Genomic DNA, 72,089 nt, shown 5'->3' with positions numbered 1-72,089 from the left:
AAATTTACATAAAACTGATTTAAAAACTTTAAAAACTTAACCCATGACATTAAAACATCATATTATTAATAATTACGTATTTTTTTTCGGCTTGATTGATCGTCTCTTGCTTGGTTTGGTGTTAAAGGTTTCGTTTAGCGTACCGACGTACCATTAAATCGAAATCCTTTTTCTGTGCTATAATTCACCTATCCCGAAGCATTAATACTTCGTAAATATCACTAAACATTATATACATCGTCTATAATGTAATTCCCGATTCATTCGGGTTTCAATAATCGTTCATTGGTTAATTGTAATTCCAATACGATTCACTATATAATCGAGTATGATTCGTACTATGAATCATATGTACTCGTATATACGTACTATAACTCATATAATCATTATTTAAATGACACGTAAATAGTATATACCGGCTAGGGTATACCTGGATTTGCCGGAATCGTTACATTCTCCCCCCGTTATAAAAATTTCGTCCTCGAAATTTGACGCGTCAACTACTTCCTTTTGAGGAAATAGGTGGGGGTATTTCTTCCGAAATTCATCCTTTCGTTCCCAAGTAAATTCTGGGCCTCGTTGCGAATTCCATCTAACCTTGACCAACGAGATCTTATTGTGTCTAAGTTGCTTGATCTTACCGTCCACTATTTCAATGGGATCCTCTACGAAGTTAAGCTTATCATTTATTTGAACACCCTCTAAGGGTAACACCGATGTCTCATCCGCCAGACATCTTTTCAAATTTGACACATGAAACACGTTATGAACTGCACTTAGTTCCTCAGGCAGTTCTAATCGGTAAGCTACCGGACCGATCTTTGCAGTAATAATGAATGGTCCAATATATCTAGGGGCCAACTTCCCCGCCTTTCCAAATCTGACCACTCCTTTCCAGGGTGATACTTTCAAATATACTTTTTCACCCTTCTCAAATGACAACGGTTTTCGACGGGTATCGGCATAACTCTTCTGCCGGTCCCGCGCGGCTTTTAGGTTGTTCTTGATTTCAAGAATCTTGCTGGTCGTCTCCTGGACCAGATCCGATCTAATGACCTGCGAGTCTCCCACTTCAGACCAGCAAAGTGGTGATCGGCACTTCCGCCCATACAATGCTTCATAAGGTGCTGCCTTTATACTGCTATGGTAACTGTTATTATAGGAAAATTCAACGAGTGGGAGATGTTGATCCCAATTTCCCTTAAGGTCCAGTACGCAGGCACGAAGCAAATCCTCCAAAGTTTGAATGGTCCTCTCAGACTGTCCATCGGTCTGAGGGTGGTAAGCTGTGCTTAGGTCAATACGTGTTCCCAACGCTTCTTGGACAGCTTGCCAAAGTTTGGAGGTGAAATGGCTATCCCTATCGGAGATGATCGAGATGGGGATGCCATGACGAGACACTATTTCGTTTATATAAATTTGCGCAAGTCTCTCAGTGTTAAAATTATTCCTAATTGGAATGAAATGTGCTGATTTGGTTAATCGATCCACGATTACCCAAATTGCATCATGACCTCGGGGTGTCTTGGGGAGATGCGTCACAAAATCCATTGTGATCTGTTCCCACTTCCACTCCGGAATTTCCGGTTGTTGCAACATTCCCGAAGGTTTCTGGTGCTCCGCCTTAACCCTCGCATACGTCGTACACTTACCGACGTATGTGGCTATATCCTTTTTCATACCTGGCCACCAGTAAAATTCTTTCACATCCTGGTACATTTTATCAGATCCCGGATGTATGGAATATTTCGACTTATGCGCTTCGTCCATGATTAATTCACGAAGGTCATGGAGGGTCGGGATCCAAGTCCGATTTTTGAAATAGAGAATTTCGTCCACACGCTGTTCGAATTTCTTCTCATTCCCGTAAAGTCCTTCTTTATCCAATTGGTCCTCTTTCAACGCCTCGCGTTGAGCGACTCGAATCAAATCCGAAAGGTTTGACTGGACTATCATTCCCAACGCCCGCACTCGCAATGGTTTAACCCGATCCTTCCTACTCAAGGCATCGGCTACGACGTTAGCCTTGCCGGGGTGATATCGAATGTCACAGTCATAGTCACTCAGCAACTCGACCCATCTTCGTTGTCTCATATTCAGTTCTTTCTGATCGAATATGTGCTGCAAACTTTTATGATCAGTGAAGATGGTGCACTTTGTACCGTAGAGATAGTGTCTCCAGATTTTAAGTGCAAAGATGACTGCTCCCAGTTCCAAGTCATGAGTAGTGTAGTTTTTCTCATGAACTTTTAACGGTCGAGACGCATAGGCTATGACCTTTTTATTTTGCATTAACACGCATCCTAACCCTTTACGGGATGCGTCACAATATACAACAAATCCATCGTCTCCGTCGGGGAGACTTAAGATTGGCGCTTGACACAACCTTTGCTTTAGCGTTTGAAACGCCGTTTCCTGCTCTTCACCCCATTCATATTTCCGATCCTTTTGAGTCAGGAGGGTTAAAGGTTGGGCGATGCTGGAAAAGTTCTCTATAAATCGACGATAGTATCCAGCTAAGCCTAAGAATTGGCGGATTTCCTTCGGAGATTTAGGTGCTTGCCAATCCTTAATTGCTTCAACTTTACTCGGATCAACGTGTATTCCTTGGTGGTTTATAACGTGACCGAGGAATTGCACCTCTTGTAACCAGAAGTTACACTTGGAGAATTTTGCATACAACTTCTCCTGATCCAAAAGCTCCAAAATTAACCTCAAATGTCGCTCATGTTCTTCTTTACTTTTTGAATATATCAAAATATCGTCAATAAATACAATGACGAATTTGTCGAGGTAGGGTTTACAGACTCGGTTCATGAGATCCATGAACACCGCTGGCGCATTTGTTAGCCCAAAAGGCATAACTAAAAATTCGTAGTGGCCGTAGCGAGTCCGAAACGCGGTTTTTGGGATATCCTCCTCTTGAATTCTAACTTGGTGGTATCCCGATCTAAGATCAATTTTTGAGAAATAGCTCGCACCTTGTAGTTGGTCGAACAAATCATCGATTCGGGGAAGAGGATACCTATTTTTGATGGTTAATTTGTTCAATTCCCTGTAGTCAATGCACATTCGAAGGCTCCCGTCCTTCTTTTTCACAAATAGTACAGGTGCACCCCACGGGGAATAACTGGGACGTATAAACCCCTTATCCAACAATTCCTGCAACTGGTTGGATAGTTCTTGCATCTCGGACGGTGCAAGTCTGTAAGGGGCCTTAGCAACAGGGCCGGCTTGAGGTAATAAGTCGATCCTGAATTCGACTTATCGGGTTGGCGGTAATCCAGGAAGTTCTTCTGGGAAAACTTGTGGGAATTCGCGTACCACGGGAATATTGTCCACTCGTTTTTCCTCATAATCAGTGGCCGTCAGGCTCGCTAGATACGCCACACATCCCTGACGCATGTATTTTAGCGCCTTGAGGTGAGATATAAATGGCATCATATTGCCCGATTTATCACCCTGCACTAACACTTCTTCGTCATCCGACACCCGGATTTTGACGAGTTTCTTTTCACAATTTATCTCTACCTTGTTGCGTGCTAACCAATCCATTCCCACTATCACATCAAAACTACCCAGTTCTACAGGTAACAAGTCAATCAGGAAGGATTGTTCGTTTAGAATAAAAGGACAATTCCGAACAATTTGATTGACTATCATGGTCTTACCGTTAGCAACTTCTACGGTATAGGGTTCTATGGATTCACTAACCGGCATGTTTGCTAATGACAGGAATTTAACGGAGACGAAACTTCTATCAGCACCCGTATCAAATAATACAGAAGCGTAATGGTCAGAAACAAGGAATGTACCTGTCACTACGCTGGGGTCCTGACGTGCTTCGCTCGCCCCTATCACGAAAGCTCGGCTTCTCGCCGGGTTGGACGACGATGCCTGACCCGCGGGTTGCCGCCCATTTCTTCCTTGATTCAGCTTCGGACAGTTTTTCTTGAAGTGATCTGTGCTACCGCATTCGTAGCAAGCACGGCTGGTGGTCACCAATTGGTTTCCTTGTGGGTTTTGCTGTTGGGTTGGTTGGTTCCTAAATGATTGCGCACGGATAGGTTGCGGTTGACGGTTCAGGTTGTTCAAGTTTTTCCTACAACTGGGTGCGTAGTGCCCAATCCTGCCACACCGGTGGCACACCACCTCTTTGCACGCGCCACCATGGTGGTAACCACATTTCCCACATTTAGGAAACGTTCCCCTCTGCGGTTCTTGCCTTCCGCCCGAACTAGTCATGGCGTAGTTCTGGGCAGTGGGTCTAGCACGTTTACCTTGCTGTTTCTCCCGGATCCTATTGTCATACGTACCTCGCTTTCCTCCAGCCGACTCTCCTGTCGTCTTTAGCGATCCACTCCTTAAGAAATCATACGTGACAATACCAGCCTGTGTCACTGCACCCTCATATGTCTGGTGTCCTCCCGCGTTAACTATACTCCTCACTACTGGAGTAAGTCCCCAAATATAACGTTCCACCCTCTTTGACTCTGGGGTGACCAACCACGGCACTAATCGTGACAGTTCATTAAACCGGTTGGTATATCCCAAGTGGTCCGCCCCCTGCATCTCTAGGTTCCACAACTCATGTTCCAGTTTCTGCAATTCATTCTTTGGGCAGAAATGTTTCAAAACAAGATCCTTAAGCTCTGCCCAGGTCATGCGGTTTGTCGCCGCCTGACCTCGAGTCTGTACTATGGTGTTCCACCATGTCAAAGCATGGTCTGTGAACGTACAGGTGGCATACTTAACGACACAATCCTCGGGACAGTTGCTGATATTCACCACTGATTCTATTTTCTCTATCCATTTCACTAACCCATTCGGTCCTTCCGACCCGTTAAACTCTAAAGGTTTGCATAACATAAAGTCCTTGATTGAACAACCCCTGGATGGTCCAGTGCGGTTGGTCTCTACGGTAGGTATAGGGCCATTACTGTCGGTAGCGACCACCGCAGGCGGTGTGTCATTACTCGGAATCGTGTTATCGGTAGGTGGAGGATTAGCATTATGTTCCCCGCCATTATTTATGGGCGTTTGATTGCTCGGAGGGGTTGGATTGGTTGAGGTATTAATACTGGCGGCGATGCGCGATACTATATCCGGTATCGCCGCCTCCAACTGTTGAGCAATCAAACGGCTCACATCTACTTCCGATATTTTCGTTGATCGTTTCGGTGCCATTCTACACAATCATCAAAGAAATATATATAATCAATACCATCTCAAAACATAAAACACAATACATATTTCATTCATTAGTAAACATTGATTCATATTACACAAACATCAGTTTACATACTTTCAGTCAACATTACATAACTAGTTTTATTACAAGGGCCCTATGTCGGTATCATCTCGACATAACCCGCGAAGGGGTCAGTGCTTGAATGATACCCAAAAGTATCTATAGTGATATGCCCTACAAGAGACCCACCCTAGGGGCCAGTGGTTGTACTATAACTAAACAAGATTCACTCCGTGTTAGTATCACCACTAACTACTTACACGGAGTATCAAAAAGCGGTTCAAGATTCTACCATCTAACACATCTACACATGGTGGTAAACCAACCCCACCAACACCGCCACCAGCACCACCAACACCGCCACCATAACCCGCATTCGGGTTTCCATCTGGCCGATCAACCAGTGGGAGTATGAGCACTCCCTCTTTAACTGGTTAATAGCATACTGGTGGTCCAGTATGCTGTCCCCGAGGTACGCTCGCCTCTGTACCCCCACGACCAGGGCGGCAGAGTGCTCGTTCACCTGTTCGGTGAGAACACGTAGCCAAGCCGCCAAGTCCCGTTCCTGCCTCGGAAGACCCCACACAGGTAGGGTCGCAGGCTCGGGCTGGGGGCGGGAAGACTCGCCCCGGTGGTATGTGGATCTGGGTGGGGTAACGGTGGGCGGGACATACGGGGCACTGATCCGCGCCGTGAGGCGGGGACCGTGTCTGGGGGGAATCGGGGCGGTCTGTGGTGCGGCTGGTGTAGGAGATCTGGTAACCCTAGCAGGGGAGGGTAAACTAGCACTCCTAGCTGGGGTGGTCTGTCTAGAGGCACTATGACTAGCCTCTGAAGGCTCGGAGCTGGGTGCTAAACTTGGGCTTCCAGAGGCCCCGGAACTGACCTCTTCCGGGTCCTCTTCCGTCGACACACTAGGTGTTCTTGCCATTTTTACCTGCACACAAGTTAACAAACATATAGTCCCTTTTCATAGTGTAATTCATAATTAAATTAATCATGCACTTACTTATACAATTTTACCACATAATAATATTATCATATATTTACACATATGTTGCCAATTTTACCTATTTAAATTCCCCGTGACTTCCCCTGAATTCCCTCGTGCAGACAAGTCTGTTATTATGTTCCGGACCATAATAATCCACTTGTCCATCCAAGTTCATCCCGATCTCGTCACAATATATTATTAGTTGATATTCAGATCCTATAATACTTGAGCTACTGGTTATATTTTAGGTATCTTTTAAGACATCCTAAATCTTTATAACCAATGGCTCTGATACCAAGTTCTGTAACACCCCGTAACCGCAGCGGAAACGTACACGGGATGCAACAGACACATCTGATATCAACAGCATTGCTTATAAAGAAAATACCACTACATTAATTTATAACATATTACATTGTTGCGAGTTGCGTTACTGTCTAGGTGTTACACACATATATTACCAATAAGACATTAATATATATTCATTACAAAATACAGAGCAGCAAGCTTCCAACAGGTAGCACAGATAGTTAAGCACATATCAATCATTCCAACCTGGGCATACCTAGAAAGCATGTAAAGAAAACGGGTCAACTACGAATAGTTGGTGAGTTTCACTAATTTAAATAAACCATAGATCAGTATAAAAATCATATGTTAATGATGAAATTATGCTAAGCCCGTTAATGAAAACTCTATTAACCCAAAAACACATTAAATGACCCCTGGGGACACTGTTAACCCAGAACATATCCAGTAACCCCTGGGGACACTGTTAACCCAGTACATATCAAATAACCCCTGGGGACACTGTTAACCCAGTTCATATCAATAACCCCTGGGGACACTGTTAACCCAGCGCATATCAAATACCCTCTGGGGACACTGTTAACCCAGAACCATATCCAATAACCTCTGGGGACACTGTTAACCCAGAAACATATCCAATACCCTCTGGGAACACTGTTAACCCAGAAATATATCCAATAACCCTCTGGGAACTAAGTTGCCCCAGAACAATTCCACCCGATAAACAAATTATCTATTCTATGCATCATACCAGATATATATATAAAAATATACAAGTGTTTCCATACGATCGGTATGTACTTAGATAATTTAACACAATCATGCTTTCCGCCCCGGGAAAATATTTAAAACAGTTCATTAAAAGGGGCTCGTGAAAACTCACCTTTTTGTGAGTCGGTGGGTAATATAATGAACAGCTACGTGCCTGGATCTGTAATATAATATCTAGTCGTTACTATATAATTCCCATAACTAAAATACGTACCAATCGGTACATCTGGGAACATTGTTAACCCAGTACTGTACTCGATTCAGGGACAATGTTAACCCCGTGACACTTCTAAGGACTCAGATTGTGACATTGCTTAGAGTCTGACAGTCAAAATTATCATTTTTATGATTTCCTTGATTTGCGTGCCTAGCACGGTTATCCGTTTTTAGTTTCAAAAATGAGTTTATTCACACTTAACCCAAAAATGGTGTTTGACTGTTATTTTAGTTAAAGTGATGAAATTAGAGCTCGGTTTGACACCCCGTTTGGCCGCGGGGCCCGTTTCCGTCATTTAGGTGCCGGAAACAGTAAAATCGGTAAAATTACCCAAATCATCCGAATTATTTTCGGATGATTTATTTTACTTATTTTACTTAGTTTTATGAAAATGGTCCATTTTTAGGTTTTTATATACCAGTCAGCTCGCTTATGCGAGATTTGCCGGTTTACACGTTTTAAGCTTTAAATATTTGTTTTTATGTTCATTTTAGCACAAATAATTACCCGTTTAGTCTCGGGTCTTGAAATTTTGCACAAAACTTATTTTGACAGAAAGAAAATTTTACAAAATTTTCCAGATTTATTTTCCTATATTTACATTTATTTATCTATTTTTAAACCTTTTTAATACACTAAATATGTCAAAAATACCAAAACACTTTAGAAAAATACCAAATTTTTCTGGGATGATCCTTGCCATCCTCATAACTCCCTGGAATTTTTCCAGAATTTAAAACTCATTTTTCAAGCCACTTTCACCCAAAACCGAGCTAGAAAGCCTTAGAACTCGTTTCACTGAAAAGCCTACTTAGACTTTTCCAACTGAGCTCAAATTTTGTGGGTGACTTTTATATGTTATAGAAAGCTTATATTAAATTTTCCAGAATTTTTCATCATGTTTAGCTATTTTTCACTATTTTTGGCCAAAACCGAGCATTAAATTCACCAAATATTCATCTTTTATCCAAAAATTACCAAAAATTCACAGATCTCATATTTTCATGTGTAGATCATCTCTGTGAAATTTCGTGACCCGACTCTAAGGACACGAAAATCTGTCCAAATCTCATATACACACGAAAACCGAACTATTTTGTGTTTTCTAGCTTTAGATCGCAAGGATCTCGGTTTCTAGCCTTTTCTAGCCGCTAGATACAACACTTACAAGCACCATAACACTATACCAAGCAAACTATACCAACAATCAAACCATTTCTTTCAAAGTGTCGGTTTTTAAGTAAAAACAAAGGTTTTAACCGTAAAAATCCGTTCTCGACTCTTTTTACTCATTTCTTGGACCAAGATCCCTTGTATAACATGTATACATCTCTTGATCATGCAAGAGTCGGTTTCATCTCGAGCTTTCACCCGTCTTTCACATGAAAAACTCATTTACAAATATTCTAACCATAAAATTTTATTCTAAACACTTTTAACTCATTACTTGGATCAAGATCCTTTGTATAACTTGTATACATCCCTTGATCATACGAGAACCGGTTCCATCTCGGGTTTTCACCCATATTTCACTTGGAACCCTTTTGTTCTTGCAAAAACAACTCAAAACTAAGTAATTAACACCAAAGATTATGTAATGTAACATGCTTATACCTTCAAAATCTTGGTTAAAATATGATGATCTTGGAAGAAAACTTGAAAGAGTTAGAGATTTGAGAGAGTTTGAGAGAGTTTTGTGTAGTAAAAAAAAGAAAAAATGGATTGTGTGTGTGTATAACTATGGCCGGCCAAGAGGTGGTGTGGGGGGGGGGGGCACAAGTTCAATATTAGCCACACATTTGGATTACACAATCCGGATAATGTTGTGGATAGTCTGGTTCAGTTCGTTTCTCGTTTAAACTCGTAATTCGGCTTGAAACGAGCCTAAAATGGTCGTTTTTCGGGTTAAAAAGAAATTTACATAAAACTGATTTAAAAACTTTAAAAACTTAACCCATGACATTAAAACATCATATTATTAATAATTACGCATTTTTTTTTCGGCTTGATTGATCGTCTCTTGCTTGGTTTGGTGTTAAAGGTTTCGTTTAGCGTACCGACGTACCATTAAATCGAAATCCTTTTTCTGTGCTATAATTCACCTATCCCGAAGCATTAATACTTCGTAAATATCACTAAACATTATATACATCGTCTATAATGTAATTCCCGATTCGTTCGGGTTTCAATAATCGTTCATTGGTTAATTGTAATTCCAATACGATTCACTATATAATCGAGTATGATTCGTACTATGAATCATATGTACTCGTATATACGTACTATAACTCATATAATCAATATTTAAATGACACGTAAATAGTATATACCGGCTAGGGTATACCTGGATTTGCCGGAATCGTTACACCGCATGACTAGAATCATTTTTCATAAGTTCGTAAAGTGGGTTAACAGCTTCTTTTTATCAAGTCACGAATACCGATCACATAATCCTGTGGTATCGCTTGAATATTCTCCTCTACAGTCTATTCTTTGTTGTTTATTTGAACCTTGGGATTACTGTTAGCCTTTTCTTGTCCAGACATGATGATACATGAATAATACAAGATTTAAGAAAAGACACACTTTCTTATATTACATTATTTATTTTACAAGAAAGAAAACATAATAGTCTACAATGATTCATAGCAGCTATTCTTAATCCCTAATCCACTTTTTAACAAGATTTTTCATCTTATCACATTTCTTGACGATTTTCTTTCCTACTCTCTTTGTGTCCACTTTCTCGTTCCGCAGCTCGTCCATCACCGCATGTTAGGATATCCCATTGGTGCAGATGCAGCTGGGAAGAGATAAGCGTTTTCTCTTGGATAAAGATGTGAATTTGCAACATATGCATGCATTTCCTCATCGGGAACATTAGTAGTATAAAATTTCTTGATAAGGTTTGCCTCCTCTCGAATCTCATTAGCTTGCTGAGAGATTGAAGGTCTTGTTCCTACATATGGAGGAAAATAAAGATTTTCATCTTCCTCATCCTCTTCTTCGGGATCCTCTTCCGATTCTTAAGGATTATTGATTGGTGATTTAAATGATCTCTTTTTATAGGGCATAATAACCCTTATCTTAGGTTTATGGCTTGGTCTGGCAATAGTCTGTGGAAATTGATAATTGGATGGTGGCGATCCCGCTTTGGTCGGAATGATAGTGCATCCAACTTGATGAGCTAGAACTGATCTTCTATTTAATCTTACTCCAGACTTCTTGCTCCTCGGAAGGATGATAAGCTGGAATTTCAGATGGATAGTATTGGGGAATATTATCGGCAGTATCGTTAGAGATTTCGATTGGAAATTGTTGGCTTCCCAGAAGGTACGCGGTTGACTATCATATGGTAATGTCAGAATGATTGGTTGATTTTCATTGAAGAAGTTTGTAACACCCCGACCAATGGCGGATTATACATCGGGGCGCTACGAATTGTTTCATTACTCGTGACACTATTTGGGTGTCAATATTTGATAAATACATTTCATTGCGCATGCGCATAACACACCATAAAGTAACATAAATCACATATCATAACTCATAATATTCAAATACATAAATTTGTCTTGTTATATTTTAAACTAGGTCCAAAGTAAAAGAAAACATCCTACGTGTCCTCGAGTTTCCAAAAGCAGCTACAGCAAACCTGAACATGTGTTAAAATAAAACGTCAACACTTGCGTGTCGGTGAGAAATCAAGTTTAATAGATATAAATAGATAATAACAAAGCACTGCGCGCAACATGTGTATAACTGGTGTTCAACATAGTGTGTAAACAGATTGTGATCAAGCCTAAATAGATCATAGCTCATAGTTCATAGTGTGCTCCAAATCGAGCAAAAACAAATAATCATTCGTGTATGTGCAAACAAACCAAGAAAAATCGTAACAATAGGTCTCCCGTGTTTATCTAATGGATCCATGAAAACTTCGGAATAGGCCGATCAAAGCGGTTAATGATCAACACATACAAATATACAACACTAGTAAACATCCATAACACATGGGTTTTGCGCACATAATTTCATAAACAAGTTTAAGACTCAAGTTGTACGAACACATGAACATCCCAAAACATTAAAAATAAAAGGGGATTAGGTACGAGATTACTCACTTGTAAAAGGTGCGTAAGAACCAACTTTTAAACAAGCGAAAGTTAACCTATAAATAAGTGGTTATTGGTTTAACGATTGGTTTTTATGTCTTGAATATATGCAAGTCACTTAAACAAATTATTATAAAAAAAAATTATATATTATATATTTACCGAGATTTCTGGGCAGAAAAGGAGAGAAGACGGATTGCAAAGAGGGGAGTGGAGGCGTCGCTGAGGATCTTCGGCTGAGAGTAAGGGAGAAAGATTTTGGGGAGTGTTTAAGTGTTTGAGTGTAGTGTTTAATTATCCAAGAAATTAGTTTTATTTATAGGAAAACCCTAGGGAACACATCCCTTGAATTGGGGAAAAAGATCTTATCAAATCAAAGCAAAAGATATCAAAAGCAAAAGATATGGTGGCAGCTGCAGGGGATGGGGAAGGCTGACAGGTTACTGTTCATAGCATGGGAGGGGTCAGTCAAAGTACTGTTCAAGACATGGAAAAGAAGATTTTAAAAGATTATGCCAGTTACTTTTTCTAACAACCAAGAGGGTTGGTAAGCAAGCTGCGCCGAAAGTGACTTTTCGGACAGATGTCAGATCTGGCCTACTGTGCCCATACCTTGGCAGGTATAGCACAGAAGATAAGATATTTCAAAAGCATACAGGCTGGCTTAAACTGGAGAAAAGACTTAAGTGTCTAGCGCGAGAAGGCTTGAGTGCGCGAGGGCGAAGGCAGACAGAACAATCCTTAGCGCGCCGCGGGAAGAACTACAATCCTTAGCGCGCCGCGGGAAGAACTACAATCCTTAGCGCGCCGCGGGAAGAACTACAATCCTTTGCGCGCCGCGGGAAGAACTACAATTCTTTGCGCGCCGCGGGAACAGATCGTCTCGCGTATCGCAGGAACAGCTGGTCTTCACGCAGGCTTCCTTGTAAGGAGTCTGGCGCGTGGAGCTGCGCAGACATCCTTAGGCGGGAAGAACCAAAGGACAAGCAAAGAGTTAAGAGAAAAAGGGGCGGGACGGCGGAAGGGAATTATTATTATTATCATTATTATTATTAGTATATATATATATATATATATATATATATTTATTTGATAAATTTATAAAGATTATAATCAAATTTTAAATCTTAAAATCGGATCCGAAAACGGGTACCTGGGTCGGGTCGGATTTGGGCAGTTGCCACAGTCTTCCCTACTTTAAGAAATTTCGTCCCGAAATTTATCTCGAAGTAGGATGCGCAGAGAAAAGGTGCGGGTATTTGATCTTCAATTGATCTTCCCTTTCCCAAGTGAACTCGGCTCCGCGCTTGGACTCCCAGCGAACTTTGACAATAGGGATGCGACTGCGCTTGGTTTGCTTCACCTCGCGATCCATAATCTCAACAGGCTTCTCAACGAAATGCATAGACTCATCAACTTAAACTTCATCAAGTGGTATGTGGAGGTTCTCGTCAGCTAAACATTTCTTGAGATTGGATACATGGAACGTTGGATGCACATTGCTGAGCGCGGGCGGCAGGTCCAGTTTGTAGGCAACCTTTCCCACTCTCGCAAGAATCTTGAACGGACCAACATAACGAGGTGCAAGCTTACCTTTCTTCCCAAAGTGGGCAACACCCTTCCAGGGCGACACTTTGAGGAGAACAAGATCACCAACTAGAAATTCGAGAGGCTTCCGCCTGCGATCTGCGTAACTCTTCTGTCGGCTTCTGGCAGTCAGCAGATGATCACGGACCTTGGCGATTTTATCGGTTGTCTCTTGTACTAGTTCGGGTCCTGTGATTTGAACTTCATCCACTTCGTTAAAACAAATCGGTGAGCGGCACTTTCGACCGTAAAGTGCTTCAAATGGGGCCATACCGATGCTGGAATGATAGCTGTTATTATAAGAGAACTCGATCAGAGGTAGGTGTGAATCCCAATTACCTCCAAAATCAAGAACACAAGATCGAAGCATATCCTCAAGGGTTTGGATGGTTCGCTCAGACTGTCCGTCAGTCTGAGGATGATATGCAGTACTCATGTCCAAACGAGTTCCTAACGCAGATTGGAGAGATTTCCAAAAGCGAGATATAAAACGGCCATCGCGATCGGATATTATGCTCAAGGGAGTACCATGACGGCAGACAATTTCTTTGACATATAGATGCGCAAGTTGTTCAACACGTTAGATTTCACGAATGGGCAGAAAGTGGGCAGACTTGGTCAATATCCTTTTTCATACCGGGCCACCAATAAGTAAGGCGCAAATCTTTGTACATTTTGTCAGCGCCAGGATGAATGGAATACCGAGTTTTGTGCGCTTCACTCAGTATGTCAGTGCGAAGAATCTCATCATTGGGAATCCAGATGCGATTGAGATAACAGAGAGTTCCATTCAGGTTAGGGACTAGATGCGCTTCCGCACCACACGCTAACTCGGCGCGTAGGTTGCCTTGGCTGATCGATGCGCGCTGCGCGTCGCGAACGCGTGATTCAAGATTGCTTTGGATCGGCGCGAAGTGAAGCTGCGTGCGCGGCAAAATACAGTTGAGTTGACTGGGTTTCCGGCTGAGCGCATCGGCTACCACATTAGCCTTTCCAGGGTGATACCGGATCTCACAATCGTAATCGCTGATGAGTTCGTTCCATCGGCGTTGTCTCATGTTAAGTTCCTTTTGATCAAAAATGTGCTGAAGGCTTTTATGGTCGGTGTATATGATGCACTTAGTACCATAGAGGTAGTGTCTCCAGATTTTTAAGGCAAATACAACTGCGCCAAGTTCGAGGTCGTGAGTCGTATAATTCTTTTCATGAATTTTGAGTTGCCTTGACGCGTAAGCGATAACCTTGCCTCGTTGCATAAGTACACAACCGAGACCTTGGTTGGAGGCATCACAATAAACGACAAGGTCGTCAGTACCCTCTGGTAACGTTAGAACAGGAGCTTCGCACAACTTTCGCTTGAGCGTTTGAAAGGCTTCTTCTTGCTTCGAGCCCCAAATATACGGTTTGCCTTTGTGCGTTAATGCTGTTAAAGGCAAGGCGATTTTTGAGAAGTTCGAAATGAATCGCCGGTAGTAACCAGCTAAGCCCAAAAAGGAACGGATTTCAGTAGGAGTGGTCGGTGTAATCCAGTGCTTGATTGCTTCAATTTTGGATGGGTCGACATGAATACCCATCTTGTTTACAACATGACCAAGAAACTGTACTTCGTCAGACCAAAACTCACACTTGGAGAGTTTGGCATAGAGTTGTTCGGTTCGAAGCTTTTGCAACACCAACAGAAGATGTTGTTCATGCTCGGCCTTGGTTTTGGAATATACCAGAACGTCATCGATAAACACGATCACGAATTGGTCCAAGAAAGGCCTACACACCCGGTTCATTAGATCCATGAAGACAGCGGGTGCGTTGGTTAAACCGAAGGGCATGACCAAGAATTCAAAATGACCGTAACGGGTTCGAAAGGCAGTTTTGGGAATATCTTCTTCGCGGATACGCAACTGGTGATAGCCAGAACGGAGATCGATTTTGGAGAAACAGGAGGCACCTTGGAGTTGGTCAAAGAGGTCGTCAATACGCGGTAAGGGGTACCGGTTCTTAATGGTGAGCTTGTTCAGCTCGCGGTAATCGATACACATGCGAAACGAACCGTCTTTCTTTTTAACGAACAAAACCGGAGCACCCCACGGCGAAGAGCTAGGGCGAATGAATCCTTTATCGGTCAACTCTTGAAGTTGACTCGCTAATTCTTGCATTTCAGCGGGTGCAAGTAGATAAGGAGATTTGGCTACGGGTGATGCACCAGGAACAAGATCAACACGAAACTCGACTTCCCGAGCGGGAGGTAAACCAGAAAGATCTTCGGGAAAGACTTCAGGAAAGTCACGCACGATGGGGATTTCATGAAGTTTCTTCTTTCCTTCATCGGGTTTGACCACATGAGCTAAGAACGCGACACATTTCTTTCGTAAAAGTCTTCGGGCTTCAGTGCATGACATACGTTTAAGACCGTTAGATGGTTTCTCGCCGTAGATATGAAGATCTTGACCATTTTCCCGAGGAATGCGAATCAATTTCTTGGCGCAGATTACTTCGGCGCGATTTTGCGAGAGCCAGTCCATACCAATAATAACATCAAAACTTCCAAGAGGCAAGGGAATGAGGTTGATTAGAAAATCGTGTTCATTAAGGTTAAGCGTGCAATCTTTGATCACGGAGTTTATTATAATTGTTTCACCGTTAGCCATTTCAACTGTAAAGTTTCCGTTTAAGTTTATTCGCGGTCGCGCAAGTTTTTGTTCAAATGCGCGAGAAATAAAACTCCTATCGGCGCCAGTATCAAAAAGTATAGATGCATATTGTCCGTTAAGTAAAAATGTACCATTAACCACGTCATTATTCGCTTGCGCTTGGTGCGCGGTTATATTAAAAGCTCGTCCGCGCGCCACTTGGTTTGAAATTTGGTTAACCGGATTAGCTTGCGTAATTTGTACTTGCAGTCTCGGGCACGCGTTCCGGAAATGACTGGGGTCACCGCAGTTATAGCACGACCTGGGTCGTGGATTATGGTATGTTGATTGTGGGTTTTGCGGGTAGGTTGGTGGTGTTTGCGCGATTGGGTTGGCGGGAAGGACTCTACAGTACTCAGCAGTGTGACCAATACGGCCACATCTGTTGCATTGTCGACACGGGGCTTGAGTTGGGTGATGAAGTTTACAGGTTGGGCAAAAGGGTTGGTTTCCTGTGTAAGGTTTCTTAGTTGACGGGGCAGGGAGCGCGGAATTGGTTAAGGCATAGTTATGGACTACAGGGGGTGTTGGGTAGGTTGACAGTGGGTTAGGAGCGTGTACTGGAGGTTGGTAGGCGGGTTGCTGGACAATGAGCGGGTTGGTAAGCGCGTAGGCTTGATGATTGGGTTTGTGCCTGCGTTTGAGGTTGTTACGGTTTGAGGGTTCTGGCTTGGTTTCTGTTGGTTCTGGGACAGTCTTGGTGAGTTTGGTCTTCTCGGCTCCCCGCAGGAACAGGGTTCCTGCCCTGACATGGTTGTCGCTGAGCACAGCGGCCAACTCGATGGCGTCAAAGAGGGTTACTGGGTTCCTGGCCCATACAGAATCTTGAATTTCCATGGGGAGACCCCCAAGAAACTTTTCGATGGCGCGGCGGGAAGGGGTAACTAGGTGCGGGACAAGCAAACTTAGTTCGTGAAAGCGCGTAGCGTACTCGCGCGCTTCGCCACTGTACTGTTTCAAGTTCCAAAATTCCTCCTCAAGGCGCTTTACTTCGTTGGGAGGGCAGAATTCTCGAGTCAAAAGATCCTTGAATTCCTCCCAGAGCATGCTAGAAGCAGCCTCTGCGCCACGCGCGTGAGCTACTCCGTTCCACCATGTGAGCGCCCTTGATTCCAAGACACTTGAGGCGTATAAGGTTCGTCGGTCTGGAGGGCAATGGGTATGGAGGAAGGTGTTCTCAATTTTCTCGAGCCATTGGAGCATTACGGTGGCTCCTTCGAGCCCTGTGAATTTCGGAGGGTTACCCGCATTAAAGGACTTAATATTGTATCCGGAGGGGTTGGTATTATTTTGATTTAAGGCTTGGGCTATTGCGGCGGCCATTTCCTGGGAACGACGCTGCATACGTCTGCGCGAGGCTTCTCTCCTCTGATGACGGCGAGCTGATAGCGGAGGCATTCTATAAAAGTTTTAGTTTTTGTTAATATCTTGGTATGGGAAATCGTTTTAGTGCAAAGTATATCATTGTAAAGCTTGTTTCGCGGAGTTAAATGCTATCAAATTTTGAAGTAAAATATGAATTTAAATGCAAACTTAATACAGGTAATGAATTCGAATTGAAAATCGACAATTCATGCATCACCATGACTTTTCAAATCTTCAATTTAAAATATACGAGTAAATGAGTATTGGAGGTTGACAATTCATGTATCACCATGACTTTTCAAATCTTCAATTTAAAATATACGAGTAAATGAGTATTGGAGGTTGACAATTCATGTATCACCATGACTTTTCAAATCTTCAATTTAAAATATACGAGTAAATGAGTATTGGAGGTTGACAATTCATGTATCACCATGACTTTTCAAATCTTCAATTTTAGAACATAAAGTTAATGGGGATTGAAAATCAACTATTCATGTATCACCATGACTTTTCGGATTTTCAATGTTAAGTCCCAACAACAAACGAATATGTAAGTAAAGAAACGAATTGAAATTTAACAATAAAAATCGAAAGATCGCGGATAAAACATGAAATCATGTGCTGCGTATGCGCAAGCATATTTTATAAATATCGAGTAATTAACAATTAGCGCTCAATCATGAGATTTTTTTCATGCGCGAGAAGGGACTCTTAGGTATTCTAGGTCGTTACGTGTAACCACCTAATCCTAAAGTCACGGAGCTCTGATACCAATCTGTAACATCCGGCCCCTCGCACCACCAATATTGTCCGCTCTGCCCACGAAGAGCTCACGGATTTGTTTTTGGTTGCCCAAAACGCGTTGGTGATTAAAGAGGCAGGACATTTACTTATGAACCAAGGATCTCTCTTGTCCACGGCCGATGTGGGATTTACCTAAGAGTGGGACGATGTTGTGTTTGCCAAGGGTGTTACAAAGTTAGTCTAATAACTATTACTGCTCGCCATATCTTGATGGTTCGCGAATGAGCGTTGGTTTTGTTCGAATGGCTACTCGGTGTCTATGACCAAGATAGTTAATATAAGGCATCTGCACTTAGTTAGGCTCAGAGATAGAAAGTTTACCAATCCTATCTTATCCCTACGAAATAATAATAAGAATAATAACTTTAAGGTTAAAGCTTAGCTACTAAAGTTTAAATACCTAATTCACTGAAACCGATGGCTCTGATACCAACCTGTCACACTCCGACTTAGGGCCTACAAGTGTGACCAATAATTGGTACCTGTTTTGTAAATATATCAGATTTATGGGTTAATTTTAGAGAAAGACTTTAGGTTTGAATATAATATTAATTTACATTGAAAATTTACTTGGGAATTAAATACCCAAGTATTTGTGTTACAAAATACATGTTCACATTACAAGGATTTAATATCAAAAAGTTGAGCCATCATGTAACGCGTTTCTAACTCGACTATGACTCCAATCCTTTCTACTTCTTATAAGTACTAATTACCTCATTGGGTTGGAAAAATACGTCAGCTATGTGCTGGTGAACACGCATGACTCCAAAAATAATTAAATAACAGTTACAATACAAATATAGTTTTCTGTACATGCTCAGCGGAAATATTTCTACTTCTGGTATATGTACCACTTGGTATATGTACCATTGCCCTACACACACAAAAGTGTTCCCCGAGCCACGTATCCCCTAATGGAGAACTAGTTATGACTGTTTGCCTGCGACCACGTAGCCTTTGATTGTTTTGGCCGAACAGTTATGTTTGGATCCAGACACATGTGTAATTGCTCTGAGTTTCTTTTATTTTCTATCTTATATTATAACGTTTTAGAGATCACGCAATCTCATGTAAACGTTGACTGACTCTTTAAGACAAACAACCCGTTCATCTTATAGAGTATAAATATGTATTGACTGTTTGTAAATGGTTAACGTATTCACCTGTACCGTCGGTGTGCGTTTGAAACCTTGATCGTGAATGAGAATGATACATGAGATAGGTTTGTATAAATATTTGAATGATGTTTCTTGATTAAGCTATTTACTCTTAAGCTTAACCTTAAAATAGTTTATCTCTTTTTGTTGAATAAAAACACTTTGTTTTACGTGACGTTTGATATAACATGCTTTGGCTTAATAGGTTCTAACACGTTGGTGAGTTTCTCCAGGTAAGTAAATGGGTCCCGCGGTTGATTGGGATTTGTACGAATTATTTTTCCTTAGGCAAGAAACTCACTATCAGTGATATCACCCTTACAGTTTATTACATGCCCGTCAAAATATATCTTTTGTTAACATTACTTCATTAAGAAGTAACATTTATGAAAATTGTTTATGAATGTTTAAAAATGCTTTTAAGGTTAAAGTCCATAGCCTCGATTTGATGTCTAAGCTAGATCTTAAATAACTTAAACGTAATTCCTACCTTAACACGGATTCTCGGAATGATAATAAGAAAAGAGTAAACTTAACGGGTAGGGTCTTGATCTTAATCGCTTATATGAGTGATAACTCATTTATAACTTCGTTACTTGCACAAACTTCGAGAAAACAGAACATCAGCTCGTCACGGAAATCGGGCAAGCTTCCCTAGGCTAAGTGTGTGTGAAATGAAGGTGTTTTGGGATGAATGAGGCTCAATCCCACAACCTACTATTTATATGCAAAAATATAAAAAAATATTTTTAATTTAATAAAAAAAATATTTTTTTTTCTTTCATCCTTATTATATGTTGTTATTCTTCACCACAAAAAAATATAAAAAAACTCGTCGTAGTGCACATATGCAATACATCAACTTATTTTAATGCATATATGCACTAGAGTGTCTTTTGATAAGTGCAATAGTGTTATATTATATAAGAAAATAAAAAAATCGATATAATGCATATGTGCATTAGTATTGTATTACATATGTGTGATAGTGTGTATTGCATACAATTATTAGTGTTGTATTTATGTATATTTAATCATGTGTATTGTATAATTCAATTGTGTTATATTATTAAAACACTATTGTATATATGCAATATATATGAGTGCACATATGCACTACATCGACATTTTTTTATAAGAAACAATATCAACTTATTAGAAGGATGAAAGAAAAAAATTACAAAATATGTTTTTTAAAACTATTAAAAATAATTTTTTTATAAGTTCTCTAATTCTTCTTTAGGAGGAGTTCTCTCTAGATCCCATATATATATATATATATGTATGTGTGTGTGTGTGTATATATATGATTGATTTCTTTTGAGAACCACTTTGAGTTTTAAGAACTCAACGTAACAATTTTTTTTTGATTTTTTACACACATGTAATACGTAAGTGTAAGTAACGTAAAAAAAATTACAATATTTTTTTACACACCGAATCGACTTATTACACATGTGTAACTAACATTTTTACTTGTGTAATTATCAAAAATCTTTATTCTCTCTGCTGATTAATTTTTTATTCAGATTTATTCTCAGCCACATATTCAATACTTATTTAATTAAATGTGTGGTCCATATCGAGTTCTTAAAGTTCTAACAACTTATCAAGTTCTCAAAATATCTTTCCTATATGTATGTATGTATGTATGTATGTGTATATATATATATATAGGATGAGTTATAATAAAAATAAATAGTTTCCTAGGAAGATCAAGAATAAATCTAAGCCCTTGGATCTATGATCTAGTGATTGAGATTGATAGTTTTTAAACTACCAAATAGTTTCCTAAGATCTAGGATATATGCTACATAGTTTCCTAACTCTAAATTTTATGTCATTCCTACTCTTCCTACAAATCTATGTTTTTTTATTTTAACCATTTTCTATATATATATATATATATATATATTTTAGATCAGAATCATGAGAGAACCTTTTTGAAATTGAAAACTATGAGAACCATTTTGGACCACAAAAAACCCAAAAATAAAAAAATCATATAATAAAAAAAAACACAAAAATCAAAAAAGTATAAAAACCAAAATTCTTATTTTACATCCTGGTTTCATAAAAAAACTCGGTTTAGCTAAATTATATACACATATGTATAATATATACATATACGTATATTTACATGTTTTTTTGTGCACATGTGTATAATTTAAGATAAATGATACTCTACATATGTGTATATTGCGTAACTAAAGATTATATAAAATTATACATATGTGTACAATACGACGTTTTTTTTTGTTTTTTTTATTTTTTTTAATGAAACCGGAATGAAATATAAGAATTTTGGTTTTTTTATTTTTTAAAAATTTTTGTTATTTTTTGTTTTATGATTTTTTAAAGGTGTTTTTAGTGGTCCAAAATTGTTCTCGAAGTTCTCAATTTACAAAGGGTTCTCTTAGGATCCTTACCCAATATATATATATATATATATATATATAGGGTAAGGTTAATGTAAAAAACAATAGTTTTGTGAGAAGAATAAGAATAGATCTAGGCCCTTAGATCTATGATCTAGTGGTTGAGATTGATAGTTTCTAAATAATTGTATTGTTTCATATTTACATTGTATAGTGTCATATTTAGGTTGTTTGTTATATTTTAAAGTTCTTCTCACACTTCTCATAAAACTCTTGTTTTTTATTTGAACTATTTTCTATATATTTATACATATATATATATATATATATATAGGGGAGATTTCAATTAAGAACCCCTTTGAGTTTTAAGAACTCGAAAGAACTCAGTGTAACAATTTGTTTTCGAATTTTTTTTACACATGCGTAATATATGTAAGTTACATACACGTAAAAAGATTACAGAATTTTTTACGCACCGAGTCGACTTTTTACACATGTGTAACGGACGTAAAAGTTAGTGTAACCACTTACATATTTATTTTCTCTCCTACTTTGACTTTTTTTGCCAGATGTAATCTCAATCACATATTCCAATCCATTTAATTAAATGTGTGGCCTATAATTGAGTTCTTAAGTTCATAAAACTCAACATGGTTCTCAAAATATTCCTCCCCTATATATATATATATATAAGGGTTCAAATAAAAAAACAATTCATTGTGAGAAGTGTGAGAAGACTTTAAAATAAAGTATACCACATAAATAGGACAATATACTATGTAAATAGAAAACTATACAACTTTTAGAAACTACCAATCTCAACCACTAGATCTTATATCCAATGGTCTACATGTATTCTTATGTTTCTCACAAAACTATTGTTTTTTACATGTATATATATATATACGTTTAAGTTCAAGAAAGAAATGAAATTACTGCGAGAAATGTGAGAAATGAATATGAGCCACTAGTTTTATTTTATGTTTTAAAAGTTTAAATATAAATGTAAAAGATATAAATGTAACAATAAATGCACACTCTCTCTCCAAATAATACAACTAATATAACCATAATAAATCTCTCTCTAATTAATATATTTACATAATTTAACTAAAATATTTAAAAAGATAGAAACACTAATTTAGTTTTCATAAATAATAAAAAAATGTTATACAAATGTGTCCATTAAATATAAACAATAAATATACAACATACACAAAATTATATAACCTACACTTGTTTTGAGCAATAAAAACGTACAATATACAAAAAAGCATACAACTTACATATTAAATTCGACATCAACAATTATATAAACTACACAAATATACACATATCCTACACGTGTGTAGGTTATATGTTTTTCGTGTGTAGTTTATGTTTTCTTATTCTTAGAACAAGTGTGGGTTATATGTTATTATGTAGGTTGTATATTTCACATTTAATGCAAGCAAATGTAAGATATGTTTTTGTATTATTCATCACAATGTAACTACGTGTTGATGGATATTGATAGGTTGAGTTGGAAGAAATTGGTTTTAAATAGAAATTTTTTTAATGTATGAGTAAATTGTATTTGTGTAGGATAAAGTTTTCATGTGTAGGTTATATGTTTTCGTGTGCGTGTATATTTTATTGATGATGAATTTTGTGTGTACGTTATATGTTTTCTTATTCTCAGAACAAGTGTAGGCTTAATATATTTGTGTATGTTGTATTTTTTTTGTTGATATTTAATGCTAACACATGTAAAATAGTTTTTTATATTATTTATCACAATGTAACCAAGTGTTGATAGATATTTATATATTGAGTTGGAAGAAATTTGGATAGAAAGAAATTTTAACGTATGAATAAATTGTACTTGTTTAGGATAAGTTGTACTTGTGTAGGATAAAAATTTGTATAGAAAATATATAAATTCTTAATATTTTTTAATTATATTAATTTAATAGATATATTAATTGAAAAGAGAGATGCATTTATAGTTTCTTAATTAATATTGAAGCTTTTAAAACCTAAAATAAACTAGTGACCCATATTCATTTCTTGCATTTCTCGCAGTAATTTCATTTTTCTCTTGAACCATCCCCTATATATATATATATATATAACATATACTATTCAGTATTGCCATTATCAAATATATTTTTACTTATTCATCTTAGTTATGTCAAAACTGGCCTTATTTCCCATCATGTTCATTCTTCTAAGTTTCTCGGGTATGATTTAAGTTATTTAAATTCTACCATTATTAAAAACTTCATGTCGTCTTTCTCAAATTAATTTCAAAAGATCGAAATTGGGTTTTACACGCATATACACTTACTTCAAACCCAAGTTTCAGTTTCGTTTCTACTATGATCTAACTTATATTATTGAACTGAAACACAATATAGGTGCGGTGATGGGGACTAAAACTGAAGAATTTGTAACCACAACCAACGTGCATCCATCTGCATGGTGTATAAAAAGACTGGAGTATTCTAAAGATTGTATTGGGGGTTGTAATTGTGTAGACGAATGTAGAAAAAAATACCATGGTAAAGGGACGTGTGTTTTTTTCGGACCACGTTATGGTTCGTTTTGCGATTGCATATATCAATGTTAATGTATGTTTGTTTTCTAATACAAGGCGTTATCCCTAATTTGTTTTAGATTGCGTCACTGATAAAAATGGTTTGAATTTTATTAGGACATTTGGCAAATTGTCAAATTTTGTTGACATGTTAGGGACCATGTCAATGATAGGTGACATATGGATTTTAGGGGTGTGTATGAAAAAAAAAACGATTCGAAACCGAAAACGAAAATAGAAAACAAACTGTAAAAACCAATTCGGAACTTACGGTTTAGTTTTTGTTTTGAATGTAATAAACCCCGAAAAAACCGAATGTATAATTTTTCATTTTATATTTTAAGTATTCTATAAGAATATAATACATATGTAACTCAAATATTTTATTCCCAATATATAATAATCATTTAGTTATTGATTAACAAGATGATTTAGATCTAAATTCTTATTTTAGGACAAAAAAAATTTCAGAGGAATATTTTCAAACACAAATAGTAAAACCAAAAATTCAAACCCAAACCAACACCGAACAGTTTTGAAAAACTTGAAAACTAAAGTTATGGTTTTTGTGACGCTTTTATTCCAAAACCGTGCACAAGTTATGGTTTTTGTGACGCTTTTATTCCAAAACCGTGCACACCTGGCACACATTTTTCTATTATATATACATGTCTATCAATCACTTAATGTGTATATTTTGATATTTTTTTAGAGCCACCATTCACAAAATTAAAATATAACAATAAACTTTATATTTCTAATAATATTGATTACAATACAAAATACTATGGAAATGAAATTACACTATAGCGAAAATGAAATTACACTACAAATTAAAATTTCACTATAGAATAACAGTATACAAGACAATAACTTGAAACAAATATATAGAAATAAAGAAAACGAAAAACAAAGCGGGTGTAGCTGAGGATTTCTGTTAAACTGAGTGTAACATCCCAGTTTAAGCGGAAACGTCTAAGTGTGACGTACAGATTGCTCAAAACACATATGATACTATTAAGTGAAAATATTATCATTAATTAATTTAAGCATCAAATACACAAGTTCGAAGATAAAGTAATACAAGAAAAACAATAACAATTTAACAACTTGTCCATTTATTAAAATACCCTAAGTTATAATGTCTTCTCCGAACTTCATCCTCTAATAACGGTACATGTAGCATATTTATATATATAATAAAGTCAACTAAATGAATTGTTGGTGAATTCACACGAGTTTATATATATATATATATATATAAATATATATATATAGGGTTGGTATCATTTAAGAACTCTAAAAAAATTAAGAACTCTTAGAAACTCTAAACAACCAAACATTTTTAAAATTTTTTTTATGTATTAACATTAGTTAGTAGTAGTTTCATCATACTTTATATAAAAAATTTTGATTACATATATTAATCACAAGTTTACATATGTGTAAAATTTATGTACTAACAAATTTACATAGGTGTAAAACAAAAAATAGATATGTGTAAAACTAATTTTCAAAATTGTAATTGTAAATATAGATATAGAAAAATGATAATACTACACTCAAATAATATTGACATACAAAGAATTTTATAAAAAAACGTTAGTTTTTAAGGGTTCCTTTAAGTTCTTAAATAATTTAACAGTTCTGTAATGATACTCATCATATATATATATATATATATATATATATATATATATATATATATATATATATATATATATATAAAACGAAAACATAAAAATCCTACATGTCGCGATGTGGTCGCTCCCCCTTTTTTTGAAGTCATCAGATTTGCTTGATTTTAAAATGGAGGCTTATCATTCTTTTGACCTGAATTCGCGGGTTTGGGTCTCATCAAACCCATATATTTCTTAAACTGGTTATAACATCTCATTAAATTAAAAACTAATCTCACCAAATATTTGATATAAAAATCCTATAAAGTAGGGATATACTAAAAATTAATATTTGATTTATTTAAAAAATATATATATATCTTATTTATAATTAAAACCCAAATTTTATAGTAAAAAAAATAAACAGGTCTTGGGTCTCATCAAACCCATATAGCTTTTAAACCGGGTTATAGCATCTCATTTATTTGTGAAATAATTTATTATCAAACCATAAGTATATTATTATCTTTCATACAATAAAAAATAAAAATTCAAAAAATAAATAAATATTAGAAACAAATAATATAAAAACAACCCCCATAATACGAGGGATAAAAACTAGTGTGTGTGTGTGTGTGTATATAAGGGTTAAAATAAAAATACATAGTTTTGTAGGAAGAGTAGGAATGACATAAAATTTTGAGTTAGGAAACTATGTGAGTCTATTAAGAGAACTATGTAGCCTAAATCCTTGATTCTAGGAAACTATATGATATTTTGAAAAAAAAACGAATCTCAGCCACTAGATCGTAGATCCAATGGTCTAAATTTATTCTTACTATTTCTAGAAACTATTTCTTTTTATTATAACCCACCCATATATATATATATATATATATGTATATATATATATATATATATTGTAACATCATGAAAATTTCGGGTCAAAACTACCAAGTTTCAAACTCCAAGGGCCAAAACAAAAATTCTGTCTTTTCGATGGATCGCGATACGCGATCGCCTAAAGGCCAACGTCATCGCGTATCACGATGACGTGGTCTGACTGGCGTGACACGTGTCGCCACGTGTCAACCGGTGGCACTATGTATCGCCACGTTGCATCCCTAGTGGTGATTGCGCATACCTACGTCGCGATACGCGACGGGTTAATCAAGGGACCATCACGTATCGCGACGGGTCCCGTGATTTGCCTATAAATAGCGGGCATAAGCCCTCTCATTCCTCACACCAATTCACTCAGCTGTTTCTCTCTCTCACTCTAAGTAATCACCTCGTAAAACGTGCCATGACGTACCTCGATTTCTGTTCCCAAAACCCGACGTTCCTCGAAATCTGTGCCACACATCGACGACATTATATTGAAGGTCAAGCCATCCTGAGACGACCCGCCAACCCGCCTTGATAAGCGTGCCGATGAGTGTTGAAGATTTGGTGTGTATCGTTTTGCGTGCCAAGGAAAGGGTTGATCAAGGAAGCTCAAGAAAACGAAGCGGCGTCGAAGTGCTGCTCAATTGTCTAGGGTTTTATAAGCCATACAAGGTAGGCATAATGCCCGAATAAAAAAATAATAAAATATTAAAAGGCTTAAAACCCTAAGTCGAGGATATACTCGATACCTCGAGAATAATAAAAGAAAATATAACAATGAAATATAAAAGAAAGAAAGATATATATAAAGTGATTCTTTATTATAATGTTATTTAAGTTTATTATTATTCTTAGATAATAAGTAAAAGAAAAGTATACGTTTCTTAACGAAGAAGAAACGTGGTGTTTTAAGAAAAGTAAAACAAATAAAAACTAAAAGTTTATCTTGTAAAAGAAATGAAAAGAATAATAAGTTAAATAAAGATTTTTAACTTATGAAAGAAAAGAAAAGATGTTTTGAACTAAAAGTTCATAAAGAAAATATAATCGAGGTAAAGATTATAAAAAGAGACTAGAGGTCTTAAGCCGGATTAAAATATTCGACTAACAAAAGGTTACACTCGTACTATAGGTGCGAGATAGCAATAAAAGGGAAAGACACAGTCAGTGTATTGAAGCTGATCATTTCAAGAAAAGGTGAATACGCTCAACTTTATAAACTTGTTTAATCGAGTCAAACAAATGAAATGAATTACATGAGATTACGTATCTCTAAAACATTATAAACAAAAGTAATCGCTAGCCCTCAGGTTGTCGTGTACGTTTATTTGGATCCTTACATATGTGGTAAAAAGTCAGTGAGCACACCGCACCACACCTGGTTATGACCTCCGCCACGATGGGCCAGCCCTAAGTTACGTCCGAGTGAGACTGATCATGTGTATACGTATGGTACCTAAGTAATGTCGAACGTTGCGGTGTTTACTGGGGTGTCTTGGGTGTGACTTGAGTTTATAATTGTGTTTTGTTTCAAAGCTTGATTATTCCTAAGCCATGATGGGCCGGACCTAAGTTATGTCTCGATGGGTAATCAAGTAAAAGAAAATATTTTATGCGTCAGCTTATTCACCAGCATGTGTTGCTGACGTATTTTCTAAACATATTGCAGGTAATCAAGAATAAGAGCTTGGAATGCTCTAAGTGCTTTGTTATCTTATGACTCGGATTATTTTGTTAAATATTAAAATATAAATGGTGGTTTGTAAGAACAAGTAATATTTTGTAAACAAGTAATACTTTAAACGGGTATTTTATAATCCCGTCTTTGACTTATAAATAATAATATTTTAATCCACATAAATATAACTTCCACTTTAAACACGTAACTCTGATTTATTTACAAATGTGGTACCAACATATGTGTCCTACGCCTAGGCCGTGGTTTGGGGTGTGACATACACACACACACACATAAATATGTAAAAACCATACAATTTCATGAAACTTTTGAAATAATAGCGCAAGTAAGGATCCTTTCTAGTTAGTAACAGCCAACGTACTCGGATTAGGGGTCTCTTTTCCACTCGAAACAAAATGGTCCTAAGTGCAAATGGGGGCATATGATCATACTTATCAAGGATATCACGTGCAAGTAAGTTTTGAGCAAACAATTAAGTAAATACACAAGTCCATGATATTAATTTTAGTTTTGTAAATGAATAAGTAAACAATTGATTTGATAGAATATATATGTTACCCCCCTACATATTAAAAAGAGTAAAAGGGGGGAGGGGTTGAGAAACTCATATGTTAAAGTAAGTGAGTAAAGCGAACTATGCATTTAAGCGAGTTGAACATGATGAGTTCGGTTCAACGAGAGGCTCTAGAAAATATTTCTGGGTTCAAAATAAAATTCAAGAAAATAAACGGAAATGAAAGACTTAAAAGATTCGGTTCATGGTTTAGTGTTTTAAACCTTTAAAAGCAAAAATATATATTTACTCTATAATTGTACATTTGTTTGGTCAAGGTTTTGTGGTTTGTACTTAATATTGTAATTTTGGGCTTTGGGTTTGGGTTGTATGTGAGCCGAGAACACTTATGTGTTCTCGGTGGGCTTTTGGTGGTTGGGTCGACCATAGTTGGTTGTTATCCCTATATATAGAGACGTGATGTATAGGGTTAAAGGTTGTTCATTCCTAGTATTGTTATCAAGTATTGTAAGTGCTTAAGCACCCGACGTATTCAATAATATACGTGTGTTTTGAAGCAATTCCGTGTTACTTTCCCTGTTACTATTTGTGTTCTTGAATCACTGAGTGTTGGTATTCCGCACCAATACTCGTTTAGTTGATATCATATTGTAGTGATCCAGATTCGGGACTTACAATTGGTATCAGAGCCTTTGACGAATTCAGGCTCGTTATTGTGATATCAACAGATTCAAGATATCAAGGTTGGGTGGAACTTGTGTTTTTCCGGCGAGGCAGTGTTCGGAGAGGAAGATTAGTCTATTTTTGGATAAAGATTTGGTTTGACTTAAAAAATTAAATCGAATCCCACTTTAGTTGGAAAGTTGTTACAATTCAGTTGAAGTCTTTTCCGGTTTTCGGCCCCTGCAGTTTTAAAAAATCAATAGATATCGGCTTCTCGTAGTTCTCGGCTTAATAGTGTTCTTGGCTAATTAGTGTTCTCAGTCAAGAATTGGTCAACAGAGAGGGTTTTCGGTCAATTTTTGGTCAACAATTGAGTTTTCGGTTAATCTTTAGTCAACACTTGTGTTCTCGGTCAATCTTTATTCAATACCTGAGTTCTCGGTCAAAGATTTGGTCAACACTTAGTTCTCGGTCAACGTATTCCATCATACTCTCAGCCCAGTTTACTGTGTTGGGCCCTTTGTATTGGACTTGAAACTCTAATTGGACTTAATCTTACTTGGATTTAATTTAGAATGGCCCAGTTAACTAATGGCAGTAGTTCCATCAATTCGTCACTTCACCAAGAACTTGATTCCATCATGGGCACTGCTACTCGCATACCCCGTTTGTTATCCCATGAAGGTTTCAGCGAGTGGAAATTTTGTTTTGAACATTATGCCAAGATGAAAGACTCAAAAATCTGGAAAAGTATTGTAAGGGGACCCCAAAGGATCACTTATCAAAGAGCTGGTTCTGATGAGGTTCTCGTGAAACCAGTCGCTCAATATGATGATGATGATTTTGCTAAAGTTGAAGAAGACGAGAAAGCCCTGTCTACTCTAACCATGGCACTCTCACCTGAGATTGCCCTTCAATTTAGAGAACTTCAATCTGCCAAAGAGCTATGGGCTGCACTGATAGAAGTTTATGAGGGAAATGAGGATATGAAGAGAAGTCGCCAAGATTTGCTGCGACAAAAGTTTAATATGTTCAATCATGTTCTGGGAGAGACATTAGAATTTCAACTTCAGAGGTTTATATCCCTTGTAACTGAAATGAGAACTGATGGGATCTTTCTGCAAACCTCAGAAATTAACAACAAGTTAGTAAACTCTCTGCCGAAAAATTGGGACATGAATGTTGCAGTTATCAAAAAGACCAAAGATCTTAACAGAATGAGCATGACTGAAATGATTGCCACCATTAAAGCCTGCGATATGGATGATAAACAACGGGCAATATATCATGCTAGTTCTTATAGTGCTGCTGGGTATAACGTTGCTTCTAACAGTGCTCTCATGTCTCAAGATAGTTTTTCACTGTTCAGGCCCATTCAACAACCACCACAGGGAAACTTCCTGATGTTTTCGTCCTCCCTCGGTCAATCATCATCATCCAATTCACCTAATCCAGCTCCAGTATTTTTTACCAAATTTGGTCAGTCTACCAATGACCCTGGTAAAACCACTCCCAGTCTAAATTCCAACCAGATTCCCACTATATCGAAAGAAACTCAAGAGAATATCACTCTAATGGTGGGATTTATGAATTGTTATCATGCCTTTCTGGCCGGAGACCTGGTTCAACCGGTGTTTACTGCTGAACTAGATCAGATTCATCCCGATGATGTTGAAGAAATGGACATCTCGTGGAAAATTGCCATGGCAGTTTTTCGTGCAAAGAAGTTTACTAAGAGGATGGGTAGAAATAATTGGAACATGCCTAGTAACCAAAAAGTGGGTTTTAATAAAGAGACCCTCAGATGCTACAACTGTCACGAGACGATTTTGCTCGTGAATGCACTAATCCAGCTAAGGATGGAAATACAGACAGGCCATTGGTTCCAGTTGGGAATGCTCAGGGTGAAGTTGGAGCCAGTTCTGGAAATGGTGAAAGAGGTATGGTTGCTCAAACGTTCTCGTGGGAAGGTCAGATGGCTGCGCTTAACATTGGAAATCAAAATGCAAATTTCGCAACAGTTGAAGACTCTGTAGAGGAAAACACTGCTGACGAGAAGGTCAAGGAGCTCCAATTTGCATACATGGTGTTCACTTCTCCGGATTTATCTGAGGTACGTTTTCAACCATGTTCTTTAAATTTTGGTGAGAAAATAGAAATGTATAAACTCCATAATGACAGTTTAAGTAGGGATATGGAAAGAATAAAATCCGAAAATTTTAAACTCAAGAAAAACGAAAAGGGTTTTGTAGATAAAATAGAAGCTCAAAACAAGGATATTAAAAAACTTAAGTCTGATCTTAGTATAAAAGGCTGTCATTATCTAGATGCTCAACAAGAAATCGCTGAGTTGACTGGTAAACTGGAAGCCTCTAAGTTAGAAATCTTAAATCTAACTAGCAAGTTTGAAAGGGCTGAACTTGATTTTAAAAAATTCGATGGTTCCAGTAAAGTAGTTGATTCAATGATTGAGAATCAATTGTGGTGGAAAGAAAATGAAGGTGAGGGCATAGGATATAGTCAGGTTCCCCCACCATATAATCACAATTATGTTCCTACTCCTGTCACCAAATAACAGGAAGAAAATATAAAGGGTATGAAGTATGGTAACCAAGACAAAGGTGATGGAACCAACTCTGCTGATGCTGATTCGTCTATTTTAAATATGAACTATTCTAATGTATCTACTTCATGTGCAGAAAGAATAATTGTGAAGGAATGGACTGATGAGGATGACGACCCGTGTTTTGATTTTGATAATAATGTTGTTTCTGATATTTCTTTAGAACTTCCTGTTTTGAATTATGTTATTCCGACTGTTTGTGTGGGCTCTGTTTTAAGAGCAAGGATTCTTGTGTGGTTGATTCGGTTGAGATTTTAAACTCTAATAATGTGGTTCCTAATAAAAACAAAACTTCAAAAATTTCTAAAACATCAGAAAATTATGTTGCACCAAAGTTCGTTAAGGAGGGATGCTCTAATGACAAACAAGGTGATAAGTTTAGAAAGGGGAATATGAATTCTCGCAAATCTAAGCAGACTGGTCCACACAACCAGTCCAGACAAGGAGCTGCCCAGAATGAGTTTTTCATAAAACGTCAAACATGTTTTGACTGTGGCACTCCTGGTCATATTGCAAGAAACTGTCCACATCGTCCGTACATTCCCTACTACGGATTTTATCAAAGGAATATGCCATATGTGCCTCGTAATGCGTACAGACAAGGATTCAGGCATTATCCAGCTAGTTCCTTTGACGATGATTGGAATCGAAACAAATCTGGCAGGTTTAGTCCTCATCAGACCAAACCTAACAGGTCTAAAGGAATGGTCAGGAAAAATGATTCAAAACTAAAATCTGACATAAATACTAAGGCCAAGCCCAAACAGGAGAAAAGGGCGAACTCGTCTCCTCCTACATCCAAATCATCGGAGGTTATGACAACCATTCGTACATATAACTCCAAGTCACACAGATATAGATGGTTGCCTAAATCTTCGGCAAAAACCTCTAAAAAATCTATTTTTGATGATCAAAAGGATATGTCATGGCAATCCGTGACAACTGTAGATGAATCAGGGTCACCCAGTGTAAGTATAGACTGGGTACCAAAAACTAACAGATCCCGCGTTTCGTGCAGGGACAACTATGGAGGAATATCATCAAACCTTGGTATGTTGATAGTGGCTGTTCTAGGAACATGACAGGAGACATTACCCAGCTACACGACATTCAGACATTTAATGGTGGGTATGTGTCCTTTGCGGGAGGAGAGAAAGGAAAGATCACTCAAAAGGGTACTGTAAGTAACGGTGTTTTAAAGTTTGAAAACGTTAATTTTGTTCCAGAATTGAAGCACAGTATTTTGAGCGTGTCACAAATTTGTGACAAAGATTTTTCAACTCATTTTACAAAAAAGGAGTGCTTAATTCTGACACCTGGTATAATCATACCAGAAGATTGGATTCTTGTTAGATCATAACGAAAAGATAATGCGTATGTGATTGACATGAACAAAAATGTTCCTGATGAAATAACTTGCTTGTTTTCAAAAGTGTCAGAACATAATGCAATGCTTTGGCATCGTCGACTTGGTCATGCCAATACTAAAAACCTGAATCGTCTTGCCAAAAACAATCTAGTGCGTGGTTTACCAATCAAGGATTTTGTGACTGCTGAAAAATGTGTGGATTGCGCCTTGGGAAAACATCATCGAAAATCTCATAAGCCTAAGTTAATTAATTCCATTTCGTCAGTTTTTCAGTTACTTCATATGGACCTCTTTGGGCCAGTCCATGTATTAAGTTTGTCTCGTAGCTCTTACTGTCTTGTTATTACTGATGACTACTCACGTTTTACCTGGGTATTTTTCTTGTCAAATAAGAGTGAAATTGCAGATCTGATTAAGAAGTTTGTGGTGTTAATGGATAATCAACTGAACCTAAAGCTGAAAGGAATTCGGTGTGACAATAGAACGGAATTCAAGAATGCAGTTCTGAATCATTTTTGCTCAGAAAATGGGGTGCTTAGTCAGTACAGCGCTCCGCGGACGCCTCAACAAAATGGTGTCGCAGAAAGAAGAAACATAACTCTAATCGAAGTAGGACGAACGATGTTATGTGATTCTAAACTGCCACTATTTTTCTGAGCAGAAGCCATCAATACAGCCTGTTATGTTCAGAATTGGGTGATTATCAACAAGTCCAAGATGAAGACTCCGTATGAGATTGTTTATGGTCATCAACCCACTGTCGCACATTTCAGAGCTTTCGGGTGTCCGTGCACGTTACTAAATCTAGAAACCACTCCAAAGTTTGGGGCCGCAGCGGATGAGTGTTACTTCGTTGGATATGCAGGAAATACAGCATATAGGGTCTACAACAAGTCAACTAAGCAGATTCTGGAGTCTTATGAAGTTCATTGGTTAGAAGAAAATGAGACTGACGCCCGTGTTGGTCCCGATTGGTTATTCGACTACAATGAATTCTTCAAGCCCTTCAATGTATTTCCATTCATCAACACAGACTCTCAAGGTGGTTCCACAGTGGAAGCTGCACAAGACAGTTCTCAATCACTGTCTCATATTTCTCCGTTACTGGATGATGAGGCTATTGTGCTGACTGGTGCTTCGACCACAACCAATAATCAGCCTAAACAATCTTCAGAGACCGATTGTTCACCAATATCGTCTGAGAATACTGCAAATGTTGAGTGGGAGAGTTCCGTTCGTCAGATATTCGGGAGCACACTGTTTCCCGACGCCATTCCAGATGAATATGTTGCCGGCACCTCGTACTCTCACAGTACAACAACATCTGGATGGAAAAACCCCTTTACTGATTCTGGGGAGAACATTACAAATCTTCAACCTAACAGTGATGTTTCTGAACAGTTAATTCCATCAGGAATTCAAAAAGATTACCCGATAGAAAATGTTATAGGTCCAGTTGAAGCGGGTGTGTCCACCAGAAGCCAAACAGGACACATAAATAGTTGTATGTTCTCGTGTTTCATCTCTCAATTTGAACCTAAAAATGTTGAAATGGCTCTTCAAGAACCAAGTTGGATTGACGCGATGCATGAAGAGTTGAATCAGTTTGATAAGTTGAAAGACTGGAGATTGGTTAAACTGCCAGAGGGAAAGAAAGCTCTCGACACTAGATGGGTTTTCAGAAATAAGCAAGATGACATAGGAGTTATTGTTCGTAATAAGGCTCGACTGGTAGTTCGAGGTTTTTGTCAGGTTGAGTGATTATATTACACTGAAGTCTATGACCCTGTGGCTAGACTTGAGGCTATTAGAATTTTCCTGGCATATGCTTCATTCATGGGGTTCACTGTGTATCAGATGGATGTCAAAACTGCGTTTCTGTATGGAGAAGTTAAAGAGGAGATTTATGTTGATCAGCCACCTGGTTTTGTTGATTCCAAGAAACCAGATCACGTCTACAGACTAGACAAGGCTTTGTACGGGTTACATCAAACTCCTCGAGCGTGGTATGATACGTTGACCAAGCATCTTCTTGATCATGGGTACAAGCGTGGAACCATCGATCAAACCTTGTTCCGGAAAACCGTTGGAAAAGATTTGATTCTCTTCCAGATTTATGTTGATGACATTAATTTTGGTTCCACCAGTGCTGATTTGTGCAAAGAATTTGAAAGTGTTATGAGGAAAAGATTTGAGATGAGCTCGTTGGGTGAAATGACAACATTTCTGGGTTTACAGGTTCGCCAAAGTCCGACAGGAATTTTGTTGCATCAAGAAAAGTATGTTGAAGATATGCTGGCTTGAGCTTCAAGACTCCAAGAGTGCTAATACTCCAATGGCAGAAAGACCGTTATTGTCATCTGATCCTGAAGGAAGTCCCGTAGATCAAACATACTATCGATCGATGATCGGGTCTCTGATGTATCTCACAGCTAGCCGTCCTGACATAATGTTTGCAGTCTGCCAATGTGCTCGCTTCTAGGCTAATCCTAAACTTTCTCATTTAATTGCTGTTAAACGTATTTTTAGATATCTAAAGGGACAACCGAAGTTAGGTCTTTGGTATCCCAAACAATCAGAATTTGATCTTTATGCTTTTGCTGACAGCAATTATGGTGGAGATGACATTGACAGGAAATCGACGTCAGCCTGTTGCCAGTTTCTCGGAGACCGTCTCACCTCATGGCAGTGTAAGAAACAACAAACAGTGTCCACCTCAACCACCGAAGCAGAGTATGTTGCCGCATCCGCTTGCGGCTCTCAGGTTATCTGAATGCAAAACCAGTTGCTGGATTACGGTTTGGAATTTCTTGACACTCCTATTTTCTGTGATAATGATGCGGCCATTGCCATTTTGAAAAACCCAGTCCAACATTCTAAAACCAAGTACATCGATATCAAAATTCATTTTATTCGTGACTGTTTCGATCGGAAGTTGATTCATCTTGAACAAGTCCACACCGATAACAACTTGGCGGACTTATTTACAAAACCGGTTGGAACAGCAAAATTTAATGTGCTTGTGAGTTTTCTTAAAATGCTTCGTTTCGAGGATTGAGTTTTTTCGGGGATAAATTTGTACAGTTTAGTTTATTTTTGCACAAATTTAGGGGGGAGAAAAATCAAAAAGACAAAAATAGTGTGTGTGTGTGTGTGTTGTTTTTATATAAAAAAAGACAAAAATAGTGTGTGTGTGTGTGTGTGTGTGTGTTGTTTTTATATAAAAATAATTATAATATAAAATTTTGAGTTTTTCAAGATTCATTCTCGCTTAAAATTATGTCGGTTGCTCAAGTTTGATGGACGTATACTTGTATATGATTGGTTCGGTGTTCTACTTGTAGTTTCATAGGATAGCCATTTACCTAACGACTGAAAGCACCCGAGGCGATTATGATGTGTTTCTGTGTTTCGTGTTCTTTCACTTAAAATTATGTCGGTAACTCTGAGTTGGAAGGACATGTGTTTTCATGCATGTTTAGTCCGGTTAACCACTTGTGGTCATAATGGATAGCCATTTACCTGAAGACTTAAAGTGACCAGGGTGACTGAATTCTTAACACGTGTGTTATATTTAACTCCCTGGGAAATGATATTACTATTCAGTTAAGAGCTTGTTTGAAGCATCAAAATATTTTAAAATGAAAATTGATCCAACCTTTAGAAATTGATAGATAAATTGTTTCTGTGTGCCTAACGGGTGAAGTTATTAAGCTTAAAAGGCTCTAGAACAATCATTGATATTGTATGGTAGCTTTCCATGATGCGTAAAAGTTGAAGTGATATATACTAAAATTGCTAAACTTAATGTGGAGAATCATTTTGAAGACATGTGCATGTCTCCAGGTACATCTCTCCGAATGATAGGCAAAAAAGCAATTACCCAGTCATACACGAGCCCGTTAGTGTCTTGATCACCAAAAATATTGTGCTTTTATTTAAAAAAAAATCAGCAAAAGAGTTATTCATGAGTTATTTACCTATTATTAAATTATTTTCCATAAAGGCTTAAAGGGACAAACTAGAACTACAGAGATGGGGGCACACAAGTAAGTCCTGTCATGTCTCGAATGAAAGGCTTGTCAGTTTACTGGCACTAAGTCCAACGTTCAACCTTAAAACTAAGCATGCTTTGTATAAAATTCTTTTGATCAAGCACTAGGGGGTTGGAGTCAAATTGGGGTGATATGGGGAAAGTCAAATACGCTTTGAGAAGAGATAGGAGGCACCACAGGTCCATGAGTGCTGTCCATCTAAGCTTTATGCCGAACTGAACCTTAATCATATCACTGATGCAATGAAAATCATGCTAAGTATGTTATACCTGCTGTCAACCTGTTTCTTTATGTCATAATAACGCTGAACATGAATCCTTGTGACAGCCTAGTAAACGATATGACTCCATGTTCGGATCTTTTCATAAAAAGGGCGACAATTTTACTAAGAACTGAAATTTGATCACGACGTTAAAACTAAAGGGAGTTGTCTTACTTGTTGTGTGGATTTACCTTTCTTGTTTTAACTTTATTTAATTTTATTTAATTGTATCAGTTTTTATTTTTTTTTGTTTTGCCTAATCTAATTTTTTTCTCTCGAAATTACTCTCCTCGAAATGTTTGTGTAAATTAAGTTTTCCGAATTTTGGACTTTGAAAGTTTTGGGTCATTTTAGTTGGGTCTTGACCCTTGTTGGGCTGTCTTTATCGTTTGGCATACTTTGAGCCCATCAAAGGCATTTCGGCCTGCCTGACTTTGGTATAAATATTTTTAAGGGTTTCCTTTTTCTTCACTTTTATTACTTTACCAATTACAAACCCTCTAATTATCTTTGCCGAGATCCTCTTTCTAATCTTACTTGCCGAGATCAAAACCCTCTTCACTAATCAAAGTTTCAAGTTTTTTTGTGACTAGCAGGTACTTGACTAAGTTACATGAGATTTACATGTCACTGAGGCTTACCTTGGTGTTGCCATAAACTGTTTTTATGGATAGTTTGATGAATCGACCATTGGTGTTATGAGTAATTAGGGCTTTGGTGGATATTTGGGTTGAATTAAGGGTTTTCGGTCGAATATTTGAGTGTTGTTGCAGGTTTAATGGAAGATGTATAGGGATCTCGGTGGTTGAAGATGATGGCACGTTTCCCAATGCGGAAACTCAAGAGTTTTCTGTCCCAGATGTCAAGGGTTCTCGGTTGACTTTCGTTGACCGAGAACTCGTTACAAAATTCTCTGTTCTCGATCAAAATTCTTAACCTTGTTGACCGAAATCTTAGGTGTTGACCGAGAACACCATCTTGACCGAGATCTTCCTTGCTGGGCCTTACTCTCATTGACTGGGCCCAATCTTACACTTGGGTCTAATACTCTCTGATCGGGCCAAATCTTTTCTGCTGTTATCATGGGCCATTTAATATCTCGTTTGAAATTTTGGGCCATAAACTGATATGGGTCCAAAGAAAATTCTTATAAAATTGTTAAACTCTATCAAGCCAATCTATTTGATATCTAACTTGATACGTTTGGTGCAGATATGGCTGATCAAAACCCGTTAAAGTTTGTGGAAACTCATAACATAGCTGGCCACTTGTATGATCCACCAATGGCTCACAAGGAATTCAAGTCGATGATAGTCGGACTCAATACCTGCAGGATATCTCATGCTCTTAGGGAGAACCCTGTCATTTGCAAGAAGATGGTTACTGATTTCTGGAACAATGCTAAGATCAATTCACAAGGGGCAGATGGAGTTATTTCAATCGACTCCAAAATTCAGATGAAGCCAGTTGTTGTTACTGAAGCTATCATCAGAGAGGTGCTTTTGTTTGGGGATCAACCTGACTACCCAATAGAGTACTCTACTGCTGAGATTACTGAAGTTCTTACAAAAATGGGTTATGAAGGCACCTACCCTTCTGCAATCAAGAAATTATTTCACCCATACTGGAGATATCTATTGCACACGTTCTTTACTTGTATCTCAGGAAGAAAGGGGGGATCAAATGAGATCAGTCACACCCAGATGTCTGCCGTTGCTGCTCTGATCATGGATTGGAATTACAATTACTCTAAATTTGTTTTCAATGAAATGATGAGCAACCTGAAGGCAAAGAAGAAAGAAACTGTATCTGAGGTTCCTACAAATGATATTTGACTCTCATTACACCGAACTGGTTAAATCTTTTGAAACCTTGGACATGAAGTCTATGGGACCCAACTCCTTTGGGTTGATGAAGAAATCAAGAAAAGGAGCCAAAGTGGTTTATCGGGGATTACACACTTTGGTAAAATTCGGAGGATTTGCGGAGACAGACTCTGAGCCTATTTTGGCTCAGGTTGCTGATGAGCATGCGACACCAGCTCAACTGCGTGTTGCTACTTTCGAGATTTCCGATGATGAAGATGATGAGACTAAACACCGTCAGTCAGATACCCTTTCAAGTACTGAAAATTTAAGTGCTTTGGAAGCCGTGAAAGCTTTATTACAGTCAACTGCTCTGAAACCTCCTTAGTCTGTTGATGAAGTTAATGAAGGAGACATAGCTGAAGATCCAACTGCAGACCTCGGTCCTCGTAAACGTAGAAAGAAAGATCCAAGGCCTGGAGTGCTAATAAATGAGTCTGAAACAACCACTACACCAACAACATATGAAACAACCAACCCAGTTCAGCATTCCACTCAACCTGAGACACCTGCTCCAGAAACACAAGCTGAACAAGATATACCTGCTAATGAGCCATCATTCCATGATTTATTGACTAGTGATTTTGGTGATGATTTTGATTTTGATATTGAGGCAGATGCTCCTCACACCAACACTACAAATATTCCTTCCGGTTCATCTGGCCCAGACACTCAGGGTCAGTCAAGCACCAGTACGTCAGAAAAAATAGCCCAGATTCTGGCAATGCAGGAAACTTATCTTCAGAATAAAGGTAAAGGTGTGGTTCTTGAAGATGCTCCTGTTGATGTTCATGCATTACAACGTCGGGTTTTTGAACTCGAACAAGATTCGGTAGTCAAAGATGTTCGTATTCAGGAATTAGAGGCGGGTAATTCTGATAAAGACTCCAAGATTAAAGAACTACAGTCCAATATGGGAGAGTTAACTGCACTATATCTTGACCTCCAACAAAAGCTCTTTCTAAAGTTTGGAGATGAATTTAAAGGCAGTGACGATGTAGCCTCTAAAGTATCCAATGTGAGTCGAGGTGGTAGTTCTACTGTTCGGCCTGTTGAAAACATCGATAAATCGGAATCCCTGCAACAATATTTAGATGCTCCTCCTCTTTCCAAAGAAAAGTCTGACAGAATTAAGAAGAATCTCCTTGAAAAAGGAAAGAAAAAGCTGCTGGTAATGAAAAACTCAAATCATAATGTAGAATCGTCGGATCATCCAGACAAGTTTGTTATTGAATTTCAAAAGGGTTTTAATAGTAAGTATGGTGATCGATCGGGAGTTTTATCGTGGGGCTTTATGCGGATAAAAACATGTGGTGGGTGAAGAGAAAGTCGAGTCACCGAATACTATAAGAAGATGAAAGATTTTGGTTCTTGGACTAAAGTGGATTTAATTGATTTAATCAATTCTCCATTCACCAATCCAACTAATGATAAAAGAGGTATAGACTTCTGGGAATTTCTGAGAAGACAAGTTGATCGAGGCTTTCCGAACATGAAGACTGCCGAATCCTTCCTAAAGAATGCAACAGGGGTTCAAGATCCAAGGACTGGAAAAACTATGGTTAACGTCATGTGGTCTGCAACAAACAAAGCCACTCACATTCCTGTTCCTGACCAGATTCCAGATGGCACCTTGGATAATATGAAATTTTGGATATATGATAGCGTATCTGCCACTGTCGTTATTAAGCTAGAGAAGGGAATGGGCCAGTACCAATTTGTTGAACCAAGAGACCTATTGAATCTGGGAGAAAGAGACATCCACACACTTAGTACTTTTCAAATAGTGCTGATCCAATTTTTGAAGCAGCTGCTAAAGAATTCACAAGTATGGTAGCCACTATTATTCGTTGCAAGTTTTGGGCAGGTGCTTTGAAGGATGCTGATGTTGACTACATGGAGCAAGATTAAAGATAAAGCTACAAACCAAAGGGGAGATTATTGGGTCAAGGTTTTGTGGTTTGTACTTAATATTGTAATTTTGGGCTTTGGGTTTGGGTTGTATGTGAGCCGAGAACACTTATGTGTTCTCGGTGGGCTTTTGGTGGTTGGGCCGGCCATAGTTGGTTGTTATCCCTATATATAGAGACGTGATGTATAGGGTTAAAGGTTGTTCATTCCTAGTATTGTTATCAAGTATTGTAAGTGCTTAAGCACCCGACGTATTCAATAATATACGTGTGTTTTGAAGCAATTCCGTGTTACTTTCCCTGTTATTATTCGTGTTCTTGAATCACTGAGTGTTGGTATTCCGCACCAATACTCGTTTAGTTGATATCATATTGTAGTAATCCAGATTCAGGACTTACAACATTTATAGAGTTTTCATCGTAAAGTTTATAAGTTGGTTGATTTTAATTATTTATTAAATGTTAGGTTATAATATTTCTTACTCATGTTATTAAATCGGGCTTGTTTCAATAAAAATCCCAAACGTGCAAAAAATTGAGTTTAAATGAGCGGTTCATTTTCGGTCGGACTCGAACTTAACTTTTTATGTCGGATTCGTTTCCGGCTTAGTAAAATAATATTTCTTGAATAATAAATGAAAAGAATTTGGTTTTAGATATGATAAAATTAACTAAACCGAAAGTGAATACATTCATAAGTAAGTCGAGTTCATTTTTGATGAACTAATACTAATGTTAAATTAATCATAACATCATCTTTTAAACTAATAAACACGTAAGGAAAATAACAAAAGCATACATGAGGAATGAACACCAAAATAAAAAAAAAAGAAGAAACTTGAAATTATGGTCCTCAAGACTTCCCTCGAATATTTTATAACCCTACGAAAGAATCGGATCAATGAAAAGTCCCTAGAGCTTTCCCGTGGCCATTTCAAAATTTTGCTAGTAGGGCCCTAGGGGTAGGTACACGGCCTGCTCGAAAAACTGAGTATGAGGCTATTCACCGAATTTGACCATAAGTTCGGTCCTGAAGACTTCCCTCAAATATTATATGACCCTACCAAAAAACAGATACATGAAAAGTGTAACATCCCGTTTTTCGAGTTTCGGTTAATAAATGAAATACGAGTTATTAGGAGCCGGGATAGTGTTGGGTTAAATGGATATGGGTTATGGACTTGGGTTATGAAAGAAAGAGGAAAGGACCATGGGCTTAAGCCCATGATCCATAATTATATAAACCTTAATTACCCATTTATTTCTCATTTCACACATATTCCATACACCACCAAAACACACACTTAAGCTCTCTCTCTCTCTATAGTCTCTCTCTCTAGCCGAAGATAGAAGAAGAACCGATTCCGACCTAAGGTAATGATAGTATGATATTGTATGAGCTTAAACCGTTAGATATAGTCACGAAACGACGCGCCGACACCGTTAAACCGTTTAAGTCAGGAGATCCGGGTGGATTTGGGTATAAACCGAACCTAAGATGAGCTTAGGGATCACCCTAGCTCAGATCTGGATCGAACGGGGCGAAAAACGGTGAAAAACGAGTCAAAACTCGTTTTTTCGGCGAAGCCGCGTTTTTCCGGCGACGGCGCCGGAAAGTCGGCGCCGGAAAAGTTGTACGAGGTAAGGATGTCAGGGAATGTTCCCTGACATTATGACCTAACCCTAATTCGTTAACGGGAAGTTAACGAATTAGAGGTGATTCGTTAGCGGGGATTTAACGACTTAAAGGTGATTCGCTAGCTGATTCGTCTTTGGGAGCATAACGAACTAGCTACAGTTCGTGTTCAATTCGTTAAGGGGAAAGGACGACGAATCACCCTTGATTCGTTATAGCCAGTTCGTTAGAAGAGATAACGAATTAGATGGACTAATTCGTTATATGGACTGGTTCGCTATGGACAGATTCATTAAGGAGTCCAGTTCGTTAAAGGGTTCAATTCATTACAGAAACCAGTTCGATAGGATAAGCCAATTCGTTATGAACCAGTAACGAATTAGAAGTTTAATAAATGACAAGAACAGTCCCTGGACTTGGTAAAAAGTGAAATAATTACACATTAACCCTTGAACTTTTAAGTTAGTAAATTAATTAATGATTCAAAATGCTAATGGAAAATGTGATAAGACAGTTAATAGAAATAAAATTTTTCCAAGCTGACCTGGCAGCTCGACCCCAGCCAGGGGCTTTGCCCCTTGGACCCTGCTAGGGGCTGCCGCCCCTAGACCCCGCTGCCCCCGGACCCCCATTCGTATAATTAGACTTGAAACGCGAGATGAGTAGTGATAGTTAATTGATGCATGTAATTATTATACAGTTAGCCGTGCCCAACTGAAGAAATGAATAACTATTAACGGTTAACGTAATCAACTTCAGGTGAGTTTCTAGCCCCACTTCCTTGTTATGTTTTCGGGGCTGTGTGCATACTCGATATGATAGTTAATACACTTACCTTAAGTGGTAAGTGTATGCCTTGTATGATTTATGTATGATGTTTGCTTGACGGTGAGTGAACGATCTTCGGATATTACATGTACCGTCAGGTGGTAGCTAAAGATGTGATTGATATGTATGATGTAAGGTAGGATGCATGTATGAATATATATGATGTATTCATAATGTATGTATGATATGTTGATGGTATGTGAATGCTCTTCGGAGATTGCACGTATTGTCAAGAAAAGTATGTAAGCACAGGTATGGTATGAAGGTATGGAAGAAAGGGTGACCGGATCCTAATAATATCCGAGGATGGAGGGTACCGGACCCTAATAATATCCGAGGATGAAGGGAGACCGGACCCTATAAATATCCGAGGATGAAGGGAGACCGGATCCTAATAATATCCGAGGATGAAGGGAGACCGGACCCTAATAATATCCGAGGATGGAGGGTACTGGACCCTAATAATATCCGAGGTATGTAGGGTGAAATGCCCTTTATAACGTAAGGCTAGCTATAAATGAGTATGGACGAATGAAGTACAGTTTATGTATGTAATACGTACCTTCGGGCACGTATATGTGTATGTAAAGTAAGTTATGTGATAGAACTCACTCAGCGTAGCTGACTTTTAGTATGCACGCAGGTTAACAAATTGAGACAGCTGGTTTGAGATGGACACATGGCAGGATTGAAGAGTCTGGCATCTGAAGATTGTCATGATGTTTTGAATGTTATATTTTTATGTTATGTTTTAAAAGACAAATTATGGATATTTTTAACGAATGGTTGATGTATTATATTATTCCGCGAAGTTTTTAATTAACTCTGATATTTGGAACTGCTTTTATGAGTAAATCCAAAGTCAAAAGTGAGGCACCGGTAAGGCCTTACAAAAATTCCCTAGAGCTTTCTCGTGGCTCGTTCGAAATTTTGCTAGTAAGGCCCTAGGGGTAGGTACACGGCCTGCCCGAAAAACTGAGTATGGAGCTATTCACCGAATCTGTCAATAATTTCGGTCCTGGAGACTTCCCTCGAATATTTTATGACCTTACGAAAGAATCGGATCGATGAAAAGTCTATAGAGCTTTCTGTGGCCCGTTCGAAATTTTGATAGTAGAGCCCTAGGGGTAGGTACACGCCCTGCCCGAAAAACTAGGTATAGGGCCATTCATTGAATATGATCATAATTTCGGTCCTGAAGACTTCCCTAGAATATTTTATGACCCTACGAAAGAATCGGATCAATGAAAAGTCCCTAGAGCTTTCCCGTGGCCATTTCGAAATTTTTGCTAGTAGGGCCCTAGAGGTAGGTACATGCTTGCCCGAAAAACTGAGTATGAGGCTATTCACCGAATTTGTACGGACCAGGTAAGAAACATAAAAAAACTGTCTTAGGAGACTGCTTTTTACCAAAACATTTAATGAAAAAATTTGTACGACAACCCCAAGATTTTCAAAAATATCTTCGGCTATGCCAGCTTTTTGCCACGTGTCACCTTTTAATAGGTCCAGCTATCTCGTCAGAACAACTTCCAATATGTCAGCTCAGTACAAATTCCTTAGGTTATTTTGAAAACTTGAATATTTTTGGGTTTTTTTTCACTGTCTCTTTAAAAGTACCTATTTGTGAATTTTCCCTTTAATCAATGGCTTTTCAAACATACATAACGGGGGGTGTGAGACATATATAAAAATCAAAGACATAAGAATGATTGAAATTCTTGACAATAACTTCAATTATTCTTGTTCACTACTTTAGATATTCTAGTGTTAATAACTTTATCAAATTAAGATTCTTGGAGCTTTCAATTATTTCTACCATTTTCATCATAAAATAAAACTAATACAAAGATAAGTTTTCAATTTTGACTTATCAATATAGAAAACTGAATTCTGACGTGTTATACTTACCTTACCTTAAGTGAGGATAACCAATGTATTTATTTGTGGGTGAAAGACCTCTTATTAATATTATCATAACCTAATATTTATAAGTTAAAATTAATGTGTAATTAATTTTATGAATATAAAAGATGCAGAAAAAAAAACTAAGAAAATAGAGGGCTAATTCCATTACAAATTATATATCAAACAAAGAAGACAAAAAGAAATGACCAAAAACATTCTTTTTCCCCTTCACATTGTGAGTTCATTACAATGAACATATACACAACTAATGCACTCCTTTTATATATTCTAAAAACCCAAATTCAAGATTTAGGGTTTAAGATTTATCGTCTAGTGTTATAATCTTCTGCATAACTTAACAAGAATAAAGCTTGTCGGGCGCTTTCTATATTATTTAACTTAAACATATATATTTAATAACTATAAAAGAAAACATCATTTCATGCCGCATGTGCAACGACACCATTCGATTTCTCCTTCTTAGACTCCACGTCTGCCGAGCCATTTATTTGTGAAATTCCCATTTTACCCTTCAGTAGTTGAGGCTTCCTCAACCAATACTGACTAAACCTTTGCCTAGCATACTCTATGTAATCAAAATCAATATGATTAACATAACCCTGCTCAAAAGTTTAAAAAAAACACAAAATCAGAACCGATCTTTCGACATGAAATGAATAATAAAAAGCTAAAGAAATATGTACCGAAATTATTCCCCATATTCCCCAAAAAAGATGGTTTGCAAGAGTGTATTTCTCAATATCATCAAGAAGCTGATCTACTTCATCATCACATGGTTGATTGCCTATAAACATCAATGAACAAGAATATCAGACAGACACATTCACCCTTTTGGCTTATTATTAACTGTCATTTTCGGTCAACTCCAAGAAAGTTGACTTTTTGGTTGGTTGTGGATAAGGATGTTAGACTTAACATATCATGTAAAGATTGTATTTTCTATGACAGAAAGTCAGGAACAATAAATTGTTTTGAAAAATTGAAACTTGACTTGTTCAAATTCAAAAGCTTCTTTGTAAAGTAAAGGACCATTGACTTATGATATGTTGCTGCTTTGACCAAATGAGTACTAAATAAGAGTTCTTTAGAAAAAAAGCCATAGATATTTCAAAAAATTTGATTAATTTTCCTTGTATGATATCCAGCGCGCTTAAAACCGTAAAAACCTTGATTCTAACCTGTAGAGCTGAGATATGACTGCACAAATCTCCGTCGATCCTCCAAATCTGCATTTTTATATTTAAAAATAACGGACATGTAAGTGGTTAGGTCCCGAATCAAGATATCTTGAAATGATGAAAAAAATGCTAATTTTATTTTAAAGAAAATTTGTGAGACATGCCATAATAATGTAATATAAAAATAAAGATTAAAAACGTTACCTGGGTACATGTTATAGTCCAAAACATGAGGTGTATCAGTATGATAATTTGCTGCCCATTGACAAAAGTGATTTGCAAGATCATAAGCCACAGGGTTGTAGCTAGCATACTCATAATCCTGTTAGCATTAAGAAAAAAGAAAGGATTATAATCTTAATCTCGGGTCTTGATTGGTTCACAAAATCAAGAAAACTGAAACTTTATATGATTTCAAACATAAGTTGCTTACAAGAACCAAAATCTTAGTGGTTTTAGTAACAAATGACTTACAATTAGTGTGATGGTTTTTGTTTTATCGTCGATCATAATATTTCCGTAATGTAAATCATTGTGGCAAAAAGCAACAACTTGTTGGTGGTTTGACAACTCATTTTCCAGTGTATCGATTTCGGTTTCTAAGATATCAAGTTGAAATTCTTTCGCATGTTCTTGAGAGCACAAGCTTCTAGCTTTGACCAACCACTTTCTGGGAACAAAATCAAATGGTAAATCCCAAAAAAAGATTACAATAAAAATTATAAAATCAATTTTTGTGAATTATTACCTCACTCTTTGCCAAAGAAGAACATTCTTGGGACCGTGCATATCAAGGTTATGAAATTCCCTCATTTTGGCTGCAATAAGTGCAGAAATCTCAGGATCGCGAAGATCAGAAGCTGATAGTGTCTGAGACCATTCAAAAGAAATTATACTTCAATATTTTTAATTACAATTTATAAGTGTATCACTACATATATTATACTTTTAGAATTAAAAGGCATACAAGGGATGTTTGGCAATAATTTTTGAAAGTGACCATATGGAACAATCTTTTGATCAATTTGAGTGCTATTATTTAGAGATACATGTACAATACTCCTAAAATATAAATAAACAGTATATCAAAAACCCCCAAATGTATACTTATTACTATCACAACCTATTAGTGTATAACTACATGCATAATATTTGAGTGTTATCAGTTAAATATTTAAATGTAAAGTAAGTTAATAACAACTCCTAGCAAGTAAAGTAAACAGAATCAATTTAACCACATCCAAACACATTAACTTGTACCTTAGCATGAATGAACTCCTCAACTCGCCCTTCCGGAAACTGACCAAGCAAGCGCGGGCCGTACTTGAGTGTCGAAATCGATTCAAAGGTCCGGATCTCCTCTTCGCGGTCAAAAAACACGTCCGACCCCTCACCATAAATCCGAACCAAAACCTGGCGTTCATCATTCTCAGTAGCACCCTTTGGCCAAGTGATCCTATAAACCACATTAGTCATAGCACCACTTAAATGAACAACCTTTAACTTACTAATATCAAACACATCTCCCCAATTGGCAGCAAGTGATAGCAGCAGCTTCACCAGCTCCTCCGGTTGCGTGCCTTCGATGAATCCATTGATCTTCACAGCCATTATTGCTTTCAACTGCAATTAGACCATAATTTCATCAAGATTCAATAAAAGCTGATAAATTTATGTAATTTAATGCTGAATCAGATAAACCCTAGTGATCAAACATCAAGATTAACATAACCCAGAACCGATCTACGAAAAAGAATCGAATCTGAAGTAAAACAAGCAAGAATTGAATGAAATAAACTATAAACTAACCTGGGATAAGATAATAATAATAATAATAATAATAATAATAATAATAATATCCAAACCGGGACTAATGCTAAGCTCGAATTAAAACAGAAAAGCCCAAAATGAAATTAAACCCCTTTTGTTTGAGATCAAATTGAGGGGAGAACAGGTAGTACATATAGACAAAAACAAATATTTTATGAATATTATTATTATTATTATATTAAATTATAACAATTCCAGCGATTGTGACCCAATTGACCAAGAATCTGTTGATTTATTAATTTATATAATGTTTTAAAGATACTTGATATTTGAAGGATGGAGATGAAAGATTCTGATTATTATGTTTGGTTTGGTGGGGATTGAAGTTTTGGGAGCGTAAACGCGCACTCAGAAGAATTGGCTAATCGTCGACTGACACGTGGCGTTGACAGTTTAACGAATTTACGTATAAACTGTTGCAAAATATGGAAAACGAAATGGTGGAAATAAAATATACTATTTTAATGGGTAAAGAAAATAAATTGGAACTTGAAAGATAAATAAATTGGGTTTTTTTTTTGGTTTTTTTATTGGCAAGTACAAAAATTCATTTTGTATTTTTGCAGTTTAATAGATATAATGTTTAATCGAGTAAGTATGCCACGTGTATGGTGTATACAATATAACGTGCTTTTAAGTAATAGATAATGAAGAAACACGGATCCAATCCTCAGTTATGGGTCCTGGATCCAACGAGTCCACAGGGTAAAATACGATAACTACTAACAGAGTATGAGCACAACTTCCCAAAGTCCAATGACCGGAACCTGCAAAATAGACACCGTGAGTCTCGTTACAGAAAGGACAAGGTGAGGGGTCTTCCTGTAACCACCCTCCGGCGTGAGAATCAGTAACGTTCGTAGTGAAGAGAGTACTGAAGCAAAGTAGACTAAGTGTAGTCAGATTGCAAGTGAGTGAGTGTGGATGAATACCTCATGCAGGTTGACAAGGTATTTATAGCCGAAGGGGTAGGAAGGTGATTGGGCCAACTGTCATCTTCTAGAAGATCTTAATAATTGCCTAGACGCGTGTCCTCTTATGATAGGTTGAGCTATACGTCCCATGTGCATGGGTATAACAACCTGGACACGCGTCACCTAATGATAGGACGAATTGCACCCTGGCCATGTGCACGGTTATAACAAACTGGCCAGTTGTCCTTCTTTCATTGGTGGGCAAGTCACGTACTCCTCAAGTAACAATCGTGGACGTTCTTCTAGAGTGTAGTTAGTTATTGACAGCTGTCTAGTTGGCATTGCCCTCCAGTCATATTGGTGGACCAATGTCTTGTCCTGCGGATGACTTCTGAGAGTGTCAGGATGCTTCCGCGCGTGGTATGAGGACGTTCTTCCTCTTCCGTGATATGCGGGTGATCCATATGTCCCGCGGGTGGTACTTAAGGGTATTTGGGTCTTTCTGGTACCCTACCTTTATAAGTCCCCCCAGTCCAGTGTTTCTTCCGTGTGAAGTCTTTATGCGGGTGAAATTTTGGACTTAATGTATTTCGGGGGTTTTTGGATTTTGAAGTTAGGTAGAAAATATCTTCTGTTAATATAGATAATCATGAAAAAAGGACAAGTTGGCCACTCGCAGGCGCGTGAACCAGTGATGGAACGTTTTTTACGGCTGTCACTGTACCCGACTGTGAAACTTTTTCTCTTTTTCGAATTTCCCGCGTGACGTGGCGGTTGATGATTAGGCGGGGACTTTCTCTCTCCACTGTTCATATCCCATCGCATTAATTGCGATGGGTATAAATAGGGAGAGAAATTTTTTGATTAAAGGTTTATCGCCTTTATTTGTTGATTATCTCCTTTGCTTTCTCTCTGATAAATCACTAAACTTTCACATATTTTCTTATCAAATCCTTCGATAATGTCGAATGTTCAAACTGAAATTGACGAGATAGAAGTTTCATGGAACTATTCAGAATACGAGAAATTGCTAGAGACGTATGACATTCCACCAGAGTGGGAGCCGGAGTTTCCTTCTCCCGGTTCCATATCCAATTTACCACCGCCCGGTAAAATGGCCATTTATTCAGATTATTTCGTTTACGGGAATTTCCGTTTTCCTATAAAGAAATTTTTCATGAAGGTGCTAACTGCCTATGGGATTCATCTCTCCCAGCTGCACCCGCGTGCTGTCATGCGAATTTGTCACTACGAATTTGTATGTATAGCACGTGACCTGGTGCCACACGTTGACCGATTTCTGGTCTTTTACCGTTTTGCCAACCGTGACGATTGGTTTACATGCCAAGGCTTCTCCGATAGAAGTCTTTGTTATGAAGTTGAAAAAGGGTCCGCCGACTGGCGTAATAAGTTTTTCTGGATCTTCGAGGACGTGGTACCTGTTACTATGGTCCGTCGCCCAGTTAACAGTGCTCCTCCAGATGTTATCACGGCTGCTCATGAAGGGCGCGATTGGTTCCGTACTCTAATGGCGGAACCAACACCGATGCGGGCGCTACCTGAGGAAGCCCTGGTGTGGGCAGGTATGAGCCGCTTGTGGCCATCGGAATTTATGGAGCCCATATTTGTTGATCTAAACGAACGTAAGTTACCTTTATTGACTTTCCTTTACCTTGGATCTTTTTATGGCTTATCTTCTATCTTTTCAGGTCGGAGTTCTATGATTAACGCTCTGTTCGAGGATAGGGGTTGCGTCCGCAAGAGCATTCGTGATGCGGGGGACTTACCTATCCTTGAGAAAACCAAATCTCGATTCCTTTTCCCAAGAAGGTGCGGGCTGAACCCATTGTTTCGGACGCGACCTTTGTAACATGTGCGTATGTTCTAAACCCTCATCCGCTTAATGCTTGTACTTTCGATGGGACGATCGCTATATTATTATCGAGTGATGATGATGGCGATGCCTCTGATTTTTCCACCTCTCAAGAGGAGTGTGAGTCTGATGACGATGCCCCTGAGTCTTCTTCTGTCTCCCATTTATTGGCAGAATTGGAGAAGAAAAGAGCTTTCATGGCTTTTCAAGCAAGCCAAGCGGATACTAAGACTGCGGACGCTGAGGCGGGACCTTCAAAGAAGAAACGAAAAACTCATTGTCCCAAGAAGCCACAGTACAATCTTTCTGATCGTATTGATACGATGGAAGGTATGTATTACTTCTTGAAATGCTTTACTATTTTTGGGCTGCTAGCTAAGTGCAACTTTTTATGCAGATCCGCTGATCTTTCCGGAAGATGTGTCTGATAAGTTGCCTACTCCAACTCCTCAAACTGAGAAGCAACCATCTCCTTCTTCAGAAAGAGAGGCGGAGGACAAGCCTTCTACTCCTCCGGGAAATATTAATGTGGAAGATCGACCGACCTCTCCTCCGGTTGATATTTCGGCGGAAGAACCAACAACCAGTCTGAGACTGATAATCGTTTCGACTATCTTTTTCAGACTGGGAGTGTTACTGGAGACCAGCAGGACAACCCTGCTGTTAATGAGGAAGGTTTCAGGACCGATAGGTCTCCTCTTCGACCTCCTCCTCAACAATCATCGTCTTTCCCCGTTCGCCAAGAACCTTTAGGTTCCCGCTATTATGGGGACACAAACTTGGGTGATAAGCATGATTTGTTTATCCCTCTATGGTACATTACTAATGGATCCCGGTTTACTGACCCCGGGGTCTGTATGAGTTTTATGAAGCACTGCGTGCCACCGGCCGAAATGGTGCACCAGCGTGATCTTTCCCGCCATGAACTTCATACCGATGTAGCCTGTCATCTGGCTAATGCTTTAGCTGGTAGTCAAGAAGTCTTACATGAGTGGCGTACTATGGGCGGGAAGCTAGGTGAATCCTCCCGAGCCCTTGAAGCTGCAAGGAAAGAAGCTGAGGAGCACCGTGTTGCGGCCCATACTGCTAAATGGAAGCAGGCCGACGCGGAGAACGCCCTCAAGAGTGAGTAGGACCGTAATGGTGCAGCTGCTCGCCGATGGAAGGAAGCTTGTGAAAAGCAAAATAACCTTCTTGAGGCCGCTCGGGCAAAGGCTCAAAAAGAGAAAGAAGATTTGGCCCGGGCGCAAGAAGCTAACTCGGCCTTGGAAAATCAAGTGACCCTTCAAGGCACTCGAATCCAGGAGCTTGAGGAGGAGTTGAAGCTGCAGAGGGAGCAAACTGAGCTTAAAGACAAAAGTGTTCTTGAGATTCAGGCTGCTTATGACTCCCTCCTGCAGACTCATGAGGAAACGGCTGCGGGGTCTCAAGCGCTTCAGGCACGAGCTGAATGCGCGGAGCAGGACCGTCAGTGGTTCCTCACTCGAGGGGTTGATGCTGTAAGTTTTTTCCACTTTGATGCTCATTGCTTACTTCTCATTTTCGATAATGAAAACTTATATATTTACCTTGACAGGTTGTCCGCTATATTAAGGGAAGTAAGGAGCTTACTGACAGCTTTGCCAATGTAATGGCTGCCTCCTCTTCACTTAGACGTGTGATAGGCTTTCATGAAGGAATGAATTATGCTCAAAGGTAACCGTTCATTCAAATATCATCCTCTTCACGGCCTTGACTTCAAACAGGAGCGGAGGATACGGGTTAAGGAACACGATGGTCTACACTTCCCGCTTCAGGACATGCTTCCGGAATTTGCTTCCGCTCATGACGGTGTGCAATAGTTAAAGATCTATTTGGGCGAGGAATCTGAGGACAACACTTCGGAAGACACGTCATTGAAGGATCCGGAAGACAAAACAACCTTGAACCCTTAGAATAGGTTTAGATGTTATGTATCTTATAATTTTCCTTTCCACTTTTGTAATCATTTTTTGGATAATTAATGAGAAAGAGCTTTTTGTCTTTTTGTGAGTATCTAACTGTTTTAAGGAAAATATCCTTAAGAGGTTTTTGAAATTTGAAATTTTTGAAAATTAGATAATCATAATGACGTGGCGGAGATAGACTTCTTAGGAGCAGTTGACAAGACGTGTATGACGCTTTTGATAGCCTGTATAATTTCTTGAATCTCCCGCCTGACGTGTCAGTCATCTGACGGTCCGCGGTTTCTCTCTCCTCTGACACTCCATCGGTCGCATTAATTGCGATGAGTATAAATATATCACGTGTGATTTCATTCAACTCTTATCATTTTCAAGTTCTCTCTCGTTCAAACACTCAAAGCATAAAACTTTCTGAGATTTTATTTTTCTTCTTATTAAATGGCCAGAGAAAAGAAGGGTACTCCCACCATTGGTGAAGTTATTGTAGGCCTTAAACAGAAGGACTTTGATGACGTTGTAAATGTCTATGGTCTGGCCCCTGAATGGGAGCCAGAACTTCTGGCAAAAGGTTCTGTTGCCACCAGTCCACCACCTAAGAAGATGGTTGTGTACATAGACCATTTTACGACCGGAAACTTCCGAATTCCGGTGACGAACTTCGTCCAGTCGGTCTTGACAACTTATGGGATTCATATCTCCCAGGTCCATCCTTTCGGGATGTTACGAATTCGACACTTTGAATTTTGTTGCCAAGTTCGAAATTTCGAACCGTCTGTTGCATGTTTGCCGTATTCTACAAAATGACCTTCCGCGATGGATGGTACAGTTTTACTTCCATCGGGAAGAACCTTATAGGCACGGAATGGATCCGCAGCCTTCATGGCTAGAAACCAAAGTTTTTCTGGATCCGGGAGGAGGTTATTCCGTTCCCGATGACCCGTCGGAAGGCAGAAGAGGCCATGCCAGTGGTTCCAGCTTCTGCCCACGAGGGGCTTTCCTGGTTTAAAGCCTTGAATGCCACTCCAATTCCCATGCACCCAATCCATGAAGGAGCCATGGTGAGTGCGAAGATGAGCCGTCTATGGCCATTTCCTTCTTTGGAACCTTTAAATGAGCGGACTGACAAGAGTAAGTTTGGAAATACTTTTTCTCTTGTTTTAATATACCTCAGATTTCTAACTGTTATTATTACTTGTGTAGGTGAGGGTTCCGCCTTCAGCACTTTGTTAGATCATGAGGGGGGATGATGGTGCGCCGCTCAATCGATGAAAAGGATGTGCCTTTTCTTGAGCGCACCCGCCCTAATTTTGTGTTTCCCACCGCGTTTCGCTCGGAACCAATAGTTTCCGAGGCGGTGTACGCTACAGGTGAGGACTATGTTGAAGAATGCATTCAAAAAGGTGAGGGCTTTCTACGACCTCGACCTGTGACTGCGATTACTTCTAGCGGGGTGATATTCTCTTTTCGTCCAGCGAAGAGTCATCACTTTGCGAAGAAAGTTTTACAGTAGATGTTAATATCGCTGTGGACTCGATTGAAGGTCTTACCGCCATAGAGCCAATACTAGTCAGGCGGCGGGTCAAGATGATGTTGACACTGCTGCGGGAGGAGACCATCCCCAACTTGATGATGCCACTACTGAAGGTGGACATCCAGTTGCTGATGCGGACGTTTCGAAGGTGGCTGGCAAGCGCAAGGTGAATCCTGCCAAGGCCGCCCCTAAGAAGAAGTCCAAGAAGGCGAAGCCTTCTGCTTTGGAAACGCGTTTGGACCAACTTGACGCGAACGATCCTTCGTTAGGTAAGCAAAATCTTTTTATTTGTTAACTGTTGTGAATTAGAATGTGTCTGACCCACTGTTAATGTTCCTCAGTGAACCTGGATAACCTTTCTGAAGGTGTTACAGGTTTGAAGGGTTCAACTTCTCTTCCTCCACCGCCGTCTCCTAACACTACTAAGGATCCGGTTATTGTGGCGGATGATTCTCCTCTAAAGAATAAGGAGGTTGACAATACTGAACATGTCAGTATTTCACCTTCTTATAATGTTCATCACTTCAGGGATCAAGGAGGCGTGAGCATGTTTCCTCACGCTTGTAACGCCCTGAAATTCGATTGGTAAACTAGGATCGTGAAATCATCGGAAACTATAGACTTTGGGATTCTGGACGATAAGTTCGGAACCCATATCATTGGAAAAAAATCTGCTTTTATCATTTAAAATGTTTATTTTATAAAACGACATTTACGCCTGAAAAATATTAATTTTTATGCTTTCGAAAAATTAAATATTCTTATTTAAAAAGATTTCAAATAATTATTCGGAAAATGGTTTTATAAAAGTTTTGCTGAAAAAGTTTTAGTTTGTTTAAAAACTTATGAACTCGACTAGTCTTGACCCGTCGGTAGCCTAAACCCGAACCCGAGTCACCCGAGTATTTAAGCGGAAAATCAAGTATTCTTACACCATCTCTTTCATTTCCACCAACACTTCCCACCCAAACACTCTCATTCTAGAGAGAGAAACTAGAGAGAGAAAGTCTTCAAACTTCAAATCCGAGTCCACAAATCTGTTTGTTGTTGTTCTTGGTAAGATCTTCTTGAAAATCATCCATTTTCATAACCATTTTCGGCCTCAAATCGAGCAAAAACACCCATTTTCGTTTCTTGAGTTTTCGGGTCAAAAACCGTCTTGTTTTGGTGTCAAAATGCAGGCTTTTGTGTTTAAAATCACTGGGAATCGATAGTCCCTTCAATCCCGAGCATTTCCATGTCAAAAACTTCGATTTTGGGTCAAAAATCTGGAAAATCTGAAAAACCCGTAGGTTTCTCCGTCGCCCAGCTTGAAGGAGTCGAATCAGACTCATTCGATCGAATCAGTCGATCGAATCAGCCCATTCGATCGAACCAGTCGATCGAACCAGTCCGGTCGACCGAATAGGAAAGCAACCGAATGGTCTCCAACTCATTCGACCGAATGAGTTTCGTATTCGATCGAACGAGTGTCTATTCGATCGAACAAGTTCCATGTTCGACCGAACGAGTTTTCCCAACTAGTTCGACCAAATGTGTTTCTAGTTCGATCGAGTGTGCCTCAGATTCGATCGAATGTGTGTCTATTCGATCGAATGTGTGTCTATTCGATCGAATGTGTGTCTATTCGATCGAACAAGTTCCTATTCGATCGAACGTGTTCCTATTCGATCGAATCAAGCCAGAACCAAGCTGTTTTCGTCTTTAAAACCCAGTTTTTGCTCGAGGTCACGTAAGCTCGTTTTCTTAGACTTATAGCACGTTGTTAACCTTATATATATGTCCAACTCTAGGCTAAGGAGATCTATTGTAGCACCATCCTAACCCAAGATCAAGGTGAGTTCATAGCCCCTATTTAAGCTTTTCAAAACTATGGGGTGGAAACATGGTAACTTTACACGTTTGGATAAAATCATTTATGCAAACATTCTTTAAACTATAAACATTTGGATTTCTACACACGTGCGGAAATCCACGAGCTTCTTGGTAATCTATAAACTTTGGAAATCTATGAACATGGGGAAAACCCATTAACTCATGGAGATCTAAGAACATTGGAAATCAATGAGTATGGGAAATTCTGTGAACATTGACATCATGGGAACGGGAATCAAATTCATATCATCATAGTCATTGTGTCAGCATGGAAATCTAGAGATCAAAACATCATGAGTTGAATTGGACGCGAGAGTCTATTCTACTCTCGGTAGAACTCACGACCATGAGTGGCATTCTATTCTCGGTGGCACTCGTAACTCATGGGATTTCATACTAGTCTCGGTGAAATTCCATAACTCTTGAGGACCTATACTATTCTCGGTAGGGACCAAGGGAACCCAGGATTCTTTGGGGTGTCTATCCTACTCTCGGTAGAACCTAGCTGAGTCCTGGATGGCAAGAACGAGGTAGTCTTGGTTTAAGTCTTGCGTGAGTTCAATCAAGTCTTGTGTGATCATTGGGTTTCATCATCATTCATCATCATCATCATTTGTTCACCATCATCTTGGATACTAGTAAACAATGGGATTTTGGTGTTGGTTTATCTAGTAAACTTAGCATGCTCAAATCTATATGTCCTTGTTTATGCTTAACTGTTATGTGCTACATGTACCGTTGGGAGACCGCAAATCTTTGAGTAATCTTATCACATACGACTCTAATGGGAGATTGATAAGCCCGTTGAGAGCCCAGGAGAACATTTCATGTTTGACTTACTACAAAAACCTCTGTGGGAAAACCAAGAGATCTTTTCTTACAAACCATTTTAAAAACTGGGAATTATACCCAAACATAGTAGTATAAGTTGTAGGAGTGGTGGGTTAGCCGCAGGTACACCCTATATATAAACCCCTACAACCTATACTAGTATGTTTGTGTATAAAACTCTTTTCTTTAAACCTATGAATTCACTCATCTACTTTATGTAGTTGACAGTTTGTTACATGTTTTCAGGAAATAATGCAGCAAGAAATCCCTAGCAAGTTTAGAGGCCTTAGAAAGATGAAGGCTAGACTAGGAGTTGTTGGAAACTTGATATTTTGTATTAAAACAATTTGTTTCATGTTACCTGGTTGATGTAATATTTGACATTTTGGTTATGTTTATGCATTTAGACTTTTATACTATTGTGCTCAACAATCACGACTTAGTCGCCGCACCTCGATTTTTCCGCCATCACGATCGGGGTGTGACAGATTGGTATCAGAGCCAATGGTTATAGGGAATTAGGAAACCGACCTAGACTATAACCTAGGATCCTTGACTCTAGATAGCTCATGCATCACAATCACATGTCTACACTTATATACGTGCTACGTGCTTATGTGTTGCATATTAACTGTTAATCTCTTGAGTCATGTCATTATGTGTTCTTGGTATAATCTATGTCCTCTATTCATAATCTTTGGCGTGTCATTGATTCTATTTAACGCTCGTTTTTCGTTTTGCGAAGAATGCCTCCCAGACGTGCACCCGCTTCCATGGACTCCGCTGAATTAGCCAACCTTATAGCCCAGCAGATCGCGGCTGTGTTACCAGGCATGGTAACAACCATCAGCCAAGGGCTGAGGCAAGAAGGAACCTCTGGGGCCAACCAAATTCCAGCTCAGAACGCAAATGAACCAGCTAATAAGCCATACAAGGATTTCATGGTTACCAAACCCACCAGCTTCAGCGGCACAGAAGGCGCCGTTGGTCTCCTCCAGTGGATCGAAAAGATGGAGGCAGCCTTTGTTATTAGCTCGTGCCCTGAGACACTGAAAGTCACGCACGCGGCAAGCATGTTGTCTAAACGCGCGCTGACCTGGTGGAACAACGAGATAAGAACCCGTGGGCGTGAGGCTGCCTTGGCCATGACCTGGTCGGAATTTGTAGCATTGGCTACCCGCGAGTTCGTACCTCGCAGTGAGGTGCAGAAACTTGAAGCTGAGTTTTGGGTACACAAAATGAAGGGCGCCGATCACCAAGGGTACACGGAGCGTTTTCACGAGCTCTCCCTTCTCGTACCACACTTGGTCACCCCTCCCTCCCGGGCTATTGAGCTTTACATCAATGGCCTACCTGACACTGTCCGTGGAATCGTTATCGGGGCTGACCCATCAACCCTACAAGCGGCCATTGAACTAGCTGCCCGACTGACCCAGGACCAGGTTAAGACTGGGGTCCTAGCCAAAGGTACGGGCAAGGCCGCTGAAGGCTCATCCAAAAAGATCAACCGCATCAAAAAGCGTAAGGCTAGCAGTTACGCGATGGTTACTCCCGCAACCCCAATCAGCTCTGTCGCTCCTGCTCCCACCCCTTCAGGAAGGCCAAAGAGGGAGTACACTGGGGTTCACCCCAAGTGCGGCACTTGCCAATTTCATCATCCTGCCGGAACCCCGTGCTGGAAATGCACGAACTGTGGACGTTTGGGGCACCTAGCGGAACGCTGCAGATTTCAAGGTAATCAACTGGCGATACAGAGCAGCAGTTCCCAACCCAGCAACTCTCGAAGCTGTTTCGAGTGTGGAGCCATGGACCATTTCAGGAGCAGGTGTCCTCGTCTTGCAAATCTTCCTCCGGCCCGAGGCCGAGCCTTTACTATTGGCGCTGCTGAAGCTCGCCAAAATCCTGACGTCATTACTGGTACGTTCATCCTTAACAATCTCTGGGTTTCTATTCTATTTGACACGGGTGCAGATAGGAGTTTTATTTCTAGCGAGTTGGTCCCATTGCTTAATCTAGGAACCTCTGTCTTAGACCCCGCTTTCTCTGTCGAAATGGCAAACGGAGAGTCTACCCTAGTGAACAAAATCGTTCGCAATTGCACGCTTACGTTTGATCGGACGTCTCTTAACTTTGACCTCATCCCTATGCATTTAGGAAGTTTCGATGTAATTGTTGGGATGGATTGGTTGTCCATCAACCACGCGGAAGTGGTGTGTGCTGAGAAGCTCATTCGCGTTCCTTGTTCTTCTGGCGAGTCCATAATTATTCAGGGAGAAAGATCAGGCAGATGTCTGAAATTAATCTCCTGCTTTAAAGCTCGGCGATGCCTTCGAAAGAAGTGTCTCGCCTTCCTAGCTCATGTCTCCATCAGGAAATCTTTGGGGAAGAAGCTCTCTGATGTCCCCGTCGTGCGTGAATTTCCAGACGTTTTTCCTAAAGACTTACCCGGACTTCCTCCTAGCCGACAAGTCAAATTCCACATCGAGTTAGTTCCCGGTGCAACCCCCGTGGCAAAATCTCCGTATCGTTTGGCTCCGTCTGAAATGCAGGAATTATCGAGCCAGCTGCAGGAACTACTGGACAAGGGTTTTATTCGCCCTAGTTCGTCTCCATGGGGAGCTCCAGTCCTCTTCGTCAAGAAGAAGGACGGATCTTTCCGGATGTGCATAGACTATCGTGAGCTTAACAAACTCACAGTCAAGAATCGGTATCCATTACCGAGGATTGACGATCTTTTCGACCAGCTGCAAGGAGCCACCTACTTTTCCAAGATCGACCTACGCTCAGGTTATCACCAAGTGCGTGTCATGGAGGACGACATCGCGAAAACCGCTTTCAGAACTCGATATGGACACTACGAGTTCCTAGTCATGCCTTTTGGTTTGACGAATGCCCCTGCAGTGTTCATGGATCTCATGAATCGCATTTGTCGTCCATACCTGGACCAGTTTGTTATCGTCTTCATTGACGATATTCTCGTTTATTCCCGCTCTAAAGCCGACCATGAGCTTCATCTCAGGCTTACCTTGGATCTGCTGAGGAAAGAGCAACTCTACGCCAAATTCTCCAAATGCGAATTCTGGCTAAGGGAAGTTCAATTCTTAGGTCACATCATTAACAAGGAAGGCATTCATGTCGACCCTGCCAAGATTGAAGCCATAAAAAATTGGGGAGCGCCTACAACGCCAACCGAAATTCGTTCATTTCTTGGTTTGGCTGGGTACTACCGTCGATTCATCTCGAACTTTTCAAAGATCGCGTTGCCCCTCACAATGTTAACTCAAAAAGGGGAACCATTCATTTGGAACCAAGAGCAAGAAGAGGCTTTCCAAACATTGAAACATAAACTCTGCCATGCACCAATCCTGTCGCTTCCTGAGGGTAACGATGATTTTGTTGTTTATTGCGACGCCTCGAGCCAAGGTCTAGGCTGCGTCTTAATGCAACGCGGTAAGGTCGTCGCTTACGCCTCGCGTCAACTCAAGAGTCATGAGAGGAATTATGTCACTCACGACTTGGAATTGGGTGCTGTGGTCTTTGCCTTAAAAATATGGAGACACTACCTATACGGTACGAAATGTGTCATCTTCACCGACCACAAGAGCCTACAACACATCCTCAACCAAAGGGAGCTAAATATGCGACAACGTCGATGGGTTGAACTCCTAAGTGACTATGACTGCGAAATCCGCTACCACCCTGGAAAGGCTAACGTAGTGGCTGACGCGTTAAGTCGCAAGGAAAGGACCCAGTTGCATGCGATCCGTATTCAGTCCAATCTTCCCTCCTTGGTTCTTGAAGCTCAAAAGCAAGCGATTGCTGGTGGTGATCTCAAAAATATGCTATCTTGCGGTGCCGAACGGAAGTTTGAAACCAAGTCTGATGGTATACTTTACTACTTAAATCGCATGTGGATTCCAAACTCTGAACCACTTCGAGAACTTATCCTGAACGAAGCGCACAAATCCAGATACTCTATTCACCCGGGCAGTGATAAAATGTATCAGAATCTCAAGTCTCATTTCTGGTGGCCGGGTATGAAGAAAGACATAGCTTTATACGTCGGTAAGTGTCTAACATGCTCGCGGATCAAGACTGAACATCAGAGACCATCTGGCCTGTTACAAAAACCGATCATACCGCAGTGGAAGTGGGACGAAGTCGCTATGGACTTCATTACCAAACTCCCGCGGACACCCAGCGGTTATGACACGATTTGGGTTATCGTGGATTACTTGACCAAGTCTGCCCACTTTCTCCCTGTCCGCGAGGACTACACTACGGAGAAGCTGGCGCGGATTTACATTCGTGAGATCGTAACCCGTCACGGTGTGCCTAAGGGCATCACGTCTGACCGTGACCCCTCTTTTGCGTCAAGGTTCTGGAAGTCATTTCAGAAAGCCTTTGGGACAAGTGTGAAACTTAGCTCTGCCTATCATCCTGAAACGGACGGACAGAGCGAAAGGACCATACAAACCCTGGAGGATATGCTCAGAGCCTGTATCCTTGAATTCGGTAGTAGCTGGGAGACTCACCTTCCTCTTGCAGAGTTCTCATACAATAACAGCTATCATGCTACCATCAAATGCGCGCCATTCGAAGCACTCTATGGCAGGAAATGTCGTTCTCCACTGTGTTGGTCCGAGACCGGAGATTCTCAAATCCTCGGCCCGGAACTGATACAGGAAACCACTGACAGTATCGCCATCATTCAGCAAAGACTTAAGGACGCCCGCTGTCGACACAAGTATTACGCTGACAAACGCCGCAAACCTCTGGAGTTCCAAATAGGCGATCACGTAATGCTCAAAGTTTCCCCCTGGAAGGGCATTGTTCGCTTCGGGAAAAAGGGAAAGTTTGCTCCAAGGTACGTAGGACCTTTCAAGATCATCGAAAAGGTCGGACCTGTAGCCTATCGCTTGGAATTGCCTCCAGAACTCAGCCGTGTTCACAACGTTTTTCATGTGTCGCAACTCAAAAAGTGCCTCGTTGACGAGACCGCTCAAATCCCGATCGACACGGTTCACATCGACGACAAACTATACTTTGTTGAGGAACCTGTCGAGATCCTAGATCGAGAAGTTAAAAAGACTAAGCGAAGCCGGATACCTATAGTCAAGGTACGTTGGAACAACCATCGTGGACCCGAGTTCACATGGGAACGAGAGGATAAGATGAAGGAGGAATACCCTCATCTGTTCGCATAGTCATCATCTTTGTAATTCTAGAAATCTTGGAGTCTATGTAATCGTAATCATGTAATCAGGGACCAATATCAATCAATGAAGTATCATGTTGTTCCTATTTGCTTATAAATATTCTCTTATTTGCATAACACCAAGTTTGGCTACCCATGACTCGTGCTGGAAAACACAAGTTGTGCATACTTAATCATGTAAACATTGGGGTAAACTATGTATCATTGAGCCAAAATTTGTCATCATTCTAGCATTCATGAAGCATGGTTGTGTGTGTGTGTGTGGTGTCGTGTCGATTTTTCTAGCCGCACACAATGGAGTTTATACATTGATACAAGGTGAACTCGTAATTATAGTCCGGAATATAATAACATCAAGTTCACAGGTGTATACGTGTATAAACAATATGCTATTGTGTAACTATGAGTCGTGAACTCAAGCTTCGTGTAGGGAATTAATCAATGAATGTTGAAGGAGTGGTGGGTTAGCCGCTGGTACACCCTATATATAAACCCCTTCGGCACAAGTTGATTATGTCTGAAGCGAGACTTGGAATTAGGGACTCATAGTTAGCGTGGCAGCTGTGAGGCGTTAAATTCAAGAGTTGTTGAGGGAATTATTCATTGGAGATTGAAGGAGTGGTGGGTTAGCCGCTGGTACACCCTATATATAAACCCCTTCAATCCGAAATGAATATGTCTGATGTAAAGCTTGAAGGTGATGCCTTGTAGTGGAAAATAGTGTGTCGTCCTGTGTGTCATTGAACTAATAGAAGTCGAAAGAAACACCCAAGTGGAGTTGAGGGAGTGGTGGGTTAGCCGCTGGTACACCCTATATATAAACCCCTTCAACTTGATTTGGGTGGTATCCAAGACGAATATTAGGGGTAGTGGCGCATAGTGGTCATCATGGGATCATTTAATCTAAAACATCATTGCATCAACTATACTAAATTCTAAATTTCGGGACGAAATTCCTCTAAATTGGGGAGGATGTAACGCCCTGAAATTCGATTGGTAAACTAGGATCGTGAAATCATCGGAAACTATAGACTTTGGGATTCTGGACGATAAGTTCGGAACCCATATCATTGGAAAAAAATCTGCTTTTATCATTTAAAATGTTTATTTTATAAAACGACATTTACGCCTGAAAAATATTAATTTTTATGCTTTCGAAAAATTAAATATTCTTATTTAAAAAGATTTCAAATAATTATTCGGAAAATGGTTTTATAAAAGTTTTGCTGAAAAAGTTTTAGTTTGTTTAAAAACTTATGAACTCGACTAGTCTTGACCCGTCGGTAGCCTAAACCCGAACCCGAGTCACCCGAGTATTTAAGCGGAAAATCAAGTATTCTTACACCATCTCTTTCATTTCCACCAACACTTCCCACCCAAACACTCTCATTCTAGAGAGAGAAACTAGAGAGAGAAAGTCTTCAAACTTCAAATCCGAGTCCACAAATCTGTTTGTTGTTGTTCTTGGTAAGATCTTCTTGAAAATCATCCATTTTCATAACCATTTTCGGCCTCAAATCGAGCAAAAACACCCATTTTCGTTTCTTGAGTTTTCGGGTCAAAAACCGTCTTGTTTTGGTGTCAAAATGCAGGCTTTTGTGTTTAAAATCACTGGGAATCGATAGTCCCTTCAATCCCGAGCATTTCCATGTCAAAAACTTCGATTTTGGGTCAAAAATCTGGAAAATCTGAAAAACCCGTAGGTTTCTCCGTCGCCCAGCTTGAAGGAGTCGAATCAGACTCATTCGATCGAATCAGTCGATCGAATCAGCCCATTCGATCGAACCAGTCGATCGAACCAGTCCGGTCGACCGAATAGGAAAGCAACCGAATGGTCTCCAACTCATTCGACCGAATGAGTTTCGTATTCGATCGAACGAGTGTCTATTCGATCGAACAAGTTCCATGTTCGACCGAACGAGTTTTCCCAACTAGTTCGACCAAATGTGTTTCTAGTTCGATCGAGTGTGCCTCAGATTCGATCGAATGTGTGTCTATTCGATCGAATGTGTGTCTATTCGATCGAATGTGTGTCTATTCGATCGAACAAGTTCCTATTCGATCGAACGTGTTCCTATTCGATCGAATCAAGCCAGAACCAAGCTGTTTTCGTCTTTAAAACCCAGTTTTTGCTCGAGGTCACGTAAGCTCGTTTTCTTAGACTTATAGCACGTTGTTAACCTTATATATATGTCCAACTCTAGGCTAAGGAGATCTATTGTAGCACCATCCTAACCCAAGATCAAGGTGAGTTCATAGCCCCTATTTAAGCTTTTCAAAACTATGGGGTGGAAACATGGTAACTTTACACGTTTGGATAAAATCATTTATGCAAACATTCTTTAAACTATAAACATTTGGATTTCTACACACGTGCGGAAATCCACGAGCTTCTTGGTAATCTATAAACTTTGGAAATCTATGAACATGGGGAAAACCCATTAACTCATGGAGATCTAAGAACATTGGAAATCAATGAGTATGGGAAATTCTGTGAACATTGACATCATGGGAACGGGAATCAAATTCATATCATCATAGTCATTGTGTCAGCATGGAAATCTAGAGATCAAAACATCATGAGTTGAATTGGACGCGAGAGTCTATTCTACTCTCGGTAGAACTCACGACCATGAGTGGCATTCTATTCTCGGTGGCACTCGTAACTCATGGGATTTCATACTAGTCTCGGTGAAATTCCATAACTCTTGAGGACCTATACTATTCTCGGTAGGGACCAAGGGAACCCAGGATTCTTTGGGGTGTCTATCCTACTCTCGGTAGAACCTAGCTGAGTCCTGGATGGCAAGAACGAGGTAGTCTTGGTTTAAGTCTTGCGTGAGTTCAATCAAGTCTTGTGTGATCATTGGGTTTCATCATCATTCATCATCATCATCATTTGTTCACCATCATCTTGGATACTAGTAAACAATGGGATTTTGGTGTTGGTTTATCTAGTAAACTTAGCATGCTCAAATCTATATGTCCTTGTTTATGCTTAACTGTTATGTGCTACATGTACCGTTGGGAGACCGCAAATCTTTGAGTAATCTTATCACATACGACTCTAATGGGAGATTGATAAGCCCGTTGAGAGCCCAGGAGAACATTTCATGTTTGACTTACTACAAAAACCTCTGTGGGAAAACCAAGAGATCTTTTCTTACAAACCATTTTAAAAACTGGGAATTATACCCAAACATAGTAGTATAAGTTGTAGGAGTGGTGGGTTAGCCGCAGGTACACCCTATATATAAACCCCTACAACCTATACTAGTATGTTTGTGTATAAAACTCTTTTCTTTAAACCTATGAATTCACTCATCTACTTTATGTAGTTGACAGTTTGTTACATGTTTTCAGGAAATAATGCAGCAAGAAATCCCTAGCAAGTTTAGAGGCCTTAGAAAGATGAAGGCTAGACTAGGAGTTGTTGGAAACTTGATATTTTGTATTAAAACAATTTGTTTCATGTTACCTGGTTGATGTAATATTTGACATTTTGGTTATGTTTATGCATTTAGACTTTTATACTATTGTGCTCAACAATCACGACTTAGTCGCCGCACCTCGATTTTTCCGCCATCACGATCGGGGTGTGACAACGCTCCTCAGACCTCTCCAGCTCATCAAGAGGAGGATCCTACCCTACACCAACCACGTTGGTCCTTACGTCGGGATTCGACATTCCGTGACGTGGACCTATGTTTTGAATACTTGGGGGAGAGTCTTCCTCCTGGTGAGAGGGAGCGACGTCGCCGTAGTATTCGCCAAGAATTATTGAACTCCAATTCTTATTATTTGGCGAATACTATTTCCACTAACCAGAAAATAACCAGGGACTGGTTGGCGATGAATGAGCAATGGGACGAGCTGACGGCCTCTGCAACCGAGGCTAAGGAGGAAGATCTGAAAGCTATAAATGAGGCCCGAGAGGCCCGCCAGGCTCTGGAGGTGGAGAAGGTTGCTCGGTCCGCTGCCGAGAATGCCAGGATTGCTCTCCAGAAACAACTGGATGAACAAGCCAAATTAATGGATGAGCAAGCCAAATTGGTGGAGGCTCTACGAGCCGAATCGACAGCTAAGGATAAGCCTTTGTCTGATCTTAACGCCAAGAACCGAGATCAAGCCTTGGAGTGCGCCGGTCATAAGATGGAGCTTGTCTGGGCCAAGGCAGATCAAAAATGGCTACTAGTGGAAGCTATCCCCAAGGTATGTACCTTGTTTTTATTATAAATAATCTAAGTGTTTAAAGTTACTTATATATGATTGTTCCAACAGGTCATTGCCGATGTTCGGGCAAGTGATGAGCTTGGGAACTGTGTTGCTGTTCTCCTGAAGGCATCCAAGCAAGCTGGCCGTAAACTGGGTTTCGAGGAGGGTTACCAGTTTGGTTCAACTTCCAGGATTCCTGAGGAGTATATTTTGGCTGGCTAGGATACTATTGCCGTCCTTAAACAAAAGACAAAGGATTTTGATTCTTTGAAATTTTCTTTGACGGAGCAGATATCCGAGCTTGCGGATAAGGAGGACAGCATCAAGCAACTAGAATCTCTTCTTAAACTTGACGAAGAAGATGAAGAAGATGCTGAGGATGCGGGAGGCGAAGGTGCGGGACATAATGATGTCGCACCATAGATAGATTTTTCTTTTTCTTTGTAATTAACCTCTCCATATCTTTGTAATCCCTTTTGTATGAATAAAGAAGGCGTATTATTATATCCAGTACACTTTGTTTATTTTTCATAATATAAGTGTTTGGAGGATCTTCTTTGTAGGCCAATAAAGGATTACATAAAAATACAAGTCTTAAATGACTGAAATGAAAATTTCTATAAATGAGGCATAAGACGAATTATAAGAGGTGAAATTACATAGATTGTGAATATCTAATTAAGCACGCAGGCCAAAAGAAAAACAAACTATATGTAGCATTTCTTTAGTTGGACCCCATTCCAAGTTCTAGGGATCTCAGTCCCATCCAACTTTTCTAACTTGTAGGCACCTTTAGATAAAACTTTCTGAATTTTATATGGTCCTTCCCAAGTTGGGGCCAACTTGCCCGAAGGCTTCATTATTGCGGAAGACATAGTCTCCCGCATCAAACTCACATCTTTGGACCCGCGAGTTATAATACTTTTGCAACTGGCGTTTGTAATTGTGCTCGCGGATCGATGCTAGTTCTCTCCTCTCTTCGAGGAGATCAAGGTTCATCCGGAGTTCATGATCATTGTCCTCAATCAGTAAAACTCGGGTGGATGGGATTCCAATCTCGGCTGGAGTCATGGCCTCTGTGCCATAGGTTCGACTAAAGGGGGTTTCAGAATTGCTGGAATTCATTTGGGTGCGAAAGGCCCATAGTACGTGGGGCAATTCGTCGACCCAACCCGTCCGTTTAGTCCCTAGTCTTGCTTTGATTCCTTCCTTGATCGTCCGGTTGGTTCTCTCAACCTGACCATTCGCTTGTGGGTCGGCTACAGAGGTGAAAATTTGAGAAATGTGTAACTCTTTTAACCATTCTTGTAGCCCACTATCCACGAACTGATTTCCGTTATCGCTAACGAGTTCCAGAGGAAGACCAACCCGGCATATTATGAATTCCCACAGAAATTTCTTTACACTTGCTGCTGTTATGGAAGCAACCGGTTTAGCTTCCACCCACTTTGTGAAGTAGTCGATGGCTACTAGCAAGAATTTGACACGTCCGGGGGCTTCGGGGAAAGGTCCCATAATATCAATTGCCCATTTCTGGAACGGCCAAGCCGAAGTGACTGGAACTAACTCGTTCTTTGGTCGTAGCGTGTTAGGAGCATGACGCTGGCATGAATCACACTTTCTGATTTTGTGCACAGCATCCACATGAATTCCTAGCCAATAATATCTGGCGTTCATTATCTTTGCTACGACTATGCGCGGGCCAGCGTGAAGACCACATATGCCTTCATGAACTTCTCTAGTTAGATAATTCGCGTCCTCGGCGTCTACACAACGAAGTAGTGGTCCGAGGAAGGAACGTCGGTATAGAACACCATCGTGTAACTGATAGTTCAAGGCTTTGTGTTTAATCTTCCGAGCCGCGGATTTTCCTTCTAGGAGAGCTCCGGATGACAAGTATGTTGTAATGGGTGTCATCCAGGACTCTACTCCTGTTTGGATCACTGGAACTTGATTTTGCGGGACAGACGGGCGGTCCAATATTTCGATGCGGATATCTTTGGCAAAATGTTCGAAGTTCGTTGAAGCCAATTTGCTAAGAGCATCTGCTGATTTGTTCTCGTTTCTTTTTATGTGAATGACCTTGCACGAGGAGAACTGAAGCATCAAATCTTTTGCATGTGATACATATGAAACCATGATGTCATTCTTTGCTTCATATGTGCCGTTAATCTGCCCCGCAATTAACATGGAATCCACACGAGCTTCCAAATGTTTAACCCCAAGCTTTTTGGCTATCTGTAAGCCTGTCAAAAAAGCTTCATATTCTGCCTCGTTGTTAGTACTCTTGAAGTCTAACTTTATGGCATATGTGAACTCATGGCCTTCGGGATTGACTAGCCTGAGGCTTGCGCCACATCCCTCACTGCTTGAAGCCCCGTCCGTGAACAAAGACCAAATCTGTCCTTGTTCCGGAGGTGCTTGAGGTTGTTGCTCGATCCAACATTCTTTCTCTTTGTGTTGCGGGACTTCAGTGACGAAGTCCGCCAACAACTGCCCTTTGATTGCTGGTCTAGGTTTATATTCTATCGCGTGTTCACCTAGTTTGATGGCCCATTTAGCCAATCGCCCAGACAATTCCGGCTTGCTGAGGACGTTTTTGAGCTTGTATCCGGTTAAAATGTTGATGGGATGCCCCTGAAAGTATAGGCGGAGGCGTCGTGCTGCATAGACCAATGCCAAGACTAGTTTCTCTAGCATGAAATATCTCGTCTCCGGGTCTGACTGTGTTCTCCTGACGTAATAGATCGGTGTTTGAACGTTTTTACTATCCGTCAGAAGGACAGCCCCGATAGCAATGTCTGATGCTGACAAATACATTGTTAAAGATTCCCCCGCATAAGGTGCTGTCAACGTAGGCAATTCCATCACATTTTTTGACCTCCAAGAAGGCTTGTTCTGCTTCCGCGGTCCATCTGAACTATGCTTTCTTGAGGCAATTCCGTAGTGTTGATATAAAAGGATAAGACTTGGCTGCATGATTCGCCAAGAAACGATTCAAAGCAACCAATCGACTATTGAGTGTTTGAACTTCCTTGAGAGAAGAGGGAGAAGGCATGCGGGCTACAACTTGGACTTTATCCGGATTAGCTTTGAAGCCCGCACCCGTGACAATTACTCCGAGGAATTTTCCTTCCTCCACCCCGAACGAACATTTAGCTAGATTCAGCTTCATGTTGATGCTCCTCAAGGTTTCAAATGTCTCTTCGATATCCCTCAACATCTGGTCTTTCTCAACACTTTTAATCACAAGATCGTCCATATAAACTTCCAAATTTAGACCAATTTGTTCTTTAAACGCTACATCCATCAACCGTTGATATGTGGCACCCGCATTCTTCAATCCGAAAGGCATCATTTTGTAGCAAAAAGTGTCTTGATCGGTGCGAAATGTTGTTTTGTTTTCATCGCCCGCAGCCATGCGGATCTGATGATAGCCTTTTTAGGCATCCAGGAAACATTTGAACATGAATGGTGCCACAACATTAACTTTGAGATCTATTTCGGGCAAAGGATAGCAATCCTTGGGGCACGCCTTGTTAAGATCCTTGAAATCTATGCACATCCGCCACGTCCCATTGCTTTTGGGAACTATAACCGGATTGGTGACCCAGGTTTGATACCGAATTGGTCGGATGATTCCAGGCTATAAGAGGTCCTGAACTTGCTCATTCATTGCTTTTGTTTGTTCCGGACCCATCTTACGCTGCTTTTGAACGATCAGTGTAAACATAGGGTTTACCCTTAGTTTGTGTTCCGTAATGCTGCGTGGGACACCGGACATGTCTGCGGGCTGCCATGCGAAGACATCAATATTTTTTGACAACAACTGCTTCAGAAAAGTCCTTACTATCTCGGAGATAGCAGGTCTGATTGTTACAGTTTGGTCAGGGAACTTCTTGTTCAAAACCCAGTTTTCAGGCTCAGTTCGTCGAGTTTGTTTTGGAATCTTGCTGGGCTTTGAACTCTCAGTTGCAAAGAAATGCCGATTGACATGAATTATTGCCACGCCGGAGGGTGTTGGAACTCCTACCGCGCCGTGAGCAGTTGACGGATGAGCGTTGAAGTCCCCAATGGCTTCTCGTCTGAGGATGATGTCATGTTTTGATGTTGCTGGTAGAACTAGGAATTCGACCTCCTCAGTCCTTGAATGAGTTCCATCGCTTAGGGTGACTGGAAAAGAAATCACCCCTCGCGGATGCATTATTTTCCCTCCAAACCCCGAAACTGGAGCATGGATGGGTTTCAATCTTTCTTTGTCCTCATCATCAAGTTGTTCAAAGCACTGTTCGTACATGATATCCGATGTACTCCCAGTGTCAAAGAACACATATTGAGAACGATAATGACCGAAGAAGGCGGTACTTATCAGGGGGTTCTGGTTATTGGGTCCGCCCTTTACTCGTGGAAAAATTACTGATTCATTTTTCTATTCCTCTTCGTCATATTCTCTTCTCTTTCCTCCCGCCTTTCGTCCGCCTTGGATCATATGGACGTTCAAATCCTTGACTTGTTTTTTGGATGGGCCCTGGTTGTCCCGTATAGGAGCTTTACCAGTCCCCGACTTTCCGTCTTTCACCAGTGTCCTAGCTTACCGGACTT

General features: G+C 39.6%; 1 protein-coding gene across 1 annotated transcript; it reads right to left on the bottom strand.

The window, feature by feature from the left end:
• Window positions 1-46,261: 46,261 nt before the first annotated feature.
• LOC143566910 (putative choline kinase 3) lies at window positions 46,262-49,002 on the bottom strand. Its single transcript, XM_077053469.1, has 7 exons — window positions 48,518-49,002; window positions 48,006-48,127; window positions 47,732-47,927; window positions 47,462-47,579; window positions 47,258-47,305; window positions 46,763-46,863; window positions 46,262-46,678 (listed from the first exon to the last, which is right to left on the bottom strand). Exons 1-7 carry the CDS (start codon window positions 48,866-48,868, stop codon window positions 46,499-46,501), a joined length of 1,116 nt encoding a protein of 371 aa, XP_076909584.1. The 5' UTR covers window positions 48,869-49,002; the 3' UTR covers window positions 46,262-46,498.
• Between the last annotated feature and the right edge of the window lie 23,087 nt (window positions 49,003-72,089).

Source organism: Bidens hawaiensis, unplaced genomic scaffold (assembly GCF_021521415.1).
Source record: "Bidens hawaiensis isolate Kalapana, Puna unplaced genomic scaffold, B.hawaiensis_p1.1 tig00023071_1, whole genome shotgun sequence".
Lineage (NCBI taxonomy): Eukaryota > Viridiplantae > Streptophyta > Magnoliopsida > Asterales > Asteraceae > Bidens > Bidens hawaiensis.
The sequence above is the reverse complement of the archived record's forward strand: the minus strand, read 5'-3'. Positions and strand labels throughout refer to the sequence as shown.

Excerpts from the sequence above, each read along its gene's own strand:
- LOC143566910 (XM_077053469.1), bottom strand. The coding sequence starts at position 48,868 with ATGGCTGTGAAGATCAATGGATTCATCGAAGGCACGCAACCGGAGGAG. Across the intron at positions 47,580-47,731 it reads CAAAAACCATCACACTAATT|GATTATGAGTATGCTAGCTA; the intron begins GTAAGTCATTTG and ends TAATGCTAACAG. Across the intron at positions 46,864-47,257 it reads GTCATATCTCAGCTCTACAG|GCAATCAACCATGTGATGAT; the intron begins GTTAGAATCAAG and ends TGATGTTTATAG.